Source organism: Phoenix dactylifera, chromosome 2 (genome assembly GCF_009389715.1).
Source record: "Phoenix dactylifera cultivar Barhee BC4 chromosome 2, palm_55x_up_171113_PBpolish2nd_filt_p, whole genome shotgun sequence".
Lineage (NCBI taxonomy): Eukaryota > Viridiplantae > Streptophyta > Magnoliopsida > Arecales > Arecaceae > Phoenix > Phoenix dactylifera.
The window spans coordinates 23,303,482-23,374,278 of NC_052393.1; the positions used below are offsets into that span (position 1 = coordinate 23,303,482).

General features: G+C 44.2%; 5 protein-coding genes across 6 annotated transcripts in view; 4 read left to right on the forward strand and 1 right to left on the reverse strand.

The window, feature by feature from the left end:
• Positions 1 to 6,682: 6,682 nt before the first annotated feature.
• Positions 6,683 to 8,088, reverse strand: LOC120104453 (transcription elongation factor 1 homolog). Its single transcript, XM_039115650.1, has 5 exons — positions 7,621 to 8,088; positions 7,386 to 7,532; positions 7,196 to 7,266; positions 7,062 to 7,083; positions 6,683 to 6,959 (listed from the first exon to the last, which is right to left on the reverse strand). Exons 2-5 carry the CDS (start codon positions 7,496 to 7,498, stop codon positions 6,881 to 6,883), a joined length of 285 nt encoding a protein of 94 aa, XP_038971578.1. The 5' UTR covers positions 7,499 to 7,532; positions 7,621 to 8,088; the 3' UTR covers positions 6,683 to 6,880.
• Positions 8,089 to 33,188: 25,100 nt separating this feature from the next.
• On the forward strand, positions 33,189 to 35,104 carry LOC120110001. Its single transcript, XM_039123959.1, has 2 exons — positions 33,189 to 33,295; positions 33,461 to 35,104. The coding sequence occupies exons 1-2, from the start codon at positions 33,189 to 33,191 to the stop codon at positions 34,296 to 34,298; spliced, it is 945 nt and encodes a 314-aa protein (XP_038979887.1). The 3' UTR covers positions 34,299 to 35,104.
• Positions 35,105 to 35,563: 459 nt separating this feature from the next.
• On the forward strand, positions 35,564 to 39,486 carry LOC120110002. Its single transcript, XM_039123960.1, has 4 exons — positions 35,564 to 35,718; positions 35,827 to 35,989; positions 36,533 to 36,766; positions 39,412 to 39,486. Exons 1-4 carry the CDS (start codon positions 35,564 to 35,566, stop codon positions 39,484 to 39,486), a joined length of 627 nt encoding a protein of 208 aa, XP_038979888.1.
• Positions 39,487 to 65,417: 25,931 nt separating this feature from the next.
• On the forward strand, positions 65,418 to 66,931 carry LOC103696806. The gene is made up of 2 exons (XM_039123961.1): positions 65,418 to 65,655; positions 65,797 to 66,931. The coding sequence occupies exons 1-2, from the start codon at positions 65,418 to 65,420 to the stop codon at positions 66,543 to 66,545; spliced, it is 987 nt and encodes a 328-aa protein (XP_038979889.1). The 3' UTR covers positions 66,546 to 66,931.
• A 3,072-nt stretch (positions 66,932 to 70,003) lies between these two features.
• The window catches only part of LOC103696804 (endonuclease 1), a 5,741-nt gene continuing 4,947 nt past the window's right edge, over positions 70,004 to 70,797 (forward strand). Inside the window, exon 1 of one of the 2 annotated variants that reach the window (XM_039123696.1) lies at positions 70,004 to 70,111. The gene's annotated coding sequence lies outside the window, so the exon portion shown is untranslated. Of the gene's footprint in view, positions 70,112 to 70,135; positions 70,299 to 70,797 lie in introns of those variants that run through there. The other variant, XM_008778523.3, reaches the window with a different exon arrangement.

Sequence of the window (70,797 nt, forward strand, 5' to 3'; positions counted from 1 at the left end):
CACGTTTATCACTAAAATCTGAAATTCAACAATTTAAAATGATTAAAGAAGAATGCATCTTTTGAGGGGGAGCTTTAGATATTCAGTATCCTATCCCAAAGACACTTTATTTTGATGCATACTTTGAATTTTATGGATTGATTTTGATGAACCTCCTTATATTGCAAGACATGCTTTAATTTCCTTGAGATGAGTTCTATAAAGGTTGTCTTATCTCAAACCTTGAGTCTTATGAAAATAAGCTGAAATATATTTTTGAGATTGACAATCTTATTGAACATTATCTTAGGATTCTAAACTCTTAAATGGAATGATCAATTGAGGGGGAGAAAGAAAATTTCAGAAGGAGAGGTCTTATGGAACTTAATCGCATAAATCTATAACTAAATGAGAGAGAAAGAACACTAAATGAAAAGTGATTCTAATACTCTCCAATATGTATCATCTGAAATTTAAATCTGAAAATCTGTATGATACACCTTGAGGCGTGTTATTTGGTTAGTATATCTCATGCATCACTCTTGAACCAAATTGCAAATCTTAAGAGCCTCTAATTTAATGAAAAAGGGGGAGAATAATGTGTTAAATTTTCTTGAGTATCTCTTAGAAAATCTATTTTTGGAACTTCACTAATGAGCTCTAATTGGCTTGCTTTTTGGAACTTCAATTTTGTGCAAATTCATTATTTTATGTATCAAATTGTGCTTATTTTCTAAAGGAATAAAAGAAAGTCTTTAAAAGAGCTCAAAGATGTATCAAAAATTGCATAAACTCATATTTTGGTATTTGTGCCCCAATGCTCTTATTATCATATAAGAACTTTGAAGTCATTAAGAATTAATGATCCAACATGATGATATATTTTTCCAAATATATAAGTTTTGATCTTTTACTCTGAAAATTAATTAAATTGCTCTCATGTTGATAAAATACTTAATAGATTGGGCAAAAGGTCTTAAATGAACAAGCTTTCATACTTAGTGAAGAGAGGTTAGATTTCCACTCATATTTTTCCTTGAATATCATTTGTGGTACTTCTTGAATTAACCAAAGGAAGATTCCACCTACACTTGATTAGAAAACTATCTGTGGTATTAACTTAGAAAACTTCTTGAAAACTATCTTAATTGGCTCTGATCTGTGCTCACTAATCTGATTCCAATATTATTGCCTTAAGTTATATGATTCATATCCTTGCAATAATTTAACATTCAAATCAGAGTACAATAAGGGAAAGAAATATTTGGAGGAGTAAAATCAAAGGAAAAATTCGAAAGAATAGTCTTCGAGTCGACTCCTGAGGAATTCGAGTCGACTCCAATGTTTACCGAGTCGACTCCGGGGAAGTATGAGTCGACTCCTAGGAGTCACAGGCAGAAAAGTCAGAGAGCAGTTTTCGGGTCTGAAATTCGAGTCGACTCCAGTGGAACGCGAGTCGACTCCGATGGTTGGCAGGTCGACTCCAAAGAAAGCAAGAGTCGACTCTCAGCGGTACATAAAGAAAAAGTCAGAGAGCATTTCATGGACTCTGAGATTCGAGTCGACTCCCGCAATACACGAGTCGACTCTGAGACTGCGCGACCATCAACAGACAGAAGATCAAGTTACTGCCTCTGAGATTCGAGTCGACTCCCAGACAGCTCGAGTCGACTCCACGATAGCTTCACGTCAAAAGGCAGAAGACCAACTTTCAGAAACTGAGAGCCGAGTCGACTCCGAGGAAGTTCGAGTCGACTCCAAGACTGGACGAGCCAAAAGACAGAGGATCGAGAGTTCGGGCTCTGAGATTCGAGTCGACTCCCAGGACAGTCGAGTCGACTCGAGAGGACAAAATTCAAAATTGGATCCACGGACTTCAGTGGATGAGCCGACTCCGAAATTGCCAAGTCAGCTCCAGAAGTTGGCGAGTCGACTCCAGGTTAAGACGAGTCGACTCCCAGTCGAGGCAAGCACATTAATTCAAATTTGGAACAGTGGGCGAGTCGTCTCCGGTAAAACACGAGCCGACTCCTGCAACAGGCGAGCCGACTCCTGATCGCGCGAGTCGACTCCGATCCCAACGGTAACATTGTCAGGAAATGCAGACTGTGTCCAACGGCTCTTTTTCTTGTCTCTAACGGCTATATTCTTGTTTCCACGCCATCTAAAGCTATAAAAACAAGAAGAGAGCTAGGGGAGAACTCATGGAAGTGGGAGAAAATATTTAGGGAAGAGATTTGAAAGAGATTACAAGGAAAATCTCCCATAAGCACAAAAGGGCCATTCAAAGTAAAATAGAGAGAAGAAGAGCATCCAAGTGAATCCCAAAGCTTCCTCTCCATCCGTGTGCTGCCTCGGGGATCCTCTACTTCGTGCAAAATCAGAAGAGGGGCAAGTGAAGAAGAAGCCGAGTTCCTCCATCTACAAATTAGTTTGAGGGCTTCTTCTCTTTTCTTTACTTATTTACATTTGCTATATTTGCTTATTTGAGAAGCTTGTATTTGATTTAAACTCTTGTTCTAATATCTTGTAACTTGATTCAATCAAGGGATTGAATCAAGGGGTTAAGGTTTGTTGGTGAGCCAAAGGAAAAACCAACGGTGTTAAGGTTTGTTGGTGAGCCAAAGGAAAAACCAACGGTGTTAAGGTTTGTTGGTGAGCCAAAGGGAAAACCAACGTTGTAAGGTTGTGGTTGGTGAGCCTTTGGGGAAAAACCAACTGGGTTGATTGTGAACCCGGAAAACAATCATTGTAAGGTTGTGGTTGGTGAGCCTTTGGGAAAACCAACTGGGTTGGATTGTGAGCCCGTGAAAACAATCGGTAGGTTCTAGTCGGTGAGCCTGTGAAAACCGACCGAGTTCGTTGTGATCTCGCAAAACAACAAGTTGGGTTGTGAACTTGTAAAACAACCGACTGTAATCTAAGGGATTATAGTGAAATTCCCAAGAGGTCTTGGGGAGTGGATGTAGGTGCTGGGGTGCACCGAACCACTATACATCTTTGTGTTTGTGATGCCTTATCTCTTGTATTTCATGCCTTCCATTCATGCTTGATTGTGTAATATCTCTAGCTTTGATTTCTATAGAGTTATAAGTGATTTGCTTAGCTTCCACTCCATTCTTACCATACACATAGATTAAAATTGATCATACAACTATAAGTTGTTTTTAGATCAATTGCACCCTAAAGCCATAGTATAATTGCTCTAGCTTAATCTTCCACTGCTTTACTTGTAATTGCCTAGAGCTTAAGTAAATAACATCTTATTATTCCGCTGCATTCTATTCAAAGTAAAAATTAGGGAACATAATTTTTAGAAAACCCAATTCACCCCCCCTCTTGGGTTGTCACCTTGGGCAACAGAAGTGATTTGGGCCCGTAGGCCGACCCTAAGAGGCCAGCCCGATTTCTCACATGCGCTGCACGTGAGGGAAATGGGGAGGTGGACTTTGGTTGAGAGTATGCTTCCTCCCTCATCCGATTGCGATCCTTCCAATTGCAGAGCCTTATCGCTCCTGATAAACTGACGCCATGAGGCGAATCAAACAGGGACTCTTTCCTATTTAAGATCCCCCATCTTCCTCCTTGACATGCATCGAGGAATAGGCTAGAAATCCTCTTATTCAAGCTTTTCTTCTCTGAGTCTCCTCCTCAATTCATCGCCAAAAGAGTTACCGGGTAGCCAAACTGAACTAACGTACGAGCTCTCCATCTTTTTCTCTCATTTTCTTTGTGTTTTGGGCTTCCGATCCCACAGTTGGAACCGTCAATTGCCGAATTTGCATCCAAAATAGGGTACCCCTGTTTCAGTTCTCTTTCTCCTATTTTTTGACCACTGCCGCCGCCGGCACTCGTCGCCGAAACTCTCGACCTCTTCCCTTCGTTGACCTCTGGCCAATGCCGGAGCCCCAGCTGCTAGCGAGTGAATTGGGACCCGAGATTGACCAAGCCATGACCCCTTGTTCGGCTCTATTTTTGGGCTGAATTTGACCGGCCACCCGCCATCGCCGGCCACCCTCTGGTGACCACCACCACCGTCTGGTTCTACATTGCTGGACCATGACCATGGTGGCCACGAGCCCACCTCCTCCCCTGTTTACCGAGAAAGAAAGAAAGAAAGAAGTGGAGAATAAGAAGAAGAGGAGGAGAGAGAGAGAGTGCCATCCCTCTCTTGTTTCTCTGATTTTCTCTCTTTCTTCTCTCTCATCTTTCTATTTCTCTCTCAAAGAAGACCCATGGATCCATGAATTGAGTCCCATCGATCTGATCTATGAACCCTTATTGAACCCTGAAAGGAGGCCCCAAATTGTCTTGGTGCCCGGGCCGCCTACTGGACTGATTACTCAGCCGTGTCAAGTGTCCATGCAACTCACTGATAATGAACTACGTTAAATGACTTTGGTCCTGATCGAGACCATGCCCTATGATTTACTAATCGAATTGCTTAGGTCTGACCCATCCAAAAAGGTCAAACGCTATCATCCGGCTAAGCATCCCAATTACTTATTATTTAATTCGATTAAAATCATTAAATAGAAATTAATTTTGTTTTTAATGTTTTTAATAGGGTTTAATGAATTGCCTAGTAAAGTTTGATGGTCTAAGATAAAAGAGGTAAGTAAATCCGATATTCCTTACTGATTTTATGAACTTAGAAGTCAACCTTACACTACTTACTATTTTTCATATGATCATGTTTTTCGTGCTAAAATTTGCTTGTGGAAATATCATGCTTTTATTAGAATTATAGATTAGTATATGTATTATGAAAATCATGCTTTATTAAGAAAATTAGTTCTATGAATGTTTTAATAAAAATAGATTTGTCATTAAATTTGAGTCTGATCATGTCATTTAGTATTTTTTATCTATTTATATGTATGTTTACGAAAAATATATAAGCTTTCTAAATGCTTTCATATAGCTATGTATGATTCTTAACATTGAGAAAATCGACACCCAAAGGTAGCATCCATATAAATGCTAGCCCCACCAATGAAAAAGTTAGCATACGAAATATGAATCTATGTGCCTTGTCATGGGTATAAAATGACTATAGCACGAATATCTATAAACAAAGTTTGAACTATGATATGGCTAAATGGCAAAGAAATGATTTATTTATTTATTTGAAGAATGAGCTTGGAACTATATTTATAAAATATGGATGATTTGTGCATGCATGTTTTGCCTTATGATTTATTTTAATATATGGTACTATGAAATGCTTATTTTAGAATATCTGTTATTTTTCTTAAATGATGCACTGACATGAAAATACTTATGCTTGATCTGGTAAGGTGGTAAAAGGGTTACTTTCTAAGCTGCGTCGCTCATATACCTCTATTTCTTTTTCACTCTTTAGACAAATAGGGTCGATAGGAACTAAGGATAGTTCAGGCATGGAGTTCGTACTAGCAAGCCTGGCGATCTATCTATATAGCAGAGTAGAACTTTAATTCTTCAGTTGATTACAAAATTGTAGTTGGTGATTTCTGAATAGTAAGGATTATGGATTTGGTATTTATGTTTGGATTTAGATGCTTCGAATTACTATTGGTTTTATTTGATGGATAATGAAATTGAATTCCTATTTATTCTATTATTTTTGAGATGGATTTGAAAGCTAATGTAATGTGGGCTTCATGTTATCGTAAGTTGTGCCCCTCGGTAGCACGGCCATGTCATGCTCTGGATCTAGGACATGATAGATTATTAAAATTACAAGAATTATTAACAATACAATGGCTAGAAGAGACTTGTGCTGTGAGAATGTACATGTCAATGGGCTCTGTTAAATCTGCCAACCAAATCAAGTCAAGAAAATAATGTCAGGATTACATGCGGATCAATGCATATAGTTTGACATTAATGAATGAACAAAAAAAAAGTGATCAGGATTAACTTACGATTGATGGAGGTGGTATAGCTTGCTCTGCAGACTCTATAATAGTTTCATGCCCCTAAGCGACAAGGAAAACCCGTCAGCTTCTTTCAGTTCAGTTTCAATATGGATACCATATTCTGAAAACTACTTATCAATTTATGTAGATGTGTGCTGGATTTACCTAGAGGTGTGTATTAGGTCATTACTAAACATGTATTGGGAGCTTAGTAGAAACCAAGTTTTTTATGTTGCTAAAGTTTTTCTGATGAGATCAAACAAAGTTTCCACCATGGTTTTATTTGGAAACCAATGCAAACCTAGATCATCTATAATGGTTTCACAGGATCCGTGATTTTAAACTGATTCCATGTATATATGATTGGAATGATCCAAAGCATGGGAATCTGTAGAGCACCGAGCTCCAGGTGGGTTGGTGATGTATTTCAGCTGGATTGAAATTCTTGGGAGAATGTGACTGGATTTACAAAATTACAAAAATCGGCTGGAAATTATCCTGATTTAAGCTTTGTGCTTTCAAATTCATTCCAAAGATGGACTGATTACAAAGTGACCGGATTCATCTCAACCAGCCATGGATGCCGACGATTAAGGATTCAACAGTGGTACTGCATAAGTTCTCAAAGTCACTGTGTATTCTAGCAAATATAGTTGATCCCAACAGTAGATCCCAGATAACACGTTGATCCAACAACAATGTTGCAATAAAATTTGCCAACCTCTTGGATGCTGTTAAAATCATCCAAAAAAAAAAAAAGGAGATCAATTCAGCATATACTTTATGTGACTCCAAACAGCAACAACATTGAGTTTTTTTTGAGTTAAATTATTCCTATCTTTTCCACTTTGTATTCCAAATTGATCATCTCGAGCACTTTTACCGGTTGCTGACAAATAGAAAGAAAATATCTAAAAATTACATGGTTATCAACCAAAAGAAGACGAGGTTGCTTCAATAATTGACAAATTCAGAGACAACATAGAAATCTTGTGAAGTTAAGCAATGCGAGGCCTCTTTCTCGAGTTATCTTCACTGCCGTTGACCCGTTCGCATTCATCGAGCCATTCACTATATCTGTCATGCCAAGATTCACAAAACCACCGCAAAAATTAGGAAAACTTCAAGAATATATTGACAATGGAATCATCGGAAAAGAATTGTGCCATGAAAACATACATATCGATGGGCTCTGTTAAATCTGCCAATCAAATCAAGGCAAGAAATTAAATAATGTTAGAATTACATGCGGATCAATACATGTGGTTGAGATCAATGAACGAATGAAGAAAAAGTGATCAGGATTAACTTACGGTTGATGGAGGTGATATAGATTGCTTTGCAGGCCCTGCAGTAGGCCTCCCCAGTCTTCAGTTTCATGTCCCTGAGCGACGAAGAAAACCCATCAGCTTCTTCTAGTTTCAATATGGATACCAAGTTCCTCCGCAATATTAATTTAAACTGAACCCAGGAATGAGGAGAGCTGCAAGACAGGTCACTTACATGGAGCAGTCGATGCTCTTGTCATGGTTGCAGAAAGGGCAGGTGAAGCTCACGTCCAGCTTAGGCTGGGGCTTCTTGGGAACTACCTTTGGCCTTGTCTTCCTCTTACCCATCTTCTCAACACGTAGGGTTTCAGGAGATCAGAAACTACGCTCAAGAAAGAGAGCCTGGTAAATTAAAGAGACAAGAATCATAAAGTGGAGAAGGAGACGATGAGAGGAGTAGAATTCTTTACCTTTCAAGAAGCCAAGGATTGTTGGTCTTGAGCCCAGGGAGAGAAGGATGATTGCTTCGCTGCTCTCGGCACTCTCTCTCTCTCTATAAGAAGGAAAAGGAGGACTTCGATTCTGACTCGGAGAACTGGGATGACCGCTGGAGACTCGGTAAGATACGCGTAAAGGTACAACGGCCCGCCGGAGAAACCGGCTAGTTGTAGTATTTGACGGTTGAGATGGAATGCCAGCATCCAGTCTCCCTAGTAGGACTCTGACTCCTCTGTTTTCTTCTTGTCAATGTCAGCCAAGGGCGATCATCCTTCTGCTCGTTAAGTGGAGTCCGAAAACCCTGAAGCTATCATCCTTCTCTCTTTTCCTTCATCTAGGTTGCTACTTCACAGGCTTGTTTCTGTGAATCTAGGCTCTCTCTTTCTTCAGGATGGTTCTGGAAAAGATGAGGGCAAAGCCAAAGCCAATGCCAGCTCCATGGAAGTGACAAAACATAAGCTGGATGTAAGCTTAATTCATCTGCCCCTACTGTAACCATAACAGGGGCCGTTGAGTGCTCCCTAAAGGTTTTCTTGTTTCTCTTGATTCCTTGGTTTGGCTAGTGTTGGGTCAAGCCCCAGTATTTGCTTTTCCTTGGTTTCAGATGGTTTTAATGTGCATGAACTCTGGGCCTTGTTAAACAAGTTGGTGAAAGTGAAAACAGCTTAAAAATCTAGTAACGGTGTAAAGCATAAGCTTGGCTTATGATTCGTAAAGTCAGGCATAGGACAAGTATAAAAGAGTTGAGTTAGATCAGAGTTACGCAATGGAAGTTTGGTGGAGTAGAAGTAGACTAAGTATCCATATTTGTTTAAGAATGACAATGGGTTAAGTTTTGAGGACGAAACATTTTTAAGGGGAAAAGAATGTGAAAGCCTAGTCTATTGACTAGCTAGCACATGATTTGGGCCCGTAGGCCGACCCTAAGAGGCCAGCTCGATTTTCTTCTCATCAATGTCACTTAATTCCTTACTACAAAATCCGCAAAGAAAGAATTCAACATAAAAATTATTCTGGAATGTGAGTTGAGAAATTGATAATAAATTCTATTTGAGTTGTGGCTCAACCAGCATTGTAAATCAGACCTTGGAGTATGCAATTTTGTTAAACCAATATGACAGGTATACATGCCCTTAACACGGCCCACGGAGGCCAATTGGAGTTTGGGCCGATTGGGACAACTCGAATCATTAAAGATCCAATCAAAATGTGATTGACTATATCAACTAAGTGAGATCAGTGGAAGGGATATGTCATTAACTCGACAAAAACGAATCAGTGCCAGTAGCTCCCAATTAAAACCACCGGTCAAGTCTGCCAAACTTATCTTAGACACCGACTGGTTAATCAATTTCGATTTGATTACTCAAATGACTTGAGCTCAACCTCTGAGTCTCAATCAAGTTCCATCTTGGTCTAGTCAAAGATATGGAATTTGATCAACTACAACTATTGTATTTGACCTAGAGTTTCCTTGACCTAATCTAGTTATTACTTAATTAGATTTGATCAATTAACTCTTATTAGACCATGTTTGATTCTAACCCTAGGTCTAACCCAATTATAGAACTTGACTTGAGCTAACCCAAAATCCCAAGAATTATGCAATGTCATTTAATTGAGTTCACAATTCTAGATCTAGGTTTTCATATCACTTAATTCTTAATTAAGTGTAAGCTTATGAAAATTTCAGATCATTGTATATTCTTTTAATTACATACTAATTACAAAGTTACAGTTCTTAAAATTTATTTTTCAGATATGAGATTTGCAATTAATCATGTTAAAATTTAGATTTAATTCATGTTTAAATCTTAGATGATTTATGTTCATATATCACATATACAAACTAATATGATTAACTTAAACAACATACATCATATGCATTTGTTTTTAGATCTGATTTGTTATTCAAAATCAGAAAATAAATAAGTCATAAATTTCATTTAGATCTAATCTAATCAAGTTTATGATTTCAGATTTATTCATGTTCTCTATGTCACATATACTAACATGAATATACATCACATGCATCCTATTTTTCAGATCTATTTAATCATATAAAAACAGCAATTAAATCAATCATAAATCTCTTTTAGATCTGATCTAAACATATCTATGATTTTAGATTTAATTACAAAGATTAAAACTACTTTTAATCTTCTTTTCGTGGTTCATCTTTAAGGATTGAATCACAGTGGCACCCCTACACACCATAAGAGATCCCATTGAATGAAAAAAGAGGGTTATGAACCCTTCTTTCTCCTATGACCGGACGGCCTGGTGATCATTCCAATCGGATTACTTGACTACTAGGATTAGAAAACTTATTTTAGGCATAAATGTTTAAACATCTTTGAACCTATAGCTCTGATACTACTGTTGGAAACTCTAGTGGTCGCATGCATATATTTTTAAAGATTTTACAGTGGAAGCATGAATTAAACTATTTAATTTCTATGCATGCTAGAGATCATATCTCTACAACAAAAATAGATTCAGGACTTTAAACATTTATCCTAAATAAGTATGCATGATTCTATGTCTAACATGTAATCATGCAGAATTTCAGCAACCTAGTTGATTTCTAATCCTAATTTCTAATCAGATCAGATCTCATACCTTTTTGCTTTGAGAACTTTGATGATGCCTTGATCACCTTGTGTAGCCGCACACGCGTCCGACCTCTACGGATAGTCCACACGAAGCTCTAGAAAGATCCACAACTGTAGGAATGCTAGCTCGTGCAGAGGTGCTGCAGTGGCTGAACTTTTCTCCCTCGAAGCACTCAACTTTTGATTCTTCTTCGAGAGGATGAAGGATGGAGATGAAGGAGAAGAAGGAGGAGAGAGGGCAGCTATCTTTCAATTTTTTTTTAGAATTTAGAACCCTTTCTAAAGACCATCTCATGCAAACCCTAGGCGTGGGGGTCATTTTATAGCCAAAAGACTCCCCACTCCTCACACCTTTTTTGGCCAATGAATTTAGCTGATAAAATTCCCAAAAAAATGCTGGTGAATCGGTAGCTAAGAGATGAACAAATTTTCTTTTAATCTTGTGCCATGAATCCCTAAAAATTAGGGAGTTATTGCACCTCAAACTTCAGCTGCACGCTACCCTGCTTGATGTGCCATACAGTCCCTACAAATTAGGAATTTAATTCCTACCTTTTTAGGAAGATTTGAGATGTTATATTTTTCTAAAAAATATCCCCACACCTTCTCTTTCCTCACACCAAAAATTAGCTAAAAATAAAGAGGATAGGCACCATTGCTTTTAGGGATAAGGATGAGGTGTCTTTCTTCTCCAAGAAAGAAAGCTAGGGTCCTAAAATTTAGGGATTCTTTTTCCTATCAATTTTTGAATTTTTGAACTTAAAATTCTTATCAAATAAGAACTTTTAATAGGCCCGGGTCAAGCCCAATCCAATTGGGTCAAGTCTGATTAATTGGGTCGAGCTTAATTAACTCGGATCGAACCCAATCCAATTAGGTCAAACCCTGATGTAGCCCAAATTGAATTTTATTCAATTTGGTTTAACCTAAGCTTGATGACCCAAAGATTGATTTAAAGATTGATTTTGATGATCACAAAACCTTGAAGTATAAATACTAATGTTTGTGTTGCAAGGAGAAAGATATTTATTTTGCAAGGAACATAGCAAGTTGGAAGAGCACAAGAAGGCCTCCAAAGCTCTCAAGAAAAGTTAGAAGAAAGCTACAATTTATTGGCCCAAGTTTCAAGTTTAAAGTATTCAAGTTGGAGGAACAAATTCTAAAGAAAAATTCAAAAGAATAGTTCTCGAGTCGACTCCTCGAAAATTCGAGTCGACCCCGATACATGCCGAGTCGACTCCCAACGTTTCCGAGTCGACTCAAAAGAGTAATAGAGGACAGACAGAACAATGAATTTTAGACCCTGTAACCGAGCCGACTCCAGAGGACCACGAGTCGACTCCGAAGTCAGGCGAGCCGACTCCTAATTGTGCAAGAGTCGACTCCCAGAGAAAAACAAGGCAAAAGTCAGAGAGCAAATTTCGGACACTGTGAGCCGAGTCGACTCCCGCAAAGTCCGAGTCGACTCCAAGACAGCGCAACCCCAAAGACAGAAGACGGTGTTTTCGTCTCTGAGAGGCGAGTCGAATCCAAGACAGTTCGAGTCGACTCCAAGGCAGCGCGACCCCAAAATACAGAGGATCAGTTTTCGGGCTCTGAGAGCCGAGTCGACTCCAAGAGAATCCGAGTCGACTCGAGGAAGAAAATCAGAAAATATGTCCTCTGAATTCCTGAGAATGAGCCGACCCCCAAGTGCCCGAGTCGTCTCCAGCTATTGGCGAGTCGACTCCAGTTTGGTCTGAGTCGACTCTAGGACAAGGCATGCACATTAATTCAAATTTAGAACAGTGGCCGAGTCATCTCCAGTCAAGCATAAGTCGACTCCTGTAACAGGCGAGTCGACTCCAGATCGTGCGAGTCGACTCCGATCCCAACGGAAATATTGTCAGGAGGTACAGACTGTGTCCAACGGCTCTATTTTTGTCTCTAACGGCTAGATTCTTGTTTCCACGCCATCTAAAGCTATAAAATCAAGAGGAGAGCTAGGAAAGAAGGTATGGAAGTGGGAGAGAACACTTAGAAAAGAGATCTCAAAGAAAAATCTCCCAAGAGCACAAAAGGGCCATTCAAAGCAAAATAGAGAGAAGAAGAGCATCCGAGTGAATCCCAAAGCTTCCTCTCCATCCGTGTGCTGCCTCGGTGATCCTCTACTTCGTGCCAAATCAGAAGAGGGTCAAGTAAAGAAGAAGCCGAGCTCCTTCATCTTCAAAACTCGTTTGAGGGCTTCTCTTTACTCTATTTGTTTATATTTGCTATATTTGTTTAGTTAAGAAGCTTGTATTTGCTTTAAATTCTTAGTCTAATATCTTGTAGCTTGATTCAATCAAGGGATTGAATCAAGAGGTTAAGGTTTGTTGGTGAGCCAAAAGAAAAACCAACGGTGTAAGGTTGTGGTTAGTGAGCCTTTGGAAAAACCAACTGGGTTGATTGTGAACTCGGAAAACAATCGTTGTAAGGTTGTGGTTGGTGAGCCTTTGGAAAAACCAACTGGGTTTGATTGTGAACCCGAAAAAACAATCGGTTGGTTCTAGTCGGTGAGCCTATGAAAACCGACCGAGTTCGTTGTAATCTCGCAAAACAACAAGTTGGGTTGTGAGCTTGTAAAACAACCGGCTGTAATCTATAAGATTATAGTGAAATTTACAAGAGGTCTTGGGGAGTGGATGTAGGTGCTGGGGTGCACCGAACCACTATATGTTTGTTGTGTTTGTAATGCTTCTTGTCATTGTCTAACTTACTCACTTACTTACTTAGATAAATTGCTTGCTTAACTCTTATCCGCGCATCCTTTAGTTGCAAGCATATTCAATTTACTTAATCAAGTCTCATTCAATACATCAAACTGTTGCTAAGTTTAAATTTCACTGTGCATCTATACAACTTAGCATAATTAATTAAAAAGTTTCAGAAGTAGTATAAAAGTATTTAAAAGACCCAATTCACCCCCCCTCTTGTTAGATGTATGCCCTAGAAGCCAATTTGGCTGACACATTGTTGATTCTAGGGACATAATTTTGTACTTGACTATTTATTATTGAATAAATAAAAGGCATCTTTTCATTCATATTATTTATGTGTCTATGAATCGTCCAAGGAATTAATAAGATGATGATACATATTCTCAAGAGTTGAGAATTTAAGGCATGTATCATTGGTGATTAATTTCTAAATGCTCCTGATCAATGGATCATCACGAGGACGGTGATCGATCCGATCAGTGCACAGATCACTTTCCTTCTGGATGGACGAGACTTGAGTCCACAGTGTAGGGACACTGAAGTGATAGTGCAGGTGCTTGTTAGAGAACAAGGGTACTGAGCGTGACCAAGACAAGAAGTCACTTGGATGTCTATCCACTCGTCAGTGACTTGCTTGATGTTGCAGTAGTGTGACTGGTCCTTTGACCTGCGGTGCTTCGGCTACTCACAGTGAGGTTATTGTAGTTTGACTGCACACATACATGGTCTCTAGCCATATGGGTCCATGCAGTGTAGATTGGCTGCAGTAAGTTCACTGTAGGAGTAGGGTATGCACCTATAAGGAATCTATCGACCTTGATAGAAGAGGAGTGATCCTATGTGATTTGTTAGACTGAGTTCTAAGACCTTGGCCAGGGCAGTAATATAAAGTGGAAAAAGAGTTTTCCATTAGCGAACTCAAGTCGAATAAATCTTGACATATGACAGACGATGGGGTTTGACGAATTGTCCATGACCTCCGCCCTGTAGGGATCCACGATAGTAGGACTGTATCACACATTAACTGCACCTAGAGGTTCATCATTCCATTCTGCTGGGTAGCCACTACATGCTGCTAGGTGTCACTGGTGGATGGTGGGACTCATAGGGATTATCTTGATGATCGATAAACCCTAATGAGTTGAGTTGGAATCGTTCCAACCCATTGAAAGGAGTTTTCAATGATATTGAGATAGAGATCACAATATATCTCACTACCAGTCAGAATAGAACCTATAGGGTCACACACACTAGAAGTATTGACCGATCCGATGGTTGAAATCGTGATTAGAAATCACAAGTAATCAATTTGATTGATAAGAAGTTGAAGAAGGAACAAAGGGAATTAATTAATTGGACTTGAAACAAGAGTCCTACTTCGAGTAGGATACCTGGAGTCCTAATTGGATTAGGACTGGGAATCCTAGTTGGAGTAGGACTGGGATTCCTACTTGGAATAGGATTCCTACAATCCTAATGAGATTACGAATTTTGAATTAAAATTGGATTCCTACTTGGAGTAGGATTCCTAGAAATCCTAATTGGATTAGGACTTCGGATTCAAATAGAGTCCTAATTGGATTAGGACTAAAATTAAATACATCCTAATTGGATTAGGATTCCTTAAGTCTAAATTAATTATTAATCTAATGAATCAACATGACTCCTAATTGGATTAGGATTGAAGAGTTCAATTGAGTCATGGTTCATTCAAGTCCTAATTGGATTAGGACTAGCCTAGATTGGATCCAAATTGGTTCACCCTTGGGCTAAGCCTAATTGGATTAAGGCTAAACCACATTAGGGCCTCCCAATCCTCATTAGATGAGGATTAGGGCAACATGAGAGGGAGGGGCTCACGCCCCTCCTCCTTGGATCTCTTGGTGCGGCAACAAGAGGGGCCGGCGCCCCTCTTGGTAATACATCAAGGGCTCCTAACTTGTAGGAGCCCTAGATGTTATAAAAGGAGGACTCTTGGGGGCTGACCTAATGGAAATAGGAATCCCCCTCCTCTCCATCACGTGGCCACCCTCTCCCTCCCTTGGTTCAGCCGCCAGCAAGAAGAAGGGAAAAAGAAGCCATGGCGCCCTCCTCTTCCTCCTTTCCTCCTTCCAACGCAGGGAAAAGAAAGTAGGCTGCAGGGGCCTTGCTTCTTCCTCTTCTTCTTCCTTCTTCTTCCTCCTCTCAAGTACATTCATGAGTTGAAAGAAAGAGAGGAGATCAGCCATCAAAAGTTATCTCTGCAAGGGAGCTAGCACCCCGGTGAGATAGAAAGCTTGGATCGGATCCTGCTTCGTGTGGATACCCGTAGAGGCCGGACGTCTGAACGGCTTCAAGCGAACCCTCTTCCAAAAACCACGAATTCAGATTTGCGGTGATCATCTACCCGCGCAAGGTGAAGATCTGATCTTTCTAATAGTTTTAAAAGTTTTAATTCTTACCTAATTACGAAAGGTCTCGAAACAACGTTCATGCGATGAACGTCGATCCCGCACATGCCGATTCCGCTGCCATCTGAAAAATTTTTGAAATATCAGCGGCGTGGGCGGGTTCCCAACACCTCTTGGGTTGTATCTACTGGGCAACAAGTGGTATCAGAGCAGGTGCTCTATAATTTCTTGCCTTGTGTTTTTGACCTAACCGTCAAAGAGCCAAAGATCATGACAACTCAAATAGATAGTTTTCTAGGAGAGGGACAATTAATTGATAGACCTCCACTATTTAATGGCATAAACTATACACATTGGAAAGCACGCATGTGCGTTTTCATACAATCACTTGATTATAATTTATGGAGCATTATAGTCAATGGAACACACACAAACACTAATCATAATGAGAAAATGGCTCAACAAAATTCAAAAGCCATGAACCTATTATATTGTGCATTAGATAGAAATGAGTTTAATTACATATCTTCTTGCATAACTGCTAAAGATATATGGAATATGCTTGAAGTCAAATATGAATGCACTAACAAATTTGAAACATCATGTGTAGAAGAAGAGCAGTATCATATTGCAAATTCATGCTTCATGGCACATGAGGTACATGCTGAAATTGAAAGCAAATTTACATTTGATGAACTTCACGATGCCTTTTCTGATTTGTATTTAGAATATAAGAAACTTATTTGTAAGAACAAGAACTTAAAGAATGAAAATCAAATCCTAATAGATAAACAACTGAAACTAACTAATAAAACTGAAATCTTAATTTAAAGAAAATAAAGAACTAAATCAAAGAAATCAACTTCTCACCGAAAGCCATGATAAATTTAAGAAAAACAATGAATTACTTTCAGAAGATAACAGAAGATTAACTAAAGAAGTTGACAAATTAAAATCTGTTGTTGAAAGATTTACTTTCAGCTCTGAAAAATTGAATCTAATGATAAATAATCAAAGAGCTGAATTTGACAAAGTTGGATTGGGATATCAACCATGGTACATCCAAAAATCTTTCAAGAATATAGTTGTTAAATCCTCCGTTGCCTATCCTAAAACAGATTCTTATAAATATGATGAACAAAAGTTAATTAAAATCCCTTTTGCTCATCCTAAAATAGTTTTTCATAAATTCAATGAACCTAATGAACAAAATCAGAAAATTAAAAATTCATCATCTACTTATGTTAAATCTATGACTGTTAAATTTAACAAGAATATGCAGAAATACATATCTTGTAATCCTAAAATCTACAAGCCTATGGACAAAATAGCTATTAAGAAAATATGGGTTCCAAAAGGAACAATAATAGCTAACCTGCAAGGACCCAAAGAGTTTGGGTTCCTAAGTTGAAAATCTGATTATTTCTCAGCAGGTGTGTCTAGCTCTCCAAGGTTCTAATAAAAGATATTATCTGAACAATGGGTATTCTAGACACATGTTAAAGAATGGAACTTAAATGTAATCAAGAAAAATAATTAAAATAGAAGAAATAACTTCAAATTTCTCCATCTTTCTATATTATACTTTACTCATTGTTGGATAAGTTGCTAGATGATTAATCAATTTATTAAGAATAATCTATGAATTCTCTATATGCTTGATTGAGAGTTTTTGTCCATGGCATTATTGTTTATTGATCATAAGATATAAAAATGTGTACTTGGTACGCCTTTGAATATATGCACTATAAATACCAAGATTAAAGAAACCATCTTTGGCATATAATATCAACTCATGCGAGTATGGATTTAATTTCAAAAGACTTTGTCATTGGTTTACTTAGATTATCTTCTACAAGGTCAAAGTTTGCTATGCATATTAACTAAGAAAACAAACAAAAACCAATTTCTAAATCTAAAGATGTTGTTTCCAACACTAAGTTTTCAAAAGCTTACATTGGCTTTGTTCTTGGCACTTAAATTGAAATATTTTCTGCATTGGCACAAACTCACAAAAAGGGATCAAATGAAAAAGGTTTGCAAACTATGAAAATAAAGAAGTATCATGGCATAGTGTTGAAAACCAATTTTGTATTAAGTTGTGCACAGAAAATAATATTGAATGCAATTGTTTCTGCACCAAGAACACCATAAGTAAAATAGGATCAATAGAATCCTTGAAGAAATGAAGAAGGCAATGTTGTATAATAGTCATCTACTTAAATAATTTTTTGTTAAAAGCTATCATCATTGCTTGTCATATATATGGTTTCTATTTTTGATGAAAACTCCATTGGATCTTCTGAAAAATAGAAAATGATCTATTGCATATCTTTCATATTTTTTCAGTAGTATATGTTATGCTTGATATGGTCTTTTGAAAATAATGCCAAATCTGATAAAGATATTTCTATCTTTGGATATCATTCATCAAGCAATGCATATAGAACATTCATGAAAAGATTCTAGTTGTAAAAATATGAATTCATTTTATTCTTTATGAGACTAATGATTTATTATCAAGATACTAAAATTAAATTATATATGTATATGGTTAATCTTTTACATATAACAATCAGAAAACTTATTAATAATTAGAACCAAAATGAGTTTTTCAGAAATACACTTAATGAAGTAAAATTGATGATTACTAAAAGACTAAATCAAGAAAAGATGAAATAGATCTTGATGAAATTCTTGCATGATTAGAAGTAAAGAGCACCATTATAATTTGCTTGCTTTATGAGCTTTATATTCTATCAAATGAATGTGTAGAATGCACTCCTAGGTGTTTATGTTATTAAAGAAGATATATGTTAAATAACCACCATATTTGAAAACACTCATTACAAATATGATAAAGCAATATATGATTTGGAACAAGCATCAAAAGCATGATATAAAAGCTTGAGTAACCTTTTTGATAGAAAGTAATAGTGATAAATCTATGCATCAAAAAGAAGAATTTGTGATATCTTATTTGCTCAAAGTATACATTGATGACATCATTTTTGGTTCTACAAACGAGGATTTATATGAAGATTTTACTAAGCTCATGCAAGGTGAGTTTGAAATATGTATGATGAATGAATTAATATTTTCTCTCAAACTCCAAATTAAGAGAAACAAGAAAGAGGATCTTCATTGACCAAAGTTAGTCCACAAGAAAACTCTTATAGAAGATTGGCATGAAGAAGGTATTCCATGACGTCATCTTGTAGAATTTGAAAAGGATGAGCAATGTAGATCTATTGTTTTTAAAGCTGTATTGAAGTATGATAGAATACTTATTTTATCATACAGCTAGTAGACCAGATTGTATGCTCATTATGTGCAAGATTTCAATCTAACTCTAATGAATCATAATTTATTGATAACAAATAAATCATAATCTGAATTTTGATAGAAACAACTGTTTAAGATAAGTTGATTAAAACTTAGCTAACGTGTCTTATTGATAATTATCTTAAGCAAATAAAATCTAAACTAAATTGATTTTGAAAATAAAAAATTGATTTGACCTTGATAAATCTTCCTATTGCCTCACATGCTTGTCCTTGAACCATCTTGGTTAATGAAACTATCTCTTTAGTTCAAGTGATATGTGCTTGCTTATATTTAGGCAATCTCTTGAGTAAAGTGACTCAATATTCAACTATTGTCAATATTCAACTATTGAGTCATCTAGTTAAAAATATGTTGGATGAATGTTTTGTATCTTGAAGAAACTAATGACTTTCCTTCTAGAAAGAAAAGAATTTTGCTAGTAATGCAGGATCCTTGAGCAAGAAAATGAGAGATTTCAACTTGAAGGATATCTCCATGTAAGATACTGTTGCTGGTGGTCCAAACCGAGAACGATTGGCACAGCGGTGTGAACGGAGTTCCCTTTGAGTTGCTTTGGTTGGCTCCGCCCTCCGTCGTGAAACCTGCAAGCAAGCCTCGCACCACCACCGGGGTAGTGGGGGCCCTCCGACGATCAAGTCAGAGGAGATCGAAGGAGAAGGAGAAGGAGAAGGTAGCAGGTGAGATGATACTCTGGAAGATATATCTTACCCTCCCCCTTCCCCCCCAGCCTCATATATATCAGGCTGGGGGGTTTTTCCGGGGATTCGTCATCGTGTGGCACGATGGGGCTGCCACTGACATGGCCGTTACAGGGCGTCGTGGGGCAGCGCTGGGTACAGCCATGGCAGGGCATAGTGGAGCTCCGCTTTGTACGGCTGTCACAGGGGATCGTGGGGCAGCGTCGGATACGGCCGTTGCAGGGAGTAGTGGAGCAGGGGGCCGCGGCGTGCCTCAGAGGAACAGTCTGTTGTTGTCGAGAGATTGTCGACTCGGGGTCGGATTGCTGGATCAAGGGGCAGCCGACTCGGGGTCGGGCTGCGGAGCCGAAGATATCCGACCCGAGGTCGGATTGCTTAGATCAAGGGGCAGCCGACTCGGGGTCGGGCTGCGGAGCCGAAGATATCCGACCCGAGGTCGGATTGCTGGATCAAGGGGCAGCCGACTCGGGGTCGGGCTGCGAAGCCGAAGATATTCGACCCGAGGTCGGATTGCTGGATCAAGGGGCAGCCGACTCGGGGTCGGGCTGCGGAGCCGAAGATATCTGACCCGAGGTCGGATTGCTGGATCAAGGGGCAGCCGACTCGGGGTCGGGCTGCGGAGCCGAAGATATCCGACCCGAGGTCGGATTGCTGGATCAAGGGGCAGCCGTAGTCTTCCTGGGTGCGCGTGCCGGTCACGTGGGGCATGGTGGCTAAGTTCCCCCGTAACAGTAGCCCCCCACTCCCGAGCCTGGAACCAGGAGGGGAACGGATGAAGGGAGTGATGCTTCGAGATTGCCGCCATCCCTCGGAAAGGCGCGCGCGCTCCGAGCTTTCCGCCTTCTTTATGGCGTATGGCAGTTGTCGCTGATCTGGCGGTCTACGGATTTCGGCGGACATCCTTCCTTAATGGCGTCGATTCGCCTTTGGGGTGCGAACAAACTTTCGGCAGCCAGGCGTCCTCTGGCGTCACCGAGGCGTCACCCTCCTTTCCACCTATTTAACCGGGGGGCCCTCCCCCGTCCGCCTTTCTCTTCACAGGCATCTTCAAGTTTCTCCCTTGTGCCGCTGCCGTTGCCGCCGAACTGTTCGTTCGCTCCTCCTTTGACGCTCTCGGAGCCGTTCTTCCTTCCTTTCCGGTGAGTTGCCCCACTCTTCAATTTAGGGCTCTCCGTACTTTCTCCTTTCGTGTCAGTGTACTCCAGTCGTTCCGGTGCCTTCCCCCCTCTTGACCCCGTCCTGACCGTAGGTTCACTGGCCATTAGGGATGGACGAAGTAAGGGCGGACCGCATTCAGTCGGAGCTGGTCCCTGAAGACCTCGATAGGTTCGTGGCCCGGTACCACCCCGAAGCCTGCAACATTACGCTCCCGGGGCCTGAGGAGAAGATGTCCCATCCTCCTCCAAGGAAGGTCGCCATCAATGAGGACATCCTTCGGGCTGGGTTCCGCTTTTCCCCCTCGGACTTAGTCGTGCAGGTGCTTCGGGGTTTAAGAGTGGCGCCGACGCAACTGGTGCCGAACTCATGGCGCATCCTGACGGCCTTCCAGGTTCTCTGCCGCATGCATGAGATTCCCGCCATCCTGAATGTCTTTTGGGAATGCTACGGCCTGAACGGCCACCCCCGGGACAGAGGGTGGTGGTGCTTCGCGGCGCGGCGAGGGTGCGGCCTCGTCAAGGATGCTCCTTCCTCCATTCACGGCTGGAAGGAGCGTTTCTTTTTCATTGACGTAGATCCCTCTTGGGGAATCGGGACAACCTGGGAGACGCCGATGAAGTCCCCGATCGGCTTATCGAGTTTGTCGAGGGAGGAGTCCGATGGCGTTGCCGTCTTGAGGGGGCTGGTTGCCGAGGGCCGGCTTCCCCCGGTGGCCCGCCTTATTTCCGAGGATGCCTTGGTGAACGTCGGTCTGAGCTCGGTCCCCGCCGACCGTGAGCCCGCCACCACTTCTTTTTTAGCTCTTTTCTCCTCTTTCGTTTCTTCTTTCCATCAGTTTCTCAGTCTCCGACCATCTCGTCCTTTTTGCAGAAATCGACGACGTCATGCGGTCGGACAAGGCGATGGCTGTCAGTAGGGCGTCCCTACTGGAAGCGGTCCGGAGGAAGAAACGGACTCCTCCGAGCGGGGTCCCACCGGCGAAGAAGTCCCGCCAGCAGGCGACTCCGACGCTGACAGACGGGTCCGGACCCACCGATCAGGGGGGCGCCGCGGGCTCGGACCGACAGTTGACGCCGTATCAGCCCTCCGGTGATGAGACTACCGCTTTTCCGGAGGCGTCACCCGGGCGCGCCCGAGACGGCCGGGTCGGACGCGATCGGTCCCCAGCCCGGCCTTCGACTCGGTCGGCTTCGGATGATACGAGAAGGAGCGCGCCGAGGCCCCGGCCGAGCGGGACCCTGTCGATTTCTGGAGCGGCCCCCGCCCCGAGCACGGTCAGCATGACTCTCCCCCAAGCAATGGGTAAGGGTAAGGCCGCAGAACCACCGTCCGGCTCCGGGGCGAAGTCGGGGTCAGCCTTCACCTTCGCCGGCGCCCGAAACCTCATCGAGACGGTGCTGCTGGAGAGTGACCGTAGGCGGGTCCGGCAGATGGGGATCCCTGACGTCGGAGCTGCCAGCTGCGTCTGTTTCATGTCGGTGAGTGTTCTTCTGGCCGCTTTCGTCATTTATAGGCTCTATTGATCCCCGCCTGACGCCCTCATTTTTTCTATCTCTTAGCTCGCCCAGTACATGATCCGTCTGGAGGAAAGCCACGAGGAACAGGCGAGGCTTCTGGCGAGGGCCGAGAGCCGACTGAAAGCTGTAGAGGAGGGAGGCCAGGCTGCGGCAGGGAGGACGACCAGGGACCTCGAGACGAGGCTCCAGGTGGCCGAAGAGCGGGTACTCGGCTTCGCCGCCCTCGAGAGGCAACTGTTGGAGACTCAGGAGCAACTCAAGGTTGCCTCGGGTCTCGAAGGCGAGATCAGGAAGGCGGAGGAGCGGGCCGAAGAGCAGTCCCGGAAGGCTGCCGACTTCCGGGAGAGGTGGGAGAAGGCCCAGCAGTCAGCCGACAACGCCCGCAACCGAGCCCGATCTCTTGAAGCCAAGCTGGCCGAATTGGAATCGGCCTTGGAGGAGTCCCGCGCGAGCAACCAGGAGCTTCATTCGCGCCTGGAGGAGGCTGAGGCTGCTCGCGTTGCTGCCGAGGCGAAGCACATGGAGGCTCGGGCCGATCTACTGAGGGTCTCCTCCGAGGCGGATGACCGGATTGTGGCGAAGGTCATGGAGGCGAAAGCTCAGATTACGGAGCGAGCGGAGGCGGCGCTGGCCGAGAAGAGCGCGGAAATCGGGCGTCAGGCGGTACAGGCCTATCGTCAGTCCGCCGAGTTCATCCGTGACATGTCGGACGCGGGGTCCGACTCCTTTGTCTTAGGCTTCGATGAAGGCCTGGCGAGGGTGTCCGCTAGATACCCCGAAATTGACCTGAGTGGGGTCTCCCTCCAAGACTCCCCTTCGATGCCATTGCCTGCTGATTCTTCAACTGTCTCCCTACCCCTTGCGGGTGTGCTCGCCGTTCCCGACCCAGGGGTTCCTCCAAGCTGACCCTCTGTATTTTTCTTTGTTCTTTTCTTTGTATGTTGGCGTTTTGCCATGTTGTATGGGTCTCGGCCCTGGTGCAACGAAAGTTAATGCAAACAGAGTGTTTCCTCATTTCACTTTCATCCCTCCTCTTTTTAACTCTCGGTAGCGCCTCGCCGACTCCTGACTCTTGAAGTTCCTCCGGCGCTAGGCCAGGCATCCGAGGGTTAGGCCTCAGGAAATTCATCCGGCGCTAGGCCAGGCATCCGAGGGTTAGGCCTCAGGAAATTCTTCCGGCGCTAGGCCAGGCATCCGAGGGTTAGGCCTCAGGAAATTCATCCGGCGCTAGGCCAGGCATCCGAGGGTTAGGCCTCAGGAAATTCTTCCGGCGCTAGGCCAGGCATCCGAGGGTTAGGCCTCAGGAAATTCTTCCGGCGCTAGGCCAGGCATCCGAGGGTTAGGCCTCAGGAAATCCTTCCGGCGCTAGGCCAGGCATCCGAGGGTTAGGCCTCAGAAAATTCTTCCGGCGCTAGGCCAGGCATCCGAGGGTTAGGCCTCAGGAAATTCTTCCGGTGCTAGGCCAGGCATCCGAGGGTTAGGCCTCAGGAAATTCTTCCGGCGCTAGGCCAAGCATCCGAGGACTGAGCCTTGGGGAATTCCGCTCGTTGGTCGGCCAAGGCTGGCGCAAGCCGAGGCGACCGGTCGGGGCTTCAGGCTAGTCTGCTCCCGGGATGATCATCGGGTTAGCCTAGCATCCGAGGGCCGAGCCTCGGGGAATTCCGCTCGTTGGTCGGCCAAGGCTGGCGCAAGCCGAGGCGACCGGTCGGGGCTTCAGGCTAGTCTGCTCCCGGGATGATCATCGGGTTAGCCTGGCATCCGAGGGCCGAGCCTCGGGAAATTCCGCTCGTTGGTCGGCCAAGGCTGGCGCAAGCCGAGGCGACCGGTCGGGGCTTCAGGCTAGTCTGCTCCCGGGATGATCATCGGGTTAGCCTGGCATCCGAGGGCCGAGCCTCGGGGAATTCCGCTCGTTGGTCGGCCAAGGCTGGCGCAAGCCGAGACGACCGGTCGGGGCTTCAGGCTAGTCTGGTCCCGGGATGGTCATCGGGTTAGCCTGGCATCCGAGGGCCGAGCCTCGGAGAATTCCGCTCGTTGGTCGGCCAAGGCTGGCGCAAGCCGAGGCGACCGGTCGGGGCTTCAGGCTAGTCTGCTCCCGGGATGATCATCGGGTTAGCCTGGCATCCGAGGGTCGAGCCTCGGAGAATTCCGCTCGTTGGTCGGCCAAGGCTGGCGCAAGCCGAGGCGACCGGTCGGGGCTTCAGGCTAGTCTGCTCCCGGGATGATCATCGGGTTAGCCTGGCATCCGAGGGTCGAGCCTCGGAGAATTCCGCTCGTTGGTCGGCCAAGGCTGGCGCAAGCCGAGGCGACCGGTCGGGGCTTCAGGCTAGTCTGCTCCCGGGATGATCATCGGGTTAGCCTGGCATCCGAGGGCCGAGCCTCGGGGAATTCCGCTCGTTGGTCGGCCAAGGCTGGCGCAAGCCGAGGCGACCGGTCGGGGCTTCAGGCTAGTCTGCTCCCGGGATGATCATCGGGTTAGCCTGGCATCCGAGGGCCGAGCCTCGGGGAATTCCGCTCGTTGGTCGGCCAAGGCTGGCGCAAGCCGAGGCGACCGGTCGGGGCTTCAGGCTAGTCTGCTCCCGGGATGATCATCGGGTTAGCCTGGCATCCGAGGGCCGAGCCTCGGAGAATTCCGCTCGTTGGTCGGCCAAGGCTGGCGCAAGCCGAGGCGACCGGTCGGGGCTTCAGGCTAGTCTGCTCCCGGGATGATCATCGGGTTAGCCTGGCATCCGAGGGCCGAGCCTCGGGAAATTCCGCTCGTTGGTCGGCCAAGGCTGGCGCAAGCCGAGGCGACCGGTCGGGGCTTCAGGCTAGTCTGCTCCCGGGATGATCATCGGGTTAGCCTGGCATCCGAGGGCCGAGCCTCGGGGAATTCCGCTCGTTGGTCGCGCGCCTATCACTTGCCGCTCGACGGGGTTTCTCCGTGGCCAGCTGCGATCGTATTTCTCCTCCTCTCGACGCGTCGCCTGGGGAACACCAGAAGGCTATTAAATGCTAATTGAGGCGTTACCTGAGAAATCGGATCGGCCAGTTGCTGCTTGCGAGGAGTGCCAGTTAAGCGGCCGCGATACGCGCGTTCTTCGAGGCGGATGCGGCCTGGGCGCGTGCGGAGATACGTGTGCCGTGGGATACACGCCGCCCGGAGTGTCCTGCATAAAGAATGCAATTAAGGAGAACGACGCTTGGGAGATCGTGGGAGGATACGCCTCGAGAGCTGGAACGGCTCCGGATTCGGTGCGCCCGCCTTTATTGGAGCCACCCGCATCGGAACGACCGGGGGGCCACAGTTTGGCTATAAATATAAGTGCAGGCGCAGTGGAGCCTGCCAAGCCGGAGCTATTCAGGTTGCCATGGATCGTGGACCTCCTCTCCGGCGTGTGGCTGGGAAACCCCCGCCGGAGGAACGGGAGGCGCGCCCCTCGCGACTTCCGCCAACTAGCCGTTTCATCTGGGATCAACAAGGAGGTTCTCCCCGGCGGAACTCCGCTCTAGGCGTTTCATCCGGGATCACATCCCCCCTCCTTTCAGCCCCGCCTCCCGATTGAGCTCTGCGCCAGACGCTTCATCTAGGATCGCGCCTCCTCGCGCTCTTCTCCTTTGTATTCCTTCCCTCCCCTTCTCCTGGGGAGGACCGGAATATCCCTTGGAGGTGGCGTTCCTCTGGAGGCAGCGGAAACTCCTCCTTCGTCCACTTCTTCTTCGTCCGCGCCGGCTCTTCGTCTATTGCGTGAGGCGTCGATGGCGCCTCCGGGGAGAAGCACCCACGCCCAGTGGGATTGCAGCTGCTTCGGATGGAGGGTTCGGGATCCCAGATCTTCAGCTCCACGGAGTCTCCACCTCTTCCTTGTTTTCTTTACTCCCCAATTCTCCTCTGGGAATTCTTTGTAATCACACGAACACACCGTTATAACCAGGAATTATTGAAATGAAAAGAATTGTACATTTTTCGAACTGTCTTCCTGGCTTTGTCGTTCTACTGGTGATACACCCACAGGTTAGCGGAATTCCAGCTCCTCGGAATTTCTCGACCATCTAGGGCCTCCAACTGGTAGGAGCCAGGTCGGTTTACCCAGCGAACCCTATACGGGCCTTTCCAATTTGGCGCCAGCTTCCCACCTTCCGCGGGTTGAGATGCTTTGGCTCGCCTTAGCACCAGATCTCCGATTCTAAAAAGTTTCGGTCGGACCTTGGAGTTATAATATCGGGCCATCCTCCGCTGATACATCGCCATCCGAACCTGTGCCATTCCTCTTGCTTCTTCCAAGAGGTCCAGGTTCCCTCGGAGTTGCTCCGAATTGGCCTCGGGTCGGTGCGCGGCCACCCGGGGCGAGGGGAGTCCGAGCTCCACGGGAACAACCGCTTCCGTGCCATAGGTTAGGCTGAAAGGCGTCTCCCCGGTAGGGGTCCGATGCGTGGTCCGATATGCCCAAAGGACATTCTCGAGTTCTTCGACCCAAGCTTGCCCCGTCCGACCGATTCGCGCCTTAATTCCTTGGAGGATTGTCCAATTTGTGACCTCGGCCTCACCGTTGGTTTGGGGATGCGACACAGATGTGAACCGATGCTCGATCCCGAACTCCTCGCAGAAGTCACGGAAATGCTTGTTGTCGAACTGTCGACCATTATCCGAGATGAGGACCCGAGGTACCCCAAATCGGACAATGATGTTTTTCTTCACGAACTTCCGGACTTGCGCCTCCGTGATAGTGGCCAGCGGCTCTGCCTCCACCCACTTGGTGAAGTAGTCGATTGCAACAATCAAAAATTTCCGCTGGGCTGAAGCGACGGGGAATGGTCCGAGGATATCCATTCCCCACTGTGCGAAGGGCCAGGGCGCGGTGATTGGTGCCAAGGGGACAGAAGGGACTCTCTGGACGTTGGCGTGGCGCTGGCAGGCGTCGCATTTCCGTACGTGATCCTTCGAGTCCTCCAACAAGGTAGGCCAATAATAACCTTGCCTCATGATCTTGTGCGCTAAGGACCTAGCCCCCAAGTGCGATCCGCAGACGCCCTCATGGACTTCGCCGAGGACGTAGGCCGCCTCCGAGGGGCGGAGGCACCTTAAGAGGGGGGCGGTGAACGAGGTCCGATACAGCCTCCCTTCATAGAGTACGTAGTGGGCGGACTTCTTGACGCGTCGCCGAGCTTGATCTTCGTCTTCAGGGAGGATCCCTTCGGCGAGGTAGGCGACGAGCGGGTCCATCCAAGACGGCTCCGGATCAATCGCCATCACCGCTCCAGCCTCGCCGATGCTCGGGGCATCCAGGGTCTCCAGGTAGATTGCCCTCGACAAGTTGTGCGCCTCTGTGCCCACCAAGCGGGACAACCTGTCGGCCCTGGCATTTTCGCTTCTGGGGACCTGCTGGATGTCGACACTACCGAGATCGGGAATGAGTGCTTGCACCTTCCGAACGTAGTTCTGCATGGTCGGGCTCCGGGCCTCGAACTCCCCACGGACCTGCCCGACCACCAGCTGGGAGTCGGTGAAGACCTTCAAACGCCGGATGCCGAGCTCCCTGGTGAGTTTGAGTCCCGTGACTAGGGCCTCGTACTCCGCCTCGTTGTTGGTCACTGGAAATCCAAATCTCAAGGCATACTCGGCTATCACTCCATCAGGACTGGTAAGGACCAGCCCGGCCCCTCCACCCTCGGGGTTCGACGACCCATCGATGTGAAGCGTCCAGGTCGGGAGGTCGAGGCTGGGCGTTTCCGGCGGTCTAGGTTCCGCCTCCTGCACCGTGCACTCAGCGAGGAAATCCGCGAGCACCTGGGCCTTGATGGCGGGTCGAGGCTGGTAGCGGATGTCGAACTCACCGAGTTCTATTGCCCACTTCACCAGCCGTCCCGCATTTCCGGGGTTGCTGAGGATCTGTCGTAGTGGTTGATCAGTTAAGAGGGTGACAGAATGGGCCTGGAAATAGGGGCGGAGTCTCCTGGTCGCGGTCAGCAGCGCGAAGGCGATCTTTTCGGCCTTCGTGTACCGCGTCTCGGCGTCCCGTAGGACCCGGCTGATGTAGTACACAGGCTTCTGGAGCTTTGCCTCTTTCCCGAACCAGCACCGCACTGACCGCGGTTGGGGAGACCGCCAGATAGAGGTAGAGCATCTCCCCTTCTTGCGGCTTGGACAGTAGGGGAGGAGACGCCAGGTATTCCTTGAGCTGGTCGAATGCTGCTTGACATTCGGCCGTCCAGAGGAAGTCTTTGGGCGTTTTAACACCTTGAAGAACGGTTGGCAGCGTTCGGCCGATTTTGCCATAAATCGTCCAAGCGCGGCGACCCTTCCAGCGAGCTCCTGAAACCTCCTTTACTTTGGTCGGAGGGGACATACCTTGGATGGCCTTGATTTTGTCCGGGTTGGCTTCGATACCCCGCTGGTTGACAATGAAACCGAGGAACCTCCCGGCCGAAGTGCCGAAGGCGCACTTCGCTGGGTTCAGCTTCATGCGAAACTTCCGCAAGGTGGTGAAAGTCTCCTCCAAATCCGCGATGTGCTGGTCTGCCTGGTGGCTCTTCACCAGCATATCGTCCACGTATACCTCCATGTTCCGGCCGATTTGCTCTTTGAAGATTTTGTTGACGAGGCGCTGGTAAGTGGCGCCAGCATTCTTCAGACCGAAGGGCATTACCTTGTAGCAGTACAGCCCCCGGTCCGTTATAAAGGCAGTTTTCTCCTCGTCCTGTGGGGCCATCATTATCTGATTGTAACCGGAGAAGGCGTCCATGAAAGACAGCAGCTGATATCCGGAAGTCGCGTCGACCAGTTGGTCTATTCGCGGAAGCGGGAAAGCTATCCTTAGGGCACGCCTTGTTCAGGTCGGTATAGTCGACGCACATCCTCCACTTCCCGCTCGCCTTCCGGACAAGTACAACATTTGCCAGCCACTCGGGGTAACTCACCTCCCTTATGAATCCTGCCTCTAAGAGCTTGTCTACCTCCTGGTCAACCACCCGGATCCGATCCGGGGCACAGTGTCTCTTCTTCTGCTTACTGGCCGGTGGGTCGGGTCGACGTTGAGGGCGTGAGAAATGACCTCCGGGTCGATCCCAGGTACATCGGCCGCCGATCAGGCAAATACATCGGCATTGGCTCGGAGGAATTCCACCAACCGGGCCCGAGCTCCCGGATCGAGATTGGCGCCGACCCGGACCACCCGGTCTCGGCGGCCTTCCTCGAGGGGAACTTCGACCACACCCTCGGCCGGCTCCCCTTGCCGCAAGGCCACCTCGTCTCTGGCATCAAGGGACTCGACGCTTAGGGCTTCTGCGGGCTTCTTTCCTTTGAGGGTCGCTAGGAAACATTGCCGTGCGGTCGGTTGGTCGCCTCGGACCTCCCCGATCTCGACCGCCGTGGGGAACCGCATGAGCAAGTGGTACGTGGAGACCACCGCGCGAAGGGCGTTCAGTCCGGGTCGTCCGAGGATAGCGTTGTAGGCCGAGGGAACACGGACGACCAAGAACCCGAGTCGCACCGTGGCTTCTGCGGGTGCGACGCCCGCAGTCACAGGCAGCTCAACGACACCTTCCGCCGGGACAGCGTCACCGGTGAATCCTATGAGGGGGGTGGATATTTTGTGCAACAATTGTCTGGACAAGCCCATCTTTTGGAAGGCCTCGTAAAACAAGATATCAGCTGAGCTTCCACTATCCACAAGAACACGCCTTACATCATAGTTTGCCATAGTGAGGGAGATCACCATGGCGTCATCGTGGGGGGTCTGAACCCCCTTTACATCCTCATCACAAAAGGTGATTACATTGCCGACCCTCTGCCTCTTCGCGACGGCCGCCCCTGACGCTTCCGTCGAGCCCCCTGAGTTCCTCACGGGCCGGGGGCAGCCCCCAGTGACAGTGTGGATCACGCCCGCAACGGGTCGATTCTGCTCCCGAGGCTCCGGAGGGGCCGGGTCGGCCGGACGCGGGTCTGCGGGGGGACGTCGGTCGCTCACATATCGACCGAGACGCCCCCGGCGGATGAGAGCCTCGATCTCGTTCCGAAGCTGGAAGCAGTCCTCCGTGTCGTGGCCGTGGTCTCGGTGGTACTCACAGTACGCCCGGGAGGGCCTCTTCCCAGGGATCCTCCGCATCTGTCTCGGGGCCGGGAGGTCCTCCCGCCCCTTGATCTCCATAAGGATCTGGGCCCGGGGGGTTAGGAGAGGGGTGTACCGGTGAAAACGTCGGGGCGGAGAACGAGGGCGTGGGGCGCCGTGGTTCTTCGCCGGCGACGGGCTTCTGCGCCGACGCTGAGGCGTCGGGCTCCTCCTCTGGCGTGCCTCTTTCCGCCTTTTCTTCCCAAGCTTTTGAGGGATCTCGGCGGCCTCCTTGCTCCGGTGGGCGGCCGCCTCCTCGGCGTCCGCATACTGGTTCGCCCGGGACAACAGCTCTGGGAAGCTCCGCGGCAGGCGTTTGTCCAGGGAGAAGGTGAGTCTGCCCTTCCGGAAGCCACGCTTCAGGGCTGAAAGAGCTACCTCCTTACTCAGGTTCCGGACCTCCAGCGTAGCCCTGTTGAAGCGGGTAAGATAATCCCGCAGGCTTTCTCCCTCGTTTTGCCGGACATCAAAGAGGGAGTCGGAGACCAGTCGCCGCTGGCTACTGACGGCGAAATGAGTGATGAAGAGGCGAGTGAACTGGTCGAAGGACCGGATTGAGTCAGCCTCCAGCCCGGCGAACCATGCCCTCGCCGGGCCACGGAGGGTTGCCGGGAAAGCCTTGCAGAGAAGGAGATCTGATGCTCCGTGGAGGAGCATGAGGGTCCTGAAACTCTCGACGTGATCCCGTGGATCCGCCGCCCCGTCATAGGGCTCGATCGCCGGCATTTTGAACCCCGGCGGATTCGGGGTCCGCAGGATCCTCGAGGCGAGCGCCGGCTGGGAGGAGATCTCTAAGTCGGCGAAGGGATCTTTGGAATGGCCCTTCAGGACCTGGAGTTGTCGGTGGAGATCGTCCACCCGCCGGTCCAGGGAGCGCGACCGGTGGGTGGGAGACAAGGAGCGGCGAGAGGGGGACCGACTGGAGCGCGGGTTCCTCGAGGAGTGGGAGGTCTGGGAACGCGCCCGGGCCCGCCTCTCGTACCCCGCGCAGCTCCGGTGGGAAGGTCCCGGCAGAATGGAGCGTGCTCGAGAATCCTCCTCGCGCCGGCGCTCCTCCCCATGGGAGAGGAAGGAGCGCGGGTTGAGGAGGACAGGCGAACGCTCAGGCAGCAGCGGCTCCTGAGCCCGCTGCGGCGCCCGGGACATCGCACCCTGCAGATTCTGCACCGCCTCCGCGAGGGTGCGAACCTGCTGGGTTAGCTGGTCGAACTGGGCGGCTTCGACCATCTGAATGGGCGGTGGGGCGGTGGAGTGTTGCTGAGAGCGTGTTGGAGATGCAGCGGCCTCCCGGCCAGTGGCGCGAGAGGCCCCGCGACCGGAAGCATTGGAAGCTCCACGACCACCTCGCCGTGCCATTACGATCGCTCTGAGATCCGGCCCTTCCTCTAGCGCCAACTGTTGCTGGGGGTCCAAACCGAGAACGATTGGCACAGCGGTGTGAACGGGGTTCCCTTTGAATTGCTTTGGTTGCGCTCCACCTTCCGCCGGAAAACCTGCAAGCAAGCCTCGCACCACCACTGGGGTAGTGGGGGCCCTCCGACGATCAAGTTAGAGGGAATCGAAGGAGAAGGAGAGGTAGCAGGTAAGATGATGCTATGGAGAATCTTGCTCACCCTCCCCCTTCCCCCCCAGCCCCATATATATCAGGCTGGGGGGTTTTTCTGGGGATTGGTCATCGTGTGGCACGATGGGGTTGCCACTGACATGGCCGTTACAGGGCGTCGTGGGGCAGCGCCGGGTACGGCCATGGCAGGGCGTAGTGGAGCTCCGCTTCGTACGGTTGTTACAGGGGATCGTGGGGCAGCGCCGGATTCGGCCGTTGCAGGGAGTAGTGGAGCAGGGGGCCACGGCGTGCCTCAGGAGAACAGTCTGTTGTTGTCAAGAGATTGCCGACCCGAGGTCGGATTGCTGGATCAAGGGGCAACCGACTCGGGGTCGGATTGCTGGATCAAGGGGCAGCCGACTCGGGGTCGGACTGCGGAGCCGAAGATATCCGACCCGAGGTCGAATTGCTGGATCAAGGGGCAGCCGTAGTCTTCCTGGGCGCGCGTGCCGGTCACGTGGGGGCATGGTGGCTAAGTTCCCCCGTAACAGGATGTACTTCAAATTATTCATATTTTTCACACCATTAGCACTGACACAAGTACGCAATTCATTACATTCAATAGGAATTTTTCCATGGTACATGCAACCAACATAGGGACGGAATTAAAGGAACTAACAATTGCTCTTTAATTCATTGATAGGGTTTTTTAAGGAAAATATTCTTGACAAGGTTAATGACACTGACTAGAGATGGCAATGCTTAGCCCGTTTAATTTGTTTAAGTTGATTCAACACATTGTAGGTCAGGCTAGATTATCTGTTTAATAAAATGGTCAGAGCAGATTCTGGTTGGTAGATTTTCAATCTAATTTGTATCCCACCCATCTCGTGTCTGATCCGATCCCCCCTACCTCTAACATTGGAATCCCTCTTAATATGTTAAAAGGTGGCAGGCTAGTGCACATCGACGAGCCTACCATTCCCATCCTTAAAATTGAAACCAAGGTCCCAAAAGGTCGCTGACCGCGATCAGGCAAAGCCTTTCTTTGCTATTGGGTTTCTGCCAAAGATCCAAAGTAAACAAGCGATTGAATACTGAGAGGATCGAAGTACAACTCTCAGAAGAAATTCCACTACAAGGAACATTGAGTCTGCACTTATGGGGATGGAGAAATAACCAAGCTCAACATCCAAGTCCTCTTCTTTCAGGGGCCAAGTTCCACATTCTACTGATAACAGAGAAAAGGCCATCTGCCTTCCACCAGTTGAATCCATGGCCTTCTTGTTAAACTGGAATTCTGCCTAATATAAGTCTAACAAGGAAGAGCCGAACTCTTGAAAACCCACACTACTTGAACCTTATAAATATATCAAGGATAGCAAGCCTTTTAACCAGCAGCTGAGTTAATCTCTAAAGTTTGTTAAAGATGCAGTCCATCGAGAGCAAATGGATGGCGATGTTTCTGCTGCTGTTTGTGGCAGCCACAATGGAAATGGGAGGAGCCTGGCCCCAAGACAAGGTTACTTGTCGCATGAAAGGAAGCCCATGCTTTGGTAAATTTGTCAGATGCCCAAAGGAGTGCCCACACATCAAACCGAGACACCCGAGGGCCAAAGCTTGTTTCATGGACTGCCGCTCCCCCAAATGTGAGGCTGTGTGCCGAGGTAAGCATGGCTTCTTTAACGAGCTCTCTCAACTATCCATTGTTCCTCTTGAATCCAGCTAACGAATAGAGGAACTAACTTCACTAAAAAAAAAAGAAGAGTCAATGTTCTGCATGGTGTGAAAACTCCATTTAATTGCAAGATCACTATCAAATTGCAGTTTTGCCACAAACCCAACTGCGAAGGCCCAGGGTCTGGTTGTCATGACCCTCGCTTCATTGGTGCTGACGGTGCTGTGTTCTATTTTCATGGGAGAAAGGATGAGCACTTCAGCCTGGTCTCCGACCCTCACCTCCAGATCAATGCCCGTTTCATTGGCCTCCGGCCTGCCGGCAGGACCCGCGACTTCACTTGGATTCAAGCTCTTGGGTTCATGTATGGTTCTCACAACTTCACTGTCGAGGCAGCTCATGTAAAGCAATGGAGCAACGACGTTGATCACCTGAAGTTCTCTTACGATGGAAAGCCTTTGCTGGTCCCAGAAGGACACCTCTCCCATTGGAAGTCACCAGATACAGAGCTGACTCTGGAGAGGACTGGAACCAGAAACAGCATCATGGTCGTGCTTGAGGGGATTGCAGAGGCCATGCTCAAGGTGGTTCCAATCACCAAGGAAGATGATGAGTTACACAACTATCAGATACCATCAGATGATTCCTACGCACATTTGGAGGTGCAGTTCAGATTCTTTGGGCTCTCACCTCAAGTGGAAGGAGTTCTGGGAAGAACATACCGTCCTGACTACGAGAATACGGTAAAGCGAGGCGTGCTGATGCCTGTAGTTGGTGGAGAAGACAAATATAAGACTTCATCACTCCTCTCTGCAGACTGCAAGCTGTGTTCGTTTTCTCTCAAGGAAGACAACGAGATAGAGTTGCGCATCCTGCGCTGAAGATAGAACATCCCCAAAAAAGTGAAGTAAATTTGCAATAAGAGAGATTATTTATATATATTGTCTTGAGAATAAAAGATGTGTGAATCACGTCGATAAACATAAGTGCCTGTGTCTTTACAAAATGGGTGTTTGCCATGTAATCTATAAGAGCATCACTTGGAAGCACAAAATATGAGATTGATGCATATGATTTTATGTTTGTTAAAATTTGCATTGAGAATTGACATTTCTACGAAACCAAGGACTCCAAGTACCGGCCTGGGAGTGGTCTGGACCGGCCGCTTGGCACGTGAGTCGGGAGAGAGACTCGGGAGTCTTCTTCCTCTCCGAGTCCGACTAGGAGAGGGGGGTTTTGACCAGGAACTCCAGCTGGTGAAAACCCAAGCACGTAGAACTCCAGCTGGCCCAGGAAGTTCACCTATATAAAGCCTACCCCTCTTCTCTCCGTTTGTCGCTCTTAATCATCGATCAATCGCCGGCAAGATCCGTCCAAGCCCCCGGTTCCCCGTTGAGTGTTTCCGACGAGCCACCGCCGATTCGTCGTTGGAACGATGTGAGCCACCTCACCTTCCCTTATCCATGGGTTGCCGACCACCGCCGGCCGCTGCTCATGTTCGAGACTGCCGCCCTAGCTGCCGGGTGGAGGAACTGCTGTGGGCCGTCGTCCCTCGGCACTTTCATGGCGGGTTGAGAAGGAGAGGGAAAGAGACATCTCCCCTGTTTTGAGCAGAGGAGAGGGCTCTCTCTCCCTTCTTTCCTCTCTCTCTCTCTCTCATGTTTCTCTTTCTTTATCACTCTTTCTCTCTCTTTATCATTCTTTTTCTCTTCGGATACTTTAGGGCTAGGAGAGGTCCAGATATTTTGGTAAACCCAAGTTGACCAAAAGACCTAGAAGGTGTCTCGGGCTAGTGTGACCATGAAGGGCCTAAATCAGTAAAATAATGATTGATCGAAAATTTGGATAAAAATGAAAGATAAAAAAAATATAAAACAACTGCAGGTTAATATCTTGCATATTTTTTGGAATGGGTTATATGTTTGATGATATACATTTATATAAGCATATTTTATTGAACTATGTTGAATAATTAATATAAAGCTTTATAATTTTTGTCTGAATTTTGATGAGGACTGTAGTTAATTCCTTATTCGTTCATCTTAGGCCTTGCATGATCTCTGGAAGTACTTTCTGAAAAATACGTATCCTCTTTCTCCAAGTTAAGGTTGCCCCTCAACTTACAACTCAGCCTATCTCACTAACAATGAAAGCCACAAAAAGAATACAGAAGAAGCAATGGAGAGCTAAAACTACTACAAGCATCAAGTCTCTTCCACATGATCTCATCGTAGAGATCGTTGCTCAGCTAGTTTCATTGTCTTCAACACCAGTATCCGATCTCGAAAACCTACAGATGACGTGAGTTTTATAGCAATATCCATGCTTTATCTATTTCTTTGTTTCATGATGAACATTAATTAAATACTAAGTTCTTGAGATGTGCTGCATCGCTTAACGTTATTGTAGGTGCAAGATGTTTAGAACGGCATCAAAAGCAAAGTTGGTTGGACAACATATTTCTTTGGAGAAAGAATGGAGCATGCATTGGTGGAACAAGGAGCGTTACTTCGCTATTCTCAATAATTGCGCCGCAGCCGGAAATCTTAAAGCTTGTTTTATACTTGGACTGGTACGTAGACTATCAACTCCATCTACCCATGCTTTACATAGCTATATTTCTTCTTGCAAGTTAAGACTTCTGGATAACGTTTCACACGGAAAATATAAAAGATCACAACAATAACAGGCCTTTGACAAAGTTCAACTTGGGATTTGTTCCAGCCAATTGCATCAGTGGAGAACACAATGTAGAAGTCGCACTCACCTTTTTTTTCCTTCTTTTGAGTGAATAGACAATATAGAAGTTGCCAGTGTAGAAAGGGCCAAAGATCATGGCCATATATATATATATATATATATATATATATATATATATATTCTGATATGATGATCAATAATAACAACCCTTTTATGAGAGTGTATATCTAATAATACCCACTCCTGAGCCTATAGACGTGCAAGAATTTTTGAGAATAGAGATCCAAATAAGACCAAACACGGTGCATGGATTTACGAACATAGGAGGAGCACCTTTGAGAGCTGCATGGTAAATTGATAGTTATTTTTTCTTAGTAGTCTAACTCTTAAATTTCTTCTAATCAATGTTTTTCAGGAGAATGTCTTCAATCTGGAAAGCCTGAACTTAGGGTTACGCTATCTCGAGAAGGCGATGGTCGGTGGCCACGATGCCGCAACGTACACAATGGGCATCCTACTCTTTGGCGATCACCGGACTCGGCAGATTGGCATGGAATACCTGAACAAAATTGGAGTTGTTTCTGGTGGAACTGAGGATTCTGAGAGGATGAAGTTTCAGAACCCCTACTTCGAGCAGTGCCGGAGGCAGGTCATAGAATCTGTACGGAGGATTACCATGAAGAGATGGTCACCACGGCAGATTGAACGGTGCACAAGTCCAACGTGTGGTCGGGTGGAGGGATGGGAAGAACGTCAAAGCTTTTGCAGTGAGCTTTGCAAATGGACTTCCGAGTATTTTCAATTCTATACACAAGTCTGATGTCAAACTTCCGCATGTCCTTTGCTTTTAGTGTCTTTCATTCTTTCAATCTACGTACGTTGTGTTTTAAATTTATTAAATCCCAGCTGGTGTTCGGTCTTCCCCTAATAGATTCTTTTGTATTCAATTGCTGTTATTATTTTGTCATAATTTCAATAATATTATCTTTTTATTCTTGTTAATTTTTAGTATATCTTAAAATCCAATGATCAAAGGATTGAAGGAGTAGATTTAGTTATAGTGAATCCCTTCGGGCCTCAATTTGGATGCTGGGGATCTTGCACGCTTCTTACAAAAAGATTTAGTTATCTACCACAAAAAAAAAGAAAAAAGAGAGAAAAAATTGGCAACTATAAAAATTGATATTAACTTGAAGGCAGGAAATGATGTCTTGCTAATTTAACACGCACAAGCAACAATCATTAAGGGTTTACCCTCTGATGTCTTGCTGGATTAAGGGTTTACTCCATACAGGGACTATGGAGTAAGCCTTCCTTCTTTACCCTCCAGAAATTTATGGTGAATGACGCATAACTCTGTGAGATACGCGCCGACTTCAGCCCCGATTCGATTCGGGAGGAACCGGAACAGAGGATCGCGATTGCGATCCTCTCCGGCTCCTCCGGAGAACAAACGGGGCAAGGGCGCCGCGGGTATCCTGCGGCACCCCTCCCAGTCCATCCGCGGCCAATTCACGGCCGCGGATCTCGCTTGACCGCCGCGAAAATCGCGGCGGAGGGCCGTTACAATGGGGCGTTAAAACCCCATCTTCCTTCCCTTAGGGCCACCGCCGAGCTCCCTCTTCTTCCTCTCCTCCCTCCTCCCTCTCCTTCCTCTGCCTTTGCCTCCCAAGTGGCTGGCGTGCCGCCGGATCCACCACCATCACCACCCGCGCCTTTCCCTATTTTGGAGATTCGCATCCCTCGGTTCCGAGCGCCGCCGCCACCGCTTGACCGCCGGATCGAGCCTCCCCCGGCCGAGATCCGCCACTTCCGTCGACTGCCGGTAAGCCCTCTTCCCTTTGTGCTCTCCGATCTTAGCCGACGCATGCTTTCCTCCCTTGGTTTTGGCCCCATGAACCGAGACCATTCTCGGTTGCTTCTTCACGCCGGGAGCCGCAGCGGCCGCCGGCCGCCACCATGATCGGCTGGCCGTCGATCGGGCGACGGCCCCCAGCCGCCTAGGCCGGCCACCCAGGCCGACCACCCCGCTGTTTCCCCCTTCCTCTCTCAGTTTCCATCTCCCCTGTCCATGGGGAGTTTGGGGGAAGAAGGAGGCCCATCACGAGCCAAACTGGGCCTGTTGGGCCCTGTCCATTTCAGGCCCAACTTGGGCCCAGTCCAGCTCGGTTAGGCCCAGTTGGGCCATACCCTATATGGGCCCAATTTGGGTCTATTTGAAATCCGAACCCGAAATCCAGTTCAACTCCGAACCCGAACCCGAACCCGAGCCCATTGGGCCAGTAAAGAAAAATTTTGCAGAAAAGCCCTTGGCAGTATGTTATCTCACAAAAAGACCTCCTGTAATTTGTATTTGATCCCTATAGGAAAGATTTATTACATAAAGGTCCCCAACTATATTTATTTAGTCCCTTCACTAAAGTTTTATTATAGAACAGTACCCTGTAATTAATTATTAGTCTCTGCGATAAATTTTATTGCATAGATGAACCAATTAGAAGCCAACCTTGGGGGCCCTATTGGGCCGGGTCTATGCGGGCCCATTGGGCCGTGTTCGATGTGGGCCCTATCGGGCCATGCCCATTATGGGCCAACTCTGGGCCCTGTTGGGCTGTGTCCAGTAGTATTATTTTTGAATTTTGCTTAGCTCTGAAATTTACAAAGAAATTAATTAAATGTTAACAGGTAAACCTGATCCGTCTACCTGAAGTAGGAATTAAGCGAGAAGAGGTAAGTAACTTAATACTTCAAGTGTGATTTTCAAATAAATAGATTAAATTCTGAAATATGTTTTGTATTTAGTAAAATGGGTCTGGCATGTTAAATTTCATTTGAAAATTATGCTCTGAAATCCGTAAACTATGACTGAAAAATTTATGAAATCTGTTTATATATATATATATATATTCTCAGCATGGCTATGATCTGTTCTGTTCTGTTCTGGCCCCGCCAATGGGGATTATACGTTGGACCTGTCGACTTGTAATCTGCGAGGAACCGGTTTCGACACCGCGCCACCGGTGATTAGAATAGTGGTTTCTGGACACCATTTCCACCGGTGACTAACAATAGTGGTTTCTGGCACTCTGTGCGACCCATGCCACTGGGTTACGTGGCCGTAGCCTATCATGTTGAGATTATGATATCAGAGTTTTATAAAAAAAATGATATTATTTGTGATTGGTTTCAAACATTGTCCTGTATTTTGATCTGATATGCTCTGACTCCACTCTGGGGTATTTTGTTGCTTACTGGGCTAGTGTAGCTCATTATTCTGTTTTCTCCATTTTTCAGATCCAGAGGCTTAATTGCACGGGATTGGGAAGTGTGTTAGAGTTTCCGATGATTCTTCAGTTATTGGCATTTTAGTTAGTTTAGTTTGGATATTTGAATTATCTTGGCATATGTTACTTTGGAATTTTGTAAGACCGCTTTTGAACAATTTAAATAATTATGTTATCTTTGAAAAGCTGTATCTGCTTTGGTATGATCTGCTGCCTTGCGCGCCCGTGCGGCCCGCCGTGCGGGCGTGCGGCGTCTGCCGCGCCTCGGGCTCGGGGCGTGACAGATTTGGTGGTATCAGAGCTCAGGTTTCAGATTCATAGGGATTATGTCTGAAACAGTCATATTTGAGCCTAAGTTTTAAGATCCTTAGGATTCGTTGGAAAGTTGAGAGATGGGGTAGTAACTAGACAAAGGGATAATGTTCATTTGCTTTGATTATTTTTGTATTATTCTGTTTGGATAAATATTTTTAAAATTTAAATATTTTTATTGAATCAGAATGCCGCCTCGCCGTGTCCGTAGCTTGAATCGGATGGTTGGGCGCTCTCGGGAAAGAGCCCCCACTAACCAAATGGGCGAGGCATCGCATAACTCAGGGCCCCAGGGTCAATCAACTCCAGAAGCTGCTGCCGGAAATCAAACTCGGGTGCTCGAACTGATCGAGGAGGTCGTCAGGTTAGTACGCCAACAGAGGCAACAACCTCAGCAACCAGTCCAGCAGGATGTTGCTCCTCCTGAGCAAAGAAGGAGTATTGCAGAATTCAAGAGAATGGCACCTTCGGCTTTTAAAGGCACTACTAGTCCTCAAGAGGCTGAAACCTGGATAGATGAAATGGAGAAAGCCTTCAGGGCAATGGAGTGCACCGATGAAGAAAAGGTCAGATTTGCCACCTATATGCTTCAGGACCGAGCTCATCATTGGTGGATGTCTGTGGAGCGCACATTGGCACCCGAGCAGGAGGCACTTACCTGGCAAAGATTCCGCACCGCATTCTACTCCAAGTATTTTCCCTCCAGTCGCCTGAGGGAGCTAGAGAGGAAATTTCTCAATCTGAATCAAGGAACTATGACTGTGGATGAGTATGAGGCAGAGTTTGACAGGCTATCTCGGTTTGCTCCCACCCTCGTCATGGATGCAGAGTCCCGGATGAGAAGATTTGAAGAAGGATTGAAGCCTCACTTACGTCGGAGTTTGGCCGCAATACACTCGATGAACTATGATGATCTGGTAGACAGGGCTAAGAATCTGGAAATTGTCTGGAAAGAAACATATGATGCCAAAGATAGGAAACAAAAGAAGAGAAGCAGAGATTATGATGCTCGCAGTGGACAGAATTCTAGCAAGACTGCAAAATCTCATAATCAATCTTGGCAATCAGGGAAGCAAGGATCTTATGGAAAAACTATTCAGCAAGAGAAGCATAAGTGTGATGCATGTGGTGGTATGCATAAGACTGAACACTGTAGACGATTATCCGGTGCTTGTTTTAGATGCGGCCAGCAGGGTCATAAGGTAGCTGAGTGTCCTCAACAGGACCTTCGATCAGTTCAGAGGCCTCAAACTACAAGAACCCAGCATGTGCAAACTTATCATGCTCCGGCTCAGTCAGCTCAGCCTTCTTCTCCTAAGCAGCAGAAAGGGGGGAGACCACACACACAGGGTCGTATTTATACACTGACTCAGCAGGATGCTCAGGCATCCAACACTGTGGTGTCAGGTACATTGCCAGTTGCTTCTGTTTATGCTCATACACTATTTGATTCTGGTGCTACGCATTCTTTTATGTCATCTACATTTGTGCAAAAACATGACCTGCCTTATGTGCAATTAGAGTATGATCTGCATGTTAGCACTCTTGCCGGGAGCGAGATGATTGGTAACCAGGTCTGCAAGACTTGTCCGATTCAAATAGTAGGTAGAGACTTGCCTGCTGATTTGATAGTTATAGATATGCATGACTTTGACATAATCCTCGGTATGGACTGGTTAGCATCACAATTTGCCACCATTAATTGCAATGAGAAACGGGTAAACTTTCAGATCCCCGGAGATACCGAATTCAGCTTCGTAGGGAGTGGTGCTTATACCTCCCCTCGAGTTGTCTCCGCTATGCAAATTAAGCGGCTGCTTAGAAAGGGGAGTATGGCGTATATTGCCACAGTGGTTGATACCAGACAATCAGATCAAAGATTGGAAGATATTCGAGTAGTGAATGAATACCCTGATGTCTTTCCGGAAGACCTTCCTGGCTTGCCACCAGATAGAGAAATTGAATTTGCAATTGATTTAATTCCTGGTACCACACCAATCTCTAAGACCCCCTATAGAATGGCTCCAACTGAAATGAAGGAATTAAAGGAGCAGTTGCAGGATCTTCTTGATAAGGGTTTCATCAGACCTAGTGTTTCACCTTGGGGAGCTCCAGTCTTATTTGTAAAGAAGAAGGATGGTAGTATGAGATTATGTATTGATTATCGAGAGATAAATAAAGCAACAATAAAGAACAAGTATCCTCTACCAAGAATTGATGACTTATTTGATCAGTTAAAGGGTGCTCAGATATTCTCTAAAATTGATCTTCGTTCTGGGTACCATCAATTAAAGATAAGGGTTGAAGATGTGCCTAAAACTGCTTTTCGTACTCGTTATGGGCACTATGAATTTTTGGTCATGCCTTTTGGACTGACAAATGCCCCTGCAGCTTTTATGGATCTGATGAACAGGGTGTTCAGACCCTTTCTGGACAAATTTGTAGTAGTCTTTATTGATGATATCTTGATCTATTCTGGGAGCCAGGCCGAGCACGAGCAACATTTGAGGTTAGTACTGGAAACCCTAAGACAAGAGCAGTTGTATGGTAAGTTGAAGAAAAGTAAATTCTGGCTAGACAGTGTGATGTTCCTAGGGCATGTAATATCTAAAGAGGGTATCTATGTGGATCCAAAGAAGATCGAGGCAGTGGTCAACTGGAGCAGACCCAATAGTGTTACTGAGATTCGCAGCTTCTTGGGCCTAGCAGGATATTATAGACGATTTGTTGAGGATTTTTCCTCTATTGCTGCATCTTTGACTCGACTAACTCGTAAAGGAGTTAAGTTTGAGTGGTCAGATAAATGTGAACAGAGCTTCCAGGAGCTTAAACAACGTTTGGTGTCCGCTCCCATCCTTACCCTTCCCTCTAGTGGCGAAGGTTATACCATCTACAGTGATGCCTCAAAGAAAGGATTGGGTTGTGTGCTGATGCAGAATGATAAGGTTATTGCATATGCTTCCCGACAATTAAAGTCATATGAGGAGAATTACCCCGTTCATGATCTGGAACTTGCTGCTGTTGTGTTTGCATTAAAAATTTGGAGGCATTATTTATATGGTGAATCTTGTAAGGTGTACACTGATCACAAAAGTTTGAAATACCTTTTTACCCAGAAGGAACTAAACATGAGACAGAGAAGATGGTTAGAGTTACTGAAGGATTATGATTTGTCTATTTATTACCATCCGGGAAAAGCTAATGTGGTAGCAGATGCACTGAGCAGAAAATCCACTGGTAGTATTGCTGCCTTACTCACCTCTCAGAGGAAAATTCTGGAAGATCTGAGAAGAGCAGAAATTGAGGTATGTTGGCATGACCCTGATGCACAATTGGCAAACTTACGTGTCCAACGTACCTTGATAGAGAGGATCAGGGTTGCTCAAGCAGATGACCCTCAGTTGCAAAAGCTTAGAAGTGATATTGAATCAGGTTCTCAATCAGAATTCAGACTTCATGAGGATGGATCGTTGAGATACAGAAACAGAATGTGTATTCCAAATGACTCCGATTTAAAGAATGAAATTATGAAGGAAGCTCATAATACTGGATATACAGTGCATCCTGGGGGTACTAAGATGTATAAGGATTTGAAAGATACATTTTGGTGGAATAATATGAAGAGAGAAATTGCACAATTTGTGGCTCGGTGTTTGACGTGTCAGCAAGTTAAAGCAGAGCATCAAAGACCGGCAGGGTTGTTGCAGCCCCTACCACTTCCTGAATGGAAGTGGGAACACATCACTATGGACTTCGTCTCCGGGTTGCCTCGCACTCTTAAAGGTTATGGTGCTATATGGGTGATTGTGGACAGATTGACAAAGTCGGCACATTTTTTGGCATTCAAAGTAGGAATGACCTTGGAAAAGTTTGTAGAGCTCTATATTGAACAAATAGTGAGGTTGCATGGAGTACCCGTATCCATTGTTTCCGATAAGAACTCGCGGTTTGTATCTCACTTTTGGAGTAGTTTGCATAAAGCCTTGGGGACCACTCTGAGCTTCAGCACAGCTTTCCACCCTCAGACTGATGGCCAATCAAAAAGAACCATTCAGACCTTGGAAGATATGCTAAGAGCTTGTGTAATGGATATGAAAGGTTCTTGGGACCGTCACTTGCCTTTAGTTGAGTTTGCATATAATAACAGTTACCAGGCAAGTATTCAAATGGCACCTTATGAGGCTCTATATGGAAGAAAGTGTAGATTACCTATCTGTTGGGATGATGTTGGTGAAAGAAAAATTATGGGCCCCGAGATTGTGCAACAAACAGTGGAGAAGATCCAGCTGATCAGGGAACGCCTCCGGATAGCTCAGAGCAGACAGAAAAGTTATGCAGATAATAGAAGAAGGAAATTGGAATTTCAGGTCGGAGATCATGTGTTTCTGAAAGTGTCTCCTACTAAAGGGGTGACGCGATTTGGAATACGCAGAAAACTCAGTCCACGCTATGTCGGCCCCTTTGAGATTCTGGAAAGAGTAGGAGCTGTGGCTTACAAATTGGCACTTCCACCTTCACTGTCTGGAGTTCACAATGTTTTTCATGTTTCCATGCTAAGAAAGTATATTCCAGATATGAGCCATGTGGTAGAAGTGGCACCCTTGCAGCTTAGAGAAGATTTGACATATCCTGAGCAGCCTGTACGTGTGGTTGATAGAAAAGAGCAAGTGTTGAGGAGGCGCACGATTCCTTATGTTAAGATCCAGTGGAGCAATCACTCAGAACGTGAGGCTACGTGGGAGCTGGAGGACGAGATGAAGGAAAAATATCCAGACCTTTTTGCAAGCTAAGGTATGTTAAATTTCGAGGACGAAATTTTATTTTTTAGGGGGGAAGAATGTGAGATACGGGGCTGAAGTCGGCAGCCCTTGCCGACTTCAGCCCCAATTCGATTCGGGAGGAACTGGAACAGAGGATCGCGATTGCGATCCTCTCCGGCTCCTCCGTGGAACAAATGGGGCAAGGGCGCCGCGGGTATCCCGCGGCACCCCTCCCAGTCCATCCGCGGCCAATTCACGGCCGCGGATCTCGCTTGACCGCCGCGAAAATCGCGGCCGAGGGCCGTTACAATGGGGCGTTAAAACCCCATCTTCCTTCCCTTAGGGCCACCGCCGAGCTCCCTCTTCTTCCTCTCCTCCCTCCTCCCTCTCCTTCCTCTGCCTTTGCCTCCCAAGTGGCTGGCGTGCCGCCGGATCCACCACCATCACCACCCGCGCCTTCCCCTATTTTGGAGATTCGCATCCCTCGGTTCCGAGCGCCGCCGCCACCGCTTGACCGCCAGATCGAGCCTCCCCCGGCCGAGATCCGCCACTTCCGTCGACTGCCGGTAAGCCCTCTTCCCTTTGTGCTCTCCGATCTTAGCCGACGCATGCTTTCCTCCCTTGGTTTTGGCCCCATGGACCGAGACCATTCTCGATTGCTTCTTCACGCCGGGAGCCGCAGCGGCCGCCGGCCGCCACCGTGATCGGCTGGCCGTCGATCGGGCGACGGCCCCCAGCCGCCTAGGCCGGCCACCCAGGCCGACCACCCCGCTGTTTCCCCCTTCCTCTCTCAGTTTCCATCTCCCCTGTCCATGGGGAGTTTGGGGGAAGAAGGAGGCCCATCACGAGCCAAACTGGGCCCGTTGGGCCCTGTCCATTTCAGGCCCAACTTGGGCCCAGTCCAGCTCGGTTAGGCCCAGTTGGGCCATACCCTATATGGGCCCAATTTGGGTCTATTTGAAATCCGAACCCGAAATCCAGTTCAACTCCGAATCCGAACCCGAACCCGAGCCCATTGGGCCAGTAAAGGAAAATTTTGCAGAAAAGCCCTTGGCAGTATGTTATCTCACAAAAAGACCTCCTGTAATTTGTATTTGATCCCTATAGGAAAGATTTATTACATAAAGGTCCCCAACTATATTTATTTAGTCCCTTCACTAAAGTTTTATTATAGAACAGTACCCTGTAATTAATTATTAGTCTCTGCGATAAATTTTATTGCATAGATGAACAAATTAGAAGCCAACCTTGGGGGCCCTATTGGACCGGGTCTATGCGGGCCCATTGGGCCGTGTTCGATGTGGGCCCTATCGGGCCATGCCCATTATGGGCCAACTCTGGGCCCTGTTGGGCTGTGTCCAGTAGTATTATTTTTGGATTTTGCTTAGCTCTGAAATTTACAAAGAAATTAATTAAATATTAACAGGTGAACCTGATCCGTCTACCTGAAGTAGGAATTAAGCGAGAAGAGGTAAGTAACTTAATACTTCAAGTGTGATTTTCAAATAAATAGATTAAATTCTGAAATATGTTTTGTATTTAGTAAAATGGGTCTGGCATGTTAAATTTCATTTGAAAATTATGCTCTGAAATCCGTAAACTATGACTGAAAAATTTATGAAATCTGTTTATATATATATATATATATTCTCAGCATGGCTATGATCTGTTCTGTTCTGTTCTGGCCCCGCCAATGGGGATTATACGTTGGACCTGTCGACTTGTAATCTGCGAGGAACCGGTTTCGACACCGCGCCACCGGTGATTAGAATAGTGGTTTCTGGACACTGTTTCCACCGGTGACTAACAATAGTGGTTTCTGGCACTCTGTGCAACCCATGCCACTGGGTTACGTGGCCGTAGCCTATCATGTTGAGATTATGATATTAGAGTTTTATAAAAAAAAAATGATATTATTTGTGATTGGTTTCAAACATTGTCCTGTATTTTGATCTGATATGCTCTGACACCACTCTGGGATATTTTGTTGCTTACTGGGCTAGTGTAGCTCATTATTCTGTTTTCTCCATTTTTCAGATCCAGAGGCTTGATTGCACGGGATTGGGAAGTGTGTTAGAGTTTCCGATGATTCTTCAGTTATTGGCATTTTAGTTAGTTTAATTTGGATATTTGAATTATGTTGGCATATGTTACTTTGAAATTTTGTAAGACCGCTTTTGAACAATTTAAATAATTATGTTATCTTTGAAAAGCTGTATCTGCTTTGGTATGATCTGCTGCCTTGCGCGCCCATGGGGCCCGCCGTGCGGGCGTGCGGCGTCTGCCGCGCCTCGGGCTCGGGGCGTGACAGATTTGGTGGTATCAGAGCTCAGGTTTCAGATTCATAGGGATTATGTCTGAAACAGTCATATTTGAGCCTAAGTTTTAAGATCCTTAGGATTCGTTGGAAAGTTGAGAGATGGGGTAGTAACTAGACAAAGGGATAATGTTCATTTGCTTTGATTATTTTTGTATTATTCTGTTTGGATAAATATTTTTAAAATTTAGATATTTTCATTGAATCAGAATGCTGCCTCGCCGTGTCCGTAGCTTGAATCGGATGGTTGGGCGCTCTTGGGGAAGAGCCCCCACTAACCAAATGGGCGAGGCATCGCATAACTCAGGGCCCCAGGGTCAATCAACTCCAGAAGCTGCTGCCGGAAATCAAACTCGGGTGCTCGAACTGATCGAGGAGGTCGTCGGGTTAGTACGCCAACAGAGGCAACAACCTTAGCAACCAGTCCAGCAGGATGTTGCTCCTCCTGAGCAAAGAAGGAGTATTGCAGAATTCAAGAGAATGGCACCTTCGGCTTTTAAAGGCACTACTAGTCCTCAAGAGGCTGAAACCTGGATAGATGAAATGGAGAAAGCCTTCAGGGCAATGGAGTGCACCGATGAAGAAAAGGTCAGATTTGCCACCTATATGCTTCAGGACCGAGCTCATCATTGGTGGATGTCTGTGGAGCGCACATTGGCACTCGAGCAGAAGGCACTTACCTGGCAAAGATTCCGCACCGCATTCTAATCCAAGTATTTTCCCTCCAGTCGCCTGAGGGAGCTAGAGAGGGAATTTCTCAATCTGAATCAAGGAACTATGGCTGTGGATGAGTATGAGGCAGAGTTTGACAGGCTATCTCGGTTTGCTCCCACCCTCGTCATGGATGCAGAGTCCCGGATGAGAAGATTTGAAGAAGGATTGAAGCCTCACTTACGTCGGAGTTTGGCCGCAATACACTCGACGAACTATGATGATCTGGTAGACAGGGCTAAGAATCTGGAAATTGTCTGGAAAGAAACATATGATGCCAAAGATAGGAAACAAAAGAAGAGAAGCAGAGATTATGATGCTCGCAGTGGACAGAATTCTAGCAAGACTGCAAAATCTCATAATCAATCTTGGCAATCAGGGAAGCAAGGATCTTATGGAAAAACTATTCAGCAAGAGAAGCATAAGTGTGATGCATGTGGTGGTATGCATAAGACTGAACACTGTAGACGATTATTCGGTGCTTGTTTCAGATGCGGCCAGCAGGGTCATAAGGTAGCTGAGTGTCCTCAACAGGACCTTCGATCAGTTCAGAGGCCTCAAACTACAAGAACCCAGCATGTGCAAACTTATCATGCTCCGGCTCAGTCAGCTCAGCCTTCTTCTCCTAAGCAGCAGAAAGGGGGAGACCACACACACAGGGTCGTATTTATGCACTGACTCAGCAGGATGCTCAGGCATCCAACACTGTGGTGTCAGGTACATTGCCAATTGCTTCTGTTTATGCTCATACACTATTTGATTCTGGTGCTACGCATTCTTTTATGTCATCTACATTTGTGCAAAAACATGACCTGCCTTATGTGCAATTAGAGTATGATCTGCATGTTAGCACTCCTGCCGGGAGCGAGATGATTGGTAACCAGGTCTGCAAGACTTGTCCGATTCAGATAGTAGGTAGAGACTTGCCTGCTGATTTGATAGTTATAGATATGCATGACTTTGACATAATCCTCGGTATGGACTGTTAGCATCACAATTTGCCACCATTAATTGCCATGAGAAACGGGTAAAGTTTCAGATCCCCGGAGATACCGAATTCAGCTTCGTAGGGAGTGGTGCTTATACCTCCCCTCGAGTTTTCTCCGCTATGCAAATTAAGCGGCTGCTTAGAAAGGGGAGTATGGCGTATATTGCCACAGTGGTTGATACCAGACAATCAGATCAAAGATTGGAAGATATTCGAGTAGTGAATGAATACCCTGATGTCTTTCCGGAAGACCTTCCTGGCTTGCCACCAGATAGAGAAATTGAATTTGCAATTGATTTAATTCCTGGTACCACACCAATCTCTAAGACCCCCTATAGAATGGCTCCAGCTGAAATGAAGGAATTAAAGGAGCAGTTGCAGGATCTTCTTGATAAGGGTTTCATCAAACCTAGTGTTTCACCTTGGGGAGCTCCAGTCTTATTTGTAAAGAAGAAGGATGGTAGTATGAGATTATGTATTGATTATCGAGAGATAAATAAAGCAACAATAAAGAACAAGTATCCTCTACCAAGAATTGATGACTTATTTGATCAGTTAAAGGGTGCTCAGATATTCTCTAAAATTGATCTTCGTTCTGGGTACCATCAATTAAAGATAAGGGTTGAAGATGTGCCTAAAACTGCTTTTCGTACTCGTTATGGGCACTATGAATTTTTGGTTATGCCTTTTGGACTGACAAATGCCCCTGCAGCTTTTATGGATCTGATGAACAGGGTGTTCAGACCCTTTCTGGACAAATTTGTAGTAGTCTTTATTGATGATATCTTGATCTATTCTGGGAGCCAGGCCGAGCACGAGCAACATTTGAGGTTAGTACTGGAAACCCTAAGACAAGAGCAGTTGTATGGTAAGTTGAAGAAAAGTAAATTCTGGCTAGATAGTGTGATGTTCCTAGGGCATGTAATATCTAAAGAGGGTATCTATGTGGATCCAAAGAAGATCGAGGCAGTGGTCAACTGGAGCAGACCCAATAGTGTTACTGAGATTCGCAGCTTCTTGGGCCTAGCAGGATATTATAGACGATTTGTTGAGGATTTTTCCTCTATTGCTGCATCTTTGACTCGACTAACTCGTAAAGGAGTTAAGTTTGAGTGGTCAGATAAATGTGAACAGAGCTTCCAGGAGCTTAAACAACGTTTGGTGTCCGCTCCCATCCTTACCCTTCCCTCTAGTGGCGAAGGTTATACCATCTACAGTGATGCCTCAAAGAAAGGATTGGGTTGTGTGCTGATGCAGAATGATAAGGTTATTGCATATGCTTCCCGACAATTAAAGTCATATGAGGAGAATTACCCCGTTCATGATCTGGAACTTGCTGCTGTTGTGTTTGCATTAAAAATTTGGAGGCATTATTTATATGGTGAATCTTGTAAGGTGTACACTGATCACAAAAGTTTGAAATACCTTTTTACCCAAAAGGAACTAAACATGAGACAGAGAAGATGGTTAGAGTTACTGAAGGATTATGATTTGTCTATTTATTACCATCCGGGAAAAGCTAATGTGGTAGCAGATGCACTGAGCAGAAAATCCACTGGTAGTATTGCTGCCTTACTCACCTCTCAGAGGAAAATTCTGGAAGATCTGAGAAGAGCAGAAATTGAGGTATGTTGGCATGACCCTGATGCACAATTGGCAAACTTACGTGTCCAACGTACCTTGATAGAGAGGATCAGGGTTGCTCAAGCAGATGACCCTCAGTTGCAAAAGCTTAGAAGTGATATTGAATCAGGTTCTCAATCAGAATTCAGACTTCATGAGGATGGATCGTTGAGATACAGAAACAGAATGTGTATTCCAAATGACTCCGATTTAAAGAATGAAATTATGAAGGAAGCTCATAATACTGGATATACAGTGCATCCTGGGGGTACTAAGATGTATAAGGATTTGAAAGATACATTTTGGTGGAATAATATGAAGAGAGAAATTGCACAATTTGTGGCTCGGTGTTTGACGTGTCAGCAAGTTAAAGCAGAGCATCAAAGACCGGCAGGGTTGTTGCAGCCCCTACCACTTCCTGAATGGAAGTGGGAACACATCACTATGGACTTCGTCTCCGGGTTGCCTCGCACTCTTAAAGGTTATGGTGCTATATGGGTGATTGTGGACAGATTGACAAAGTCGGCACATTTTTTGGCATTCAAAGTAGGAATGACCTTGGAAAAGTTTGCAGAGCTCTATATTGAACAAATAATGAGGTTGCATGGAGTACCTGTATCCATTGTTTCCGATAGGGACTCACGGTTTGTATCTCACTTTTGGAGTAGTTTGCATAAAGCCTTGGGGACCACTCTGAGCTTCAGCACAGCTTTCCACCCTCAGACTGATGGCCAATCAAAAAGAACCATTCAGACCTTGGAAGATATGCTAAGAGCTTGTGTAATGGATATGAAAGGTTCTTGGGACCGTCACTTGCCTTTAGTTGAGTTTGCATATAATAACAGTTACCAGGCAAGTATTCAAATGGCACCTTATGAGGCTCTATATAGAAGAAAGTGTAGATCACCTATCTGTTGGGATGATGTTGGTGAAAGAAAAATTATGGGCCCCGAGATTATGCAACAAACAGTGGAGAAGATCCAGCTGATCAGGGAACGCCTCCGGATAGCTCAGAGCAGACAGAAACGTTATGCAGATAATAGAAGAAGGGAATTGGAATTTCAGGTCGGAGATCATGTGTTTCTGAAAGTGTCTCCTACTAAAGGGGTGATGCGATTTGGAAACGCGGAAAACTCAGTCCACGCTATGTCGGCCCCTTTGAGATTCTGGAAAGAGTAGGAGCTGTGGCTTACAAATTGGCACTTCCACCTTCACTGTCTGGAGTTCACAATGTTTTTCATGTTTCCATGCTAAAAAAGTATATTCCAGATATGAGCCATGTGGTAGAAGTGGCACCCTTGCAGCTTAGAGAAGATTTGACATATCCTGAGCAGCCTGTACGTGTGGTTGATAGAAAAGAGCAAGTGTTGAGGAGGCGCACGATTCCTTATGTTAAGATCCAGTGGAGCAATCACTCAGAACGTGAGGCTACGTGGGAGCTGGAGGACGAGATGAAGGAAAAATATCCAGACATTTTTGCAAGCTAAGGTATGTTCAATTTCGAGGACGAAATTTTTTTTTTTAGGGGGGAAGAATGTGAGATACGGGGCTGAAGTCGGCAGCCCTTGCCGACTTCAGCCCCGATTCGATTCGGGAGGAACCGGAACAGAGGATCGCGATTGCGATCCTCTCCGGCTCCTCCGGGGAACAAATGGGGCAAGGGCGCCGCGGGTATCCCGCGGCACCCCTCCCAGTCCATCCGCGGCCAATTCACGGCCGCGGATCTCGCTTGACCGCCGCGAAAATCGCGGCCGAGGGCCGTTACAATGGGGCGTTAAAACCCCATCTTCCTTCCCTTAGGGCCACCGCCGAGCTCCCTCTTCTTCCTCTCCTCCCTCCTCCCTCTCCCTCCTCTGCCTTTGCCTCCCAAGTGGCTGGCGTGCCGCCGGATCCACCACCATCACCACCCGCGCCTTCCCCTATTTTGGAGATTCGCATCCCTCGGTTCCGAGCGCCGCCGCCACCGCTTGACCGCCGGATCGAGCCTCCCCCGGCCGAGATCCGCCACTTCCGTCGACTGCCGGTAAGCCCTCTTCCCTTTGTGCTCTCCGATCTTAGCCGACGCATGCTTTCCTCCCTTGGTTTTGGCCCCATGAACCGAGACCATTCTCGGTTGCTTCTTCACGCCGGGAGCCGCAGCGGCCGCCGGCCGCCACCGTGATCGGCTGGCCGTCGATCGGGCGACGGCCCCCAGCCGCCTAGGCCGGCCACCCAGGCCGACCACCCCGCTGTTTCTCCCTTCCTCTCTCAGTTTCCATCTCCCCTGTCCATGGGGAGTTTGGGGGAAGAAGGAGGCCCATCACGAGCCAAACTGGGCCCGTTGGGCCCTGTCCATTTCAGGCCCAACTTGGGCCCAGTCCAGCCCAGTTAGGCCCAGTTGGGCCATACCCTATATGGGCCCAATTTGGGTCTATTTGAAATCCGAAGCCGAAATCCAGTTCAACTCCGAACCCGAACCCGAACCCGAACCCGAGCCCATTGGGCCAGTAAAGGAAAATTTTGCAGAAAAGCCCTTGGCAGTATGTTATCTCACAAAAAGACCTCCTGTAATTTGTATTTGATCCCTATAGGAAAGATTTATTACATAAAGGTCCCCAGCTATATTTATTTTGTCCCTTCACTAAAGTTTTATTATAGAACAGTATCCTGTAATTAATTATTAGTCTCTGCAATAAATTTTATTGCATAGATGAACCAATTAGAAGCCAACCTTGGGGGCCCTATTGGGCCGAGTCTATGCGGGCCCATTGGGCCGTGTTCGATGTGGGCCCTATCGGGCCATGCCCATTATGGGCCAACTCTGGGCCCTGTTGGGCTGTGTCCAGTAGTATTATTTTTGGATTTTGCTTAGCTCTGAAATTTACAAAGAAATTAATTAAATGTTAACAGGTGAACCTGATCCGCCTACCTGAAGTAGGAATTAAGCGAGAAGAGGTAAGTAACTTAATACTTCAAGTGTGATTTTCAAATAAATAGATTAAATTCTGAAATATGTTTTGTATTTAGTAAAATAGGTCTGGCATGTTAAATTTCATTTGAAAATTATGCTCTGAAATCCGTAAACTATGACTGAAAAATTTATGAAATCTATTTATATATATATATATTCTCAGCATGGCTATGATCTGTTCTGTTCTGTTCTGGCCCTGCCAATGGGGATTATACGTTGGACCTGTCGACTTGTAATCTGCGAGGAACCGATTTCGACACCGCGCCACCGGTGATTAGAATAGTGGTTTCTGGACACCGTTTCCACCGGTGACTAACAATAGTGGTTTCTGGCACTCTGTGCGACCCATGCCACTGGGTTACGTGGCCGTAGCCTATCATGTTGAGATTATGATATCAGAGTTTTATTAAAAAAAAAATGATATTATTTGTGATTGGTTTCAAACATTGTCCTGTATTTTGATCTGATATGCTCTGACCCCACTCTGGGGTATTTTGTTGCTTACTGGGCTAGTGTAGCTCATTATTCTGTTTTCTCCATTTTTCAGATCCAGAGGCTTGATTGCACGGGATTGGGGAGTGCGTTAGAGTTTCCGATGATTCTTCAGTTATTGGCATTTTAGTTAGTTTAGTTTGGATATTTGAATTATGTTGGCATATGTTATTTTGGAATTTTGTAAGACCGCTTTTGAACAATTTAAATAATTATGTTATCTTTGAAAAGCTGTATCTGCTTTGGTATGATCTGCTGCCTTGCGCGCCCGTGCGGCCCGCCGTGCGGGCATGCGGCGTCTGCCACGCCTCGGGCTCGGGGCGTGACAGACTCAACGTGATTTTCTGATCATAGGCCCTTCCAAAGAACTTAGGTTCGAGCTCACTTCAACGTTTCCCATTAATCCTAGAAGTCTTATCATGAATAACACAGAACTCAATCCCTCCCCAAAAAAGTTGCCCAGAGCAGCCAATTGAATACATACTTGTTTGACACACTTTCTGGCATTCTCTTAGTTTTGGAGGCGGATCAGCGATTCATATGCTTTGGAATCGAGAAAGTAAAGCGCGTTCAAACTCTTGCAGAACCTCTCTGCACCCTCCAATCCTTCGCCTCCTATAAAAGTTTTAAGAAGACGATCACTTTCTCTTAATCTAACTTCTACGTACGTACTTGTCCTGTTTGACCATTAAAACTGCATTTTGTGACCATTTTAGAGCCAACCTCACCCTCGTGGCTCTTCTACTAGTTTCCTAAGAACAACTCGCACGCCCTCAAGTCAATTCTTGCAACCTTCTCTGAGGCCCTTTCCCAAAGTGATTCAGCTTCTTCAACCATGCTCTTCCTTGAGTAGACTCTAATCATCAAATTCATCAACTTCAGATCATAGGCTACCTAAAACTCTGCTCCCTCTCCTCGTAGCATTGCTTCAAGCCATCAATATCATTCAGTTCAGTAAGAGCCTGAAGCATGGTGAGATAGCACATGCTGGTGGATAAATTACAAATCATCTTGAAGTTTATGTATATTACCCTTATACCCCATATCTTATAAAACCAACATTTCCACCCATTTAAATTAATAGCATTAGTGGAACTATTTAACTAAGTGTAAAACCAAAATTGCCCCCAAACAAATAAAGAGACCAAACTTTTCCATATAAAGGGGAGAAACTTGTTCTCACAGCCTAAAAGGTGTGGACTAAGTTAAATCAGATGCCAAATTTAAATAGGATACAATTTGGATGGTAAACTAATTGGGTTAATAGATGTGATATATTTACCTTGTGTTTTCTTATGTTCTTGGATGATTGTTATATCGCTTAGGGTTACTTTGGTATTTTTTTATTTTTATTTTTTTTATGTGGTATTTTGGATCTCATTTAAAGTTAACCGTCTGACTAATGTTTTGTCAAGTTATGGGTTAAAGTGTTGGATTAAAATAATCCTCAAAAAGATGAGTATAGGTTTTTCAAACTATTTAGTGTATAATTTATCCCCAATCATAGAAAGATTTTTGTAATTTACCTAAAATTTTATTTTAATTAATAAATATTGTATTTATTATTTAATAAAGAAGTTGATTCAGTTTTCATCATAATAGCCTATCATACTTTAGCCCTGGTCTCGAAAATATCGGTTACTATAATAGCCTATCATACATTAGTCAGACGGTTAACTTTAAATGAGATCCTCAAAAAGATGAGTATATGTTTTTCAAACTATTTAGTGTATAATTTATCCCCAATCATAGAAAGATTTTTGTAATTTACCTAAAATTTTATTTTAATTAATAAATATTGTATTTATTATTTAATAAAGAAGTTGATTCAGTTTTCATCATAATAGCCTATCATACTTTAGCCCTGGTCTCGAAAATATCGGTTACTATAATCATGTATGAGATTTTCCCATATCCATAAATTGTCTTGCCCAAGGATTATATGGTCCACGCCGATATGGGGCACCCTCTATATAATCGAGATTTCCATGACTAAAAATGGCTAGGGGTCATATCCCTTCTTTCACAAGAAAGGATTCACCTTCCTTCCCTTGGTTTGATTGGTCCTATAGAATTATTTCTAATCAGAGACAGCTCAACTTCCATATTTGGAGCATAGCGGAATCCAAGCGTGAGGACCCGTGCGGGCGTGTGTTATCCCACATCGATTATTCACTAGGCAGATATTGGATACTTATATAGAATCAAGGAACCCACATAATACCTTCCGGCTAGCCATTTTGGGTGAGGTACTGGGTTATGATAAATAGTATCAGAGCGGACCCAGCTCATAACCTATGTGGACTATGGAACACTGCAGCACGGATCTATTGGGGCTGACCACGGGCCGACCGTGGTGTTTGGGATTAGATTTGAATAGATTTGAACTCTTAGTCTGACAAGGACATCAGGGCTTGAACATGAAGAGTATGTGAGGATCCATGCGGGCATATGTTTAGTCCTTCATCGGTTATTCGCTGGGTAAATCTTGGGTACTTATACAAGATCAAAAAATCTAAATAATACCTTTCGGCTAGTCATTTTGGGTGAGATGCTCGGTTATGACACCAAGTCCTTCCCAACATCGGATTACCTTGCTGACGTATCACAAGGTTTTCCATCTCATGAGGAGGACTAGTAGCATGTGGCATCTTAACCTCAAGCTATCTCGTTATTGTTTCGCTCTCTTTCTCCTCCCTTTAAATCCACTTACTATCTGAGAGACCAAGCTGAATAAAACTGCTTTCGTTATCCCATGAACCATGAAATCCACAAAGAGTATAGAGAAGAAGCAATGGAGAGCTAAGACTAGTACAACCATTGAGTCTCTTCCACAACATCTCATCAGAGAGATCGCTGCTCGGCTAGTCTTATAGCCTGCAAGACCACTCTCTCTAATCTTGAAAACATATGGATGATGTAGGTTTTATACTAGTATCCATCCTTTGTTCTATTCCTTTTCTTCAATAGCAACATCGATTAAATACCGAGCTTTTGAGATGCATTCCATCGCTTAATGTTGTGTAGTGCAAGATATTCATAACGGCATCAAGAGCAAAGTTGGTTGGACAAAATATTTCTTTGCAGAAAGAATGGAGCATCCATTGGTAGAACAAGGAGCGTTACTTCACTATTCTCAACAGTTGCGCCACAGCCAAAATTCTTGAAGCTTGTTTTACACTTGGACAAGTAAGGAGACTACCAACTCCAGCTGCCTATCTTTACATAGCTATGTTTCTTCTTTCAAGTTAGACTTTTAGATAAAGTTACACACCAAAAATATAAAAGATCACAATAACAGGTCTTTGACAAAGTTCAATTTGGGATTTGTTCCAGCCATAAATTGGCCAATTGGATCAGTGGAGAACATAATGTAGAAGTCTCACTTTTTTCCTTCTTTTGGGTGAACAGACAATACAGAAGTTGCTGGTGTAGTTAATTATTTTTTTATTTTTTTTCCCAGTTTGATTAATGCAAGATATTATTTCTCTACCCATAAATAAATAATGATGCTGATACATCGAGTGGTGGTTCTGTAACATAATGACACTTATCCATTATATTACTTATGACAACTAAGTATGTTCTTGACAATAGCAACCATAATCTTGTTTCAATAGAAAGGGCCAAAATCATGGTTGTATATACTGATATAATGGTCGGTAATAGTAACCCTTTTATGAGTGTGTAGTCTAATAATACTCATTCCTAAGCCTATAGACGTGCAACAATTTCTCAGAATAGAGGACGAAATAAGACCAAACATGTAAGGCCAGCTCCTTATGCCTGTGGGCCTGATCGAAGAGGCTAGGCCTAAAGCCAATCGTGTCATGTGGCACGAGGCAGGCAGGGAAGAGTCTCCATTTGAAGTCTTCTTCCTTCCCCTATCTGACACTCAAGTGTTTGAGAATCTGCTTGTTGAGCCCAGTGAATCCCAAGACCAGCCCACTATCTAGTCCAATGACCAGATCGTCTTTGAATTTGAATTTTGAAAGGATTCTGGATGAATTAGCTAGCAAGCTATGTTTCAATGGAAAGCGCTATGTCTCTAGTTTCCAACGCATCAAACAGTGAGCAATTTGGAGGTTTCTCGAGGAAGTTATTGTGATTTTACTAAAGGCTATGCAAGACTAGCAAGATGCTATGAAAATTCGTGCTTTCCTTTTCCTTCTTTGTCTTTTCAAGAATTAGATGCATTAATCTTATTTAATAGTTGTTCGAAAGTAGCAAGCTTTAATTACCCATGCTTAACTAGGGGCATTAATCTTATTTAATAGTTGTTGGGAGGTAGTGAGATTTAATTACCTATGCTTGGAGGGTTGTTCCAAGTTTTAATAACCTATGCTTGGAGGGTTGTTCCAAGTTTTAATTACCCTTGCTTGGAGGGTTGTTCCAAGTTTTTTGATTTAAACCCCTTCATGCTAATGAAATTTGCAGACTTGAGTTGATTATCAAATTGAGCCTTTGGCTTGTGAAGAAGAGTTTCTTCTTAAAGTCTTATCCTTTGGTTGATTCTGATAGGTGGCAAATTCTTGCTCTATATCTCTTATGAGTTTTTTTTGGGTTGTGATTTCTGTATCTCTTTGGCATTCTTGCTCGGGTGGTGAGCTTATCTTTCCTTTGGATGGTGATATCTGTATCCTATTAGAGTCCTTTTTCTTTATCCTTTTATTTACTATTCCAGCCGGTATTTTTTTGTATCATAGTTGCCCGGTATTATTCCTACTCGGTTACTTTGTTGCTCGACATCAGTTGGTATCAGAGCCATCGGTTGTTATGATGGGTCGTCGTCATGGACCAAATATTGAATTACCTCTTGCTCGTGAAAGAAATCTACGTGATGTTGAAGTAGATGAGTTGAGGAGACAAGTACAACAACTGCAGCGGCGTCTTGAGCGATATGAACCTTTTGATCATGATGGTTCTCATCATGATTCAGATGAAGATTCTTCTGGGAGAGACAAAGAAGAAAATCCATTCTATCCTTATAGAAGCGAAGCATCTTCGAATGAGTCTATTCCTCATCGACGGGCTTCACGAAATCAAGTATTTCAGCGAGATCAACTTGATGTGAAAGTTGATATTCCAGAGTTTGAAGAAAGAATGCAATTCGAGGAGTTCATCGATTGGTTTTACTCAGTTGATTAGGTCTTTGATTATAAAGATGTTCTGGATAATCGTAAACTGAAGCTAGCTGCCATCAAATTGAAGAAGTATGCTTCTCTGCGTTGGGAGAATTTGAAGAAGCAACAAGCTCGTGAAGGTAGAAGTCGTATTGCTACATAGGAGAAGATGAAGAAAGGGCATAAGAAAAAAATTTTGCTGGAAAACTAGTGACAAGACATTTTTCTTAAGTTCCACAATTTTAAGTAAAAGGAGAGTTCCGTGGAGGAGTACACTACAGAGTTTGATCATCTAATGATGAAAAGTGATATTGCCAAGCCAGAGGAGCACACTATTGCTCGTTATATATCTTGGTGGACTGTGGATGGAAATCGGAAATGTTTTCCAACTACAACCATATTGGACTTATGTCGTTGTTGTCAAGTTAGCACTAAAGGTGGAGAAACAACTTAAGGAGGCTCGTGGAAGTAGCCAACTATTTATAACAAAAGAGAGACCTTCCAACCAAGGGAGTTCTGCAACCTCTAAACAAATTTCCGGAGGTAAGGCTACGAATTCTAAGTTCTTAAAGAAAAACGTGGGAGCTAGTTCAAGTCGTCCACTTACCGATCCTCGCAAATGTTTCAAGTGCCAAGGAATTGGCCATTTTGTCTCTGATTGTCCAAATCTCAAAATTGTGACTTTTGTTGAAGAAAAGGAAGAAGAAGAAGTCACTTACCCTGGTAATGGAGAATCACTTGTTGTTCAACGGAGTTTGAGGGTTGATCATAAAGATGCAGATGAGTGGCTCCGCAGCACCATCTTTCACACATGATGTACTTCTCATGACAAAGTTTGTGAAGTTATTATCAATGGAGGAAGCTGTGAAAACGTTGTGGCAGAGGATATAGTGGAGAAATTGAAACTAAAGACGGAGTCGCATCCTCAACCTTACAAGCAAATATGCATGGTTTCGCAAAGGGAATGAGGTAAAAGTCAGTAGGCGATGTCTTGTTCAATTTTCTATTAGAAAGAATTATAAGGATGAAGTGTTATGTGATGTTGTGCCCATGGATGCGTGCCATCTACTTTTGGGTAGACCATGGCAATATGACAAAAAAGCCATTCATGATGGCTTTAGAAACACTTATTCTTTTGTGAAAGATGGCGTAAAGATAATCTTGGGTCCTCTTTGATTAGAGAAATTTTTCAAACCTGATAAAGGGAATTAAGGAAAGTAAGTTACTTTCAAAATTTGAGTTTGAGAAGGTGTTGGAGTGTGCTACTGAAGCTTGTGCTCCTGTACTGTTCCAAGAAAACGAAGAAACAAATGAGCCAGACACCCCCAATTGTGTAGTCTTTTCTTGCTGAGTTTCTTGATGTCATTCCAAAGGAGATTCCACCTGGTGTTCCTCCCATAAGAGATATTCAGCATTGCATTGATTTGGTAGCTAGTGCCATCATTCCTAACAAAGCAGCCTATAGGATGAGTCCTAAAGAGAATGAAGAATTGCAATGGCAAGTAGAAGAACTTTTGGCTAAAGGCTTGGCGAAAGAAAGTATGAGCCCATGTGTTGTCCTGGCTCTTCTTGGCAAATGTGCGTTGAGAGTAAAGGAGTGAACAAGATTACTGTCAAATACCACTTCCCTATTCCTTGACTTGATCTTCTTGATCGACTTCATGGTGTCACTATCTTTTCGAAGATAGATTTGCGAAGCGGTTATCACGAAATTGGAATGAGGCCAGGAGACGAATGGAAAACAGCCTTCAAAACAAAGGATGGTCTATATGAATGGATGTTTATGCTGTTTGGGCTTTCTAATGCTCCTAGCACTTTTATAAGGCTTATGAATCATGTTTTTAGACCATTTATCGGGCATTTTATTGTTGTCTATTTTGATGATATTTTGGTATACAACGAGCATGAGGAACAACACTTCGACATCTTCGAAAAGTGTTCAATACTCTAAGGGAGCAAAAGTTATTTGCCAATCTGAAGAAGTGCCATTTCTTTACCGAAAGCCTTGTATTCTTGGGCTATGTTGTTTCTAGCATGGGCATAGAGATGGATACTAGCCAGATTGAAGCAATCACAAGTTGGCCTACACCAAGGTCAATCCATGATATCCAAAGTTTTCATGATCTTCATTCTATCGATGGTTCATCAAAGGATTCAACACTATCATTGGTCCTATCACCGAATGCTTCAATGGAGGAATATTCAAATGGACAAGTGAAGCTAAGAAGAGTTTTGAACACCTAAAAAGAAAGGTGACTAAAGCTCCAATAAAAAGAAAGGTGACTAAATCTTGCATGAACAGGTTCGAGATCGCATTCTCAAGCAAACTGAGAAATATAAAAAGCAAGCCAACAAGCACCGCAAGCCAGCAGCTTTTAGAAAAGATGATTCGGTTTAGATTCATCAACAAAAGGAATGATTTTCTAGTGGGCATCATGCTAAGCTCATGCCTAGAGCCGATGGTCTTTTCAAAGTGCTTCAATGCATTAGAGAAAATGTGTACAAGATCGAGCTCCCTGGTGACTATGGTATATCCACAACTTTCAATATTTCTAATCTTTTGCCCTATTCTGATGAAGAAGGAAAGCAAGACTTGAGGTCGAGTCTTTTCCAACCTGAGGAGCACGGGAGTGTTTAAGAATATGCCTGTTTTGCCCAATGAATCCCAAGACCAGCCCACTATCTTGTCTGATGACCAGATCATTTTTGAATTTGAATTCTAAGAAGATTCGGGATGAATTAGATAGCAAGCTATATCTCATTAGAAAGCTCTATGTCTCTAGTTTCCAACGCATCTCGGTATGCTGCTAAAGCAACTGCAGAAAATGTCGGGCGATCCGCTAGAAAGATGGGTTTGAAGTTAGTTGTCATGAAAGTGAAAAGATCTACATATTTCAAGAAAAAGAATAAAGTGATCTTGAGTCGGGCATGAAGTGATTCATCATGCTCAAACATAAACCGATCACTCGTTGGTGCAATTTGGAATTTTCTAGAGAAAGTTATGGTGATTTTACTGAAGGTTGTACAAGGCTTGCAAAATGCTATGGAAATTAGGTGCATTAATCTTATTTAAAAGTTGTTGGAAAGTAGTAAGCTTTAATTACCCATGCTTAACTGGGTGCATTAATCTTATTTAATAGTTGTCGGAAAGTAGTAAGCTTTAATTCGTATACCCATGCTTGGAGGGTTGTTCCAAGTTTTAATTACCCATGCTTGAAGGGTTGTTCCAAGTTTTTCTATTTAAACTCCTTATGCTAATAGAATTTGCAGACTTGAGTTGATTATCCAATTGAGCCTTTAGCTTATGAAGAAATGCTTCTTCTTAAAGTCTTATCCTTCGATGAATTCCGATAGATGGTGAGTTCTTGCTTTGTATCCCTTGTGAGTTTCTTTTGGGTGGTGATTTTTGTATCTCTTTAGCATTCTTACTCGGGCGATGAGCTTATTTTTCCTTTGGGTGGTGATATCTATATCGCATTGGAGTTCTTTTTCTTTATCCTTTTATTTACTATTCCTGCTCGATATTATTCCTAAATCATAGTTGCCTGGTATTATTCCTACCCGGATACTTTGTTGTCCAAGGGTTGAGCATTTCAAAGTTTGTCGTAACCATGTTTTGTGTCGTCGATGAAAAGATAGGATGACGGCTGAACTCTATCTCTCTCTCCCTATTGTCCGATTCTTGTTTACTTAAAAATACGCTAAACAAATCGTTGTTAAAACCGACAAACAAAGTTTAAATTAATTTTACTCTTACCTTTTCTACTCGAAGAATAGTGGTCGTAAGAGGTCGATCCACAGGGAGGCGATTGGAGTTGCATAAAAATTAAAACGTTCACTCGGATTCGAAATCGATTTTTGAATGATAGAAGAAAAACATTATTTTGAGGATGTTAAATGATTCTCTATTTACCAGAGAATATTTTTTTAATTGAAATTAACTAAAAGACAGGTATTTAGATTCAAAGAGTATTTATATATTTAACTAATCAAAAAAGAGCTTTGGCATAAATTAAAATGGATGAAAAATAGTGCTAAGAAGATCAAAAGCCTAGAACATAAATTGTATAAAAGAAAATTTAATGTATTGCATAAAAAGCAAAAAATTAAACTGAACCTGGAACACGGATTGCATAAAAGAAAATTGAAAGATTTTATAAAAAGAAAATTGATTACAAATAAAAATGGAGATTGAAAGCCTAATATTTCTTCTTTTTTGCAAATAACATAAAGAAAACAAAACAAGAAGCTTCTCCCTCCCGGTGGAACCCTTAAAACAAATAAAATATTTTTTTTCTTCTTCTTCTTCTTCTCGGAAAACAGGGCTCTTCCTCTGTTTCTTTCTTTTTGGACCCGAGCTCCCCTTCTTTCTTTTCTCCTTTCCTCTCAGCCGATGGCCTCCTTATATAGCCAACTCTCACCCGGTGATGGATCCCCTGGAAGCGCGCTGGTTGATGATGGCAAATCTGAGAGAGGTGGACGCACGGATGGATCGCGATTGCATATATCGTGGGAGCTGGAAAATCGCCGGGAGTGCGTGATCGATGGGATTCAGATGAGGGGTGGACGCGTGATCGCTGGGTGTGGCTGGAACGGGCGGAAGAAGCTCTGTAGATGCGTTGTGATGTGCGGAAGAGCTGGGATGCTGGGAGGATCCAATCACGGCCGCGGTGGAGGCTGGGATCACGGGAAGAATCACGGGCGGCTGGGACGCTGCAGATGGGATTCGTTGGCTGAAGAAGAAATGGACGTGGCCTGCAACGGACGGAAGGGGCTGCTGGGAGGAAGAAAAACAGTGAACTCAAAAAAAAAAAAATCCCGTAACACTGTTCATATGAACAGTGTTTTTCGTAACACTATTCATATGAACAGTATTTTTACGGAATACTGTTCATAAACACTGTTTATATGAACAGTGTCATCTCGGAATACTGTTTATATGAACAGTAATTTCAGCATAAATAGTAACTTCAGGAATGAATAGTATTTTCAGCTATTTTTCATGGGATTGGAGGTTAAAAAGTTCTTTTTCTTTCTGATAAAGTGAGAGTGGGAATCTCTATTCCAGAAGAGTGCGGGTGCTAATCCGAAAAGGAGGGAACGTGGGGATCACTGGAAGATCGCATGCGGGCTCGGATATTTGGGTTCAAATTTGCTCGATCAGATCATGGCAGGATTGGGCCCGCGCGGTTTGGGGCCATAATGCATCCCTCTAAATCCTACCAAATGCACATTTATAAACTTTAATTTATACTAATCTGTGCCAAACAAAAATATAATATTAACTTAGTGATTTTATCGTTTTATGTTAGCAGTAATACTAATTTAAGCAGCGTGTAGATCGCACTTTTGTGCTCTCATCACTCCTCTTTTGTAAACAAAATGTTAGACTAAGGTGGCAATGTCCCAAACATCTCCACAGGAGTTGTACCAATTGTATCTGCTCAAGACTTCACCTAAATTTTATAAACAGAATAAACATGCCTTTATAGACATAAATAACTGAGAGCTAGACTGTATGTATACATAAAGAAAAATAATACATGAATCAGAAGATACTCCAAGATTGGATATTGATACAAGATCAGGGCATCATGTGAATGGTAGCACCAAAAGATAATGTAGTTTATGCCTCGAAAAAAAATAAGATAGGAAGTCATTTGATTCTTCTAAATGGAAGTACTTCAATTGTATATAGTTTTCACATAATATAACATTAGTGTTGATTTAAGTGGACAATTCATTACCTTCAACAGGAATTTTTCATAGTATCTGCTACCATTATCAATACTGAAAGGAACTATCGCTCTTTTATTCATTGACAAGACTTTTTTATAAAAAATATTCTTTCCAAAGTTAATCAAATTTATGGTTTAAAAAGTTCAAAATGGATGTACTTCAAATTGCCTATATTTTTTACACCATCACCACCGACGCCAGTGCGTAATTCATTACATTCAACAGAAATTTTTCATAGTACATGCAACCAACATCGGGACAGAATTAAAGGAACTAACTATTGCTCTTTTATTCATTGACAAGGTTTTTTGAGGAAAATATTCTTGACAAGGTTAATGACACTAACTAGAGTTGGCAATGCATAGCCGTTTAATTTGTTTAAATTGATTCAACACATTGTAGGTCGGGCTAGATTATAGGTTTAATAAAATAGTCAGCGCAGATTCTGGTTGACAAATTTTTAATCTAATTTGTATCCCACCCGTCTCGTATCTAATCCGATCCCCCCTACCTCTAACATTGGAATCCCACTTAATATGTTAAAAGGTGGCAGGCTAGTGTACATCGACGAGCCTACCATTCCCATCCTTAAAATTGAAACCAAGGTCCCAAAAGGTCGCTGACCGCGATCAGGCAAAGCCTTTCTATGCTATTGGGTTTCTGCCAAAGATCCAAAGTAAACAAGCGATTGAACACTGATAACAGAAGAAATTCCACTAGGAGGAACCAAATTACGGGGATAGAGACATAACCAAGCTCAACATCCTAGTCCTCTTCTTTCAGAGGCCAAGTTCCACATTCTACTGATAACATAGAAAAGGCCATCTGCCTTCCACCAGTTGAATCCATGGCCTTCTTGTTAAACTGGAATTCTGCCTAATATAAGTCTAACAAAGAAGAGCCGAACTCTTGAAAACCCACACTACTTGAACCTTATAAATATATCAAGGATAGCAAGCCTTTTAACCAGCAGCTGAGTTAATCTCTAAAGTTTGTTAAAGATGCAGTCCATCGAGAGCAAATGGATGGCGATGTTTCTGCTGCTGTTTGTGGCAGCCACAATGGAAATGGGAGGAGCCTGGCCCCAAGACAAGGTTACTTGTCGCATGAAAGGAAGCCCATGCTTTGGTAAATTTGTCAGATGCCCAAAGGAGTGCCCACACATCAAACCGAGACACCCGAGGGCCAAAGCTTGTTTCATGGACTGCCGCTCCCCCAAATGTGAGGCTGTGTGCCGAGGTAAGCATGGCTTCTTTAACGAGCTCTCTCAACTATCCATTGTTCCTCTTGAATTCAGCTAACGAATAGAGGAACTAACTTCACTAAAAAAAAAAAAGAGTCAATGTTCTGCATGGTGTGAAAACTCCATTTAATTGCAAGATCACTATCAAATTGCAGTTTGCCACAAACCCAACTGCGAAGGCCCAGGGTCTGGTTGTCATGACCCTCGCTTCATTGGTGCTGACGGTGCTGTGTTCTATTTTCATGGGAGAAAGGATGAGCACTTCAGCCTGGTCTCCGACCCTCACCTCCAGATCAATGCCCGCTTCATTGGCCTCCGGCCTGCCGGCAGGACCCGCGACTTCACTTGGATTCAAGCTCTTGGGTTCATGTATGGTTCTCACAACTTCACTGTCGAGGCAGCTCATGTAAAGCAATGGAGCAACGACGTTGATCACCTGAAGTTCTCTTACGATGGAAAGCCTTTGCTGGTCCCAGAAGGACACCTCTCCCATTGGAAGTCACCAGATACAGAGCTGACTCTGGAGAGGACTGGAACCAGAAACAGCATCATGGTCGTGCTTGAGGGGATTGCAGAGGCCATGCTCAAGGTGGTTCCAATCACCAAGGAAGATGATGAGTTACACAACTATCAGATACCATCAGATGATTCCTACGCACATTTGGAGGTGCAGTTCAGATTCTTTGGGCTCTCACCTCAAGTGGAAGGAGTTCTGGGAAGAACATACCGTCCTGACTACGAGAATACGGTAAAGCGAGGCGTGCTGATGCCTGTAGTTGGCGGAGAAGACAAATATAAGACTTCATCACTCCTCTCTGCAGACTGCAAGCTGTGTTCATTTTCTCTCAAGGAAGATAACGAGATAGAGTTGCGCATCCTGCGCTGAAGATAGAACATCCCAAAAAAGTGAAGTAAATTTGCAATAAGAGAGATTCTTCGACATAAATTAAGTTCACAATGATGCTTAAATATATATATTGTCTTGAGAATAAAAGATGTGTGAATCACATCGACAAACATAAGTGGCTGTGTATTTATAAAATGGGTGTTTGCCATGTAATCTATAAGAGCATTACTTGAAAGCACAAAATATGAGATTGATGCATATGATTTTATGTTTGTTAATGAAACTAGGAGGATTTGAGACCATGGACTTGGTTCAAAAGGTTGCATGAATCAGCAAGTGATAACTACTTTATGCAGCGGACAGCTCTTCTAATCTAGAAAGAATTTGGACTCCCATAGTTTTGAATAACAACGATTTTTTTCTCTTGAACTAGGCAAAATTAACTCTTTGAATCATTCAAAGAAAATGCCTTCCTCACATTATTGATGGTAAATTCGACTTACCAGTAAATGAGAAATCCAATTTCAGTTCAAGAATCGTTTAGCTGTTTATCGCATCCATATAGGGACATCCGTTGCATATCAAACTCAAGCATTCATACACCAAGACTCTAATAATGGTCATCAGAGATTATAGCCGTCTTATATGGCAGTTTAACAGATAAAATACGTCCTTATAAGTTTCTTCCAAATATAATATTATTTTTATCATAAATCTGCATAATATTATAATGCGAATACAAAATAATATTATGTATTTCTCACAATAAAATAATATAATATAAAAATGCGACACACTGTTGTAATGATCATAAAAGTGTAAAAGGAAAGGTTTCTTGTTTTTTTTTGAATATACAGATAATAATACATTATAACACTATAATGAATGATAATGCTCATTCTATAGCCTTTATGTCTATAATAAAGGGTTTCTCTGAAGGCTCAGATTGGCCTTAGGCTCTGAAGTTGATATATTACCCATTTATTACGGGAGCTTCTCCGAAGTACAGTTACAACAAGAAACTCCAAATCAAATTCGACAAAGTCTGGTCTCTCTGAATATTCCAATGGAACCTTGTCTAAGAAAGAATTATGTAGAAGTTCATCAAGTTCTAGCCGATCTCAATGGAAGCTGCCCACCTTTGGTGTTCTTAAGTTATAAGAACCCACAACACTGCTAGTTAGGCAACATTGTGCCATCAGTTTTCTTCTATTTACAGCTGGCCATGTAGGTTCTCAAAAGAATAGTGCTCTACATATGATAAATGATCAGGCCAAGCACCAAAATTTTGCTGGTTTATGGATTCTTTTTACAGTAAATGATTTAAGAATAATGCTCTACAAATGTCAAATGATCAGACCAAGCACTACATTTTTGTTGGTATATAGATTTTTTTCAGAGCAGATAGTTTCATATCATTGCTTGGTTACACTTGAAGCAAATTATGAAATTGGAAAAGCAAATCTTGTGGGGAGGGCTGTGAGCGGGTTGGTTCCTTCTGAAAGATGGTAGAAACTAAATATATCAAAAGCCAAGCTTCTAATGTCTTGTGGCTTCTTTTAAGTCAATTATTATATTTAATGCAGTCCCAAAAGGATGTTTTTCATTTAGGGCTTTGGGAATTAGGAGCTGGGTTGCGACAAGATTTTCTCTGTAATGTTTATGGACATGATGATGTAAAATGTTTTCCCCAGTTGAGAGGCTCTTTGATATATGCCCCTGATCCAAAAAAGGAGTTCGGCCACTCAATGTATCTCATGTATTGCCTTGAATTATAGAGAAGAATTGGCCCCATATTTATTGAACTGAATTTGTTTTGTGATTCTTCACTGAAATAGGGCTTAAAGTGCTCAGCTTCTGGTGATACATACTGCGATTATGATGCCAAAAGTTAGCATGCATTTAGATGCATTTTAGAATTTTTTTCTGGGTAATCAGATCAAGGAATGATTTTTTTTCCCATGGCAGAATGATTTTCATATTTTTAGAAGACAAAGTTAAATTAGCAACCAATATATAACATTGTATTTTGTAAGGGCTTTTATCATTTATCAAATAATTTGGCATGGTTAAAAGATACCCTTCTCGAGATTCCTTACCCTCTAAGTTTTGTTATAATTAACAATCTTCTCAAAGAACAACAACAATAATGTGTCCCCTCATTTTGTTCCATCATCTTTTGAGCTAACAATATGGTTTAGCAAGAGATCATGTGATCAACATTCTCTTATCAAGAAGTGGAGGAAGAAAATTTAGCCCAATAACTTATCAAAAAAAAAAAAAGGAAACAGATATGAACACCAATAAATTAGTATTTTAGTAAACATAAATTATGCTTCACCACAAATCTCGCTTCTTAAATGACAATCTTTAAATTTTTCAAAATATTAATGAAAATATCAAACATAACATAGGTGTTGGGCTTGAAGGGATAGGAATGAGTGTCTTCCATTCTAACTATTTAGTTGGAAAAAGTTTTATTCCCATTCATGATCTTAGAGAAGAATAAAAATGTCCCAATCTTTCAAAGTCTAATCTAGATTTTGTCCTATTATTTAAATTCCATTTTGATTCCTATTTTGATTTCAATCACGAACCAAATGCATCTGAAAATATGTCTATTCCGATTTCTATTCTAATTTATTCCAATTCCGATCAAGAACCAGTTCTTTGGGAACTTTTACTATACTACTTCCTAGTTTGATGTTGAGAGATGGAGCAAAAGTTTTGAGAGAAAAAAGAATGAGCATCAATTAAAATCCTTTGATTTTATCTAAATTATATACTACCCATACATTTATGTTCCTAACTTTTTACCAACTATAAATACTTTCTTTTTTTTGATTGGTAACTGAACTATAAATACTTTTTAGTAGCTATACATCTGGTGGCCATGAAAAATATCGAGAATCATCTATTCAATAACAGATGGTAGGGTGGATTTTAAGAATTTACACCCATTGGGTTCTCGACCCTACTCGACCTTAACACAGAAACTTTTAAATCTCCTATTTAAAAATTAGAGGTAGGGAAAGATATCCAAAACCCGTAGCAGATTCACAATGGAGGCATGTAATGGCATATACCCATATTGAACCCCATCCGGGGTATTTACTAAGTTACTTTTTCTAAAAGTTATTTATTTTTGTTAGTTTAAGATACATTTGATTTTCTAAAAATTAATCTTTCTATTTGTTATTTGTATTATTGCGGAACATTTAACTTGTTATATTTTTTATCTTAGAATCTCATCTTGATGTTGCATGAGGTACTAAGGTTTAATATTATATTTTTTATTTTTTGATTTTATATGCTGAAAAAATAATAAAATAATTTGTTACAGTTTTACTTTTACCTTGATCGGTTCCACCAGACACGGTAGGGATGGGTAAATGATTTCGCATTGCGGGGCGGGTGCAGTTAATAATAGCATGACCACCCTGCATCCGCCTTGCCATCCGCATTTGAGAAGCCCTTATAATTTATATGCTCTCATTTCTTTCATTGGACGGCTCAGATCGCTGGATCGTGTTCCTGCAGAGCCGCGGAGCGCGGTTGTGGCGATGCAGGAAACGAATTTTCCTTGCAAAAATTACATTATAAAGGTCACATAAATCTCAACAACTTTATCTTTTTTTTCTTTCTTCTCCTAAGTTTCCAATTTGGATTTCCAACGTGATTTTACGAACGCAGCGAAAAGATCGAGGATCTCAATGCCTACCTCCGTTTCGAAACCCTAATATTTTTTCCCCATTTTTAGTCATTTGGGTTTCACTCGTTAAATACCTTCAGGTAATGTTTTTACCTTAAGCTCTATAACCACTTGATTTTCTTTTTCGTGAACTTTTCATTTCATTTTTTTTCTAATTTGCAATTGGATTATTAGAACTACAAGCTTCAAGAGATCTTTCAGCTCGAAATCCCCAATCTCTGCATTAGGTTACAGTTCTTTTTAGACACAATTTTTTATTGCTTTAGGTTGGAATCGATATTTAACTGTAAGAATTTTCTCAACTAATGAGTATGACATATTCTCCAATATAACTTTCAAAATGAAAAAAAGAAAAAATCCTGAAAAATTGATGGTAGAAGGCTTGTCCTGAAGATATATGCTTGCTAATGAGCAACATATTTGTTGTTTTAATTTTTATTGCCTTCTCGATGTCTAGTTCTAAGGTTCGTCGTCTCGGTATCAGACGGTGCCACACTAGCACAATATTGATACGGTACGGTATGAAATTTTTTTGGCGTACCGTGTATTTGTACGTCATCTGTATCAGGTACCGGTACC

Bases quoted from the DNA above. Each gene is read 5' to 3' on its own strand.
- LOC103696806 (XM_039123961.1), top strand. From the start codon at position 65,418: ATGCAGTCCATCGAGAGCAAATGGATGGCGATGTTTCTGCTGCTGTTT. The intron at 65,656-65,796 runs GTAAGCATGGCT...TTTAATTGCAAG, and splicing joins ATGTGAGGCTGTGTGCCGAG to ATCACTATCAAATTGCAGTT.
- LOC120110001 (XM_039123959.1), top strand. From the start codon at position 33,189: ATGGATGGCGATGTTTCTGCTGCTGTTTGTGGCAGCCACAATGGAAAT. The intron at 33,296-33,460 runs GTAAATTTGTCA...TTCCTCTTGAAT, and splicing joins GAAAGGAAGCCCATGCTTTG to CCAGCTAACGAATAGAGGAA.
- LOC120104453 (XM_039115650.1), bottom strand. From the start codon at position 7,498: ATGGGTAAGAGGAAGACAAGGCCAAAGGTAGTTCCCAAGAAGCCCCAG. The intron at 7,084-7,195 runs GTAAGTTAATCC...TTTGATTGGCAG, and splicing joins CTATATCACCTCCATCAACC to ATTTAACAGAGCCCATCGAT. The intron at 6,960-7,061 runs GTATGTTTTCAT...TTGGCATGACAG, and splicing joins TTAACAGAGCCCATCGATAT to ATATAGTGAATGGCTCGATG.
- LOC120110002 (XM_039123960.1), top strand. From the start codon at position 35,564: ATGAAAGCCACAAAAAGAATACAGAAGAAGCAATGGAGAGCTAAAACT. The intron at 35,990-36,532 runs GTACGTAGACTA...AATGTTTTTCAG, and splicing joins CTTGTTTTATACTTGGACTG to GAGAATGTCTTCAATCTGGA. The intron at 36,767-39,411 runs GTCATAGAATCT...TCCATTTTTCAG, and splicing joins TCGAGCAGTGCCGGAGGCAG to ATCCAGAGGCTTAATTGCAC.